This window comes from Empidonax traillii, unplaced genomic scaffold (assembly GCF_003031625.1).
Source record: "Empidonax traillii isolate 1590-97213 ecotype Southwest subspecies unplaced genomic scaffold, ASM303162v1 scaffold84:size2688230, whole genome shotgun sequence".
Classification (NCBI taxonomy): domain Eukaryota; kingdom Metazoa; phylum Chordata; class Aves; order Passeriformes; family Tyrannidae; genus Empidonax; species Empidonax traillii.
The window spans coordinates 1,833,404-1,898,650 of NW_020955277.1; the positions used below are offsets into that span (position 1 = coordinate 1,833,404).

General features: G+C 46.4%; 3 protein-coding genes and 1 long non-coding RNA gene across 7 annotated transcripts in view; 1 reads left to right on the top strand and 3 right to left on the bottom strand.

Moving 5' to 3' along the window:
* The window catches only part of KDM7A (lysine demethylase 7A), a 71,763-nt gene extending 64,688 nt beyond the window's left edge, over nt 1–7,075 (bottom strand). For all 4 annotated transcript variants that reach the window (XR_003570937.1, XM_027881165.1, XM_027881167.1 and 1 more), the window contains exon 1: nt 6,901–7,075. Coding sequence is in view for 3 of the 4 variants with exons in the window: in XM_027881165.1 (XP_027736966.1) it covers nt 6,901–7,016 (116 nt within the window). In the remaining variant the exon portion in view is untranslated. The remainder of the gene's footprint in view (nt 1–6,900) is intronic.
* A 4,386-nt stretch (nt 7,076–11,461) lies between these two features.
* On the bottom strand, nt 11,462–14,705 carry LOC114056176. Its single transcript, XR_003570941.1, has 3 exons — nt 14,593–14,705; nt 12,534–14,096; nt 11,462–12,045 (listed from the first exon to the last, which is right to left on the bottom strand). It is a non-coding gene; the product is annotated as an uncharacterized LOC114056176 (long non-coding RNA).
* A 19,388-nt stretch (nt 14,706–34,093) lies between these two features.
* SLC37A3 (solute carrier family 37 member 3) lies at nt 34,094–53,849 on the bottom strand. Its single transcript, XM_027881173.1, has 14 exons — nt 52,671–53,849; nt 52,114–52,228; nt 49,991–50,083; nt 49,459–49,542; nt 48,111–48,256; nt 47,478–47,574; nt 46,345–46,429; nt 45,128–45,309; nt 43,197–43,338; nt 41,857–41,958; nt 40,144–40,191; nt 39,203–39,354; nt 37,380–37,445; nt 34,094–36,565 (listed from the first exon to the last, which is right to left on the bottom strand). Exons 1-14 carry the CDS (start codon nt 52,769–52,771, stop codon nt 36,473–36,475), a joined length of 1,506 nt encoding a protein of 501 aa, XP_027736974.1. The 5' UTR covers nt 52,772–53,849; the 3' UTR covers nt 34,094–36,472.
* A 2,768-nt stretch (nt 53,850–56,617) lies between these two features.
* Nucleotides 56,618–60,618, top strand: RAB19 (RAB19, member RAS oncogene family). The gene is made up of 3 exons (XM_027881199.1): nt 56,618–56,973; nt 57,845–58,028; nt 60,090–60,618. Exons 1-3 carry the CDS (start codon nt 56,779–56,781, stop codon nt 60,353–60,355), a joined length of 645 nt encoding a protein of 214 aa, XP_027737000.1. The 5' UTR covers nt 56,618–56,778; the 3' UTR covers nt 60,356–60,618.
* The last annotated feature ends 4,629 nt before the right edge of the window (nt 60,619–65,247 follow it).

Here is a 65,247-nt window from a genome sequence, read left to right on the forward strand (position 1 = left end):
CTGGCAGTTAACAGAGTGATACTCCACTGTAAGGCTTAATCCATTTTACTGCCATTGTGCTACCCTAAGAGAACTCAACATTATCAAGATAAGTTTAAAATAAAATATTTCACACTCTGCACTGCAGCATCTAGCAGATATATACAGAAATTAAGTGTACCGAGCAGCAGTCCCCCACTCAGACTTCTCTTACCTCTGTAGTTTGTAGATACAAAAGTCACAAAACAGAGCCTTCTGAAAACATTTTGAACACTTCAGTCAAATCATGCATGTATTAAACATAACAAAAATCAAAAGAAAGATACTGAAGTGCTACATAAGCACCAAAAAATGACATTTTGGAGTATAAAATCATCATAAATGAACTAGGTAATAGAAAATTCACTACTAGACAGTTAAATTACACATAAATACTTACAGTGCCTTTGTTTGTGTAGTCAAGAGCAGCCAAAGGAAAAAATACTGTACTAAAAATATAGGTCAACTACAACATTATAAAAAATTAAGGTATTTTCAATCACTAAAGCCGAACACTTGTATCTTTTAACTAACACTGAAAAGGCAATAATTATTAGAAAATTAGAAATAATTTCTAATAATAACTAGAAATTAGAAGTACTGCCATTTAATAAATCAATAGAATCTTGCTGGAGTTCTAATTTAAAAAGTTGAATTATGTACCATTCAGTTCTCTTACAGGTTTTTATTGGAAATACAGTTTTTTCTTGTCCTAATTACTATGTCAGAAAACATATTCTAAAACATCTACTGCCTTTTATTCCAGGACAACAAATGAAAAAAATTTACCAAGTTACAAATCTAAAGAAAAGAAGCGTTAACTTCCAAAGTATACATATTTCAAATAAAGCCAGTTTTTCAAGAAAACAATAAGGAAAAAAAACTTGCACATGTAATTCCACATGTTATTATATAGCTTCAAAAGTTGAAGAAATTTGAATACTCACAACTCTTCAGTGCTTACTATGGTAGAATACATCTAACTTTAATATATATTAATAAGTCTTCCCACTTCACAGATGGGAACCAAAAGGGGGAAAAAAATGGTTTGCTCAAATGAAGAATACAAAAGGGTTGGAAACAGACACCCAATTACACAAGTGCTCGTCTAGCAGCCTCATTATAACTAGTTTCTTCTCAGTTTAACCAAAACTGTTTCAGCTTTTGTATTGTTAGAAGAGCTGAAGTCACTTGAAGTTACTTAATTCTTTGGCAGAGGACACACAGCTCATTAGACTTAAGTTTGAGGCTTCCATCTTACTTCTGAGGAAACAAGGCTAAGACAAGGAAAAGTAAGGTTAACAAACACATTACCTTTCCCTTGAGGTCTAAAACACTTCCCTGAGATGCACCAAATTGCCACCTAAAGAATTTAAGGTTCATACATTCCAAAAGCCAGAAAGTCAGCTCAAGAGCCTCTGGTGCCAGTCCAAAGCTTTACTGACCAGACAAGGATTTGTTGATTCAGCTCAGGTCCCTTGTAGTTTCTAAATACAAGGCCTTAATTTTCTGTAAACAGAAGTTCAGCACCAGAAGGCATTTGTAACAGTCTCTTTGCAGCCTTCACATTCCCTGCCATAAGCATCACCATGCCTTGTCCTCCAAGTCCCTTTAAGACAGATGCAGGAGCTTCACCTGTCCCTGCAAACAGATGATGCTCTGGGGTTGCACTCCCACAAGCTGTGCTGGAAGACCTTGACTCCTACAGACCCCGCTAGATGAGCAGCTGGGTTTGGGCCGAGCCCATCGCATTCAAAGCAGAATCACAAACGATGACTGAGACACAAAACCAAGGTTCCACAAAACTGGGCAAGCTATTGATCCCAAAGTGGGCAGTGACGAATTAAAATGAGCAACTCTTCTGTCTTTTCCCACCCACTATCATCACCTCCAGCAACACAGTCTCATCAGTGTTTTGCAACACCCTCAGACTCATCCTAACCTTTGATGAGCCCATTCAGCTCAGTAACCCAACAAAAAGCTAACCCAGCAAGAGAATGGGTTCTGTCAGTTTTCTGAGCAGAGTTGATTTACCAATCAGGCAAGCACTGAACCAGCAAAAGAGGAATTATAGTAGCATGCAGCCAGGAGCAGGACAGCCGTTTTCAACAGCAAAGAGTTGGCGAAGCCCATCGTGCAGAACTTCATGTGTAAAGCTCCAAAACAAAGAACCAATTCAGGAAAAACAGTCACTATAGCATGTGCATTTCCTTCTTTTCTTAAGGAGAAAGCCTGCCTTCAGAGTATAAACCACTGCATTCAGAGAGACCTGTACCATGTAACCTAACAGCTGTAAGAGGGAACCTTGACTTGAAATCTAGATCATAGTAAGGAGTGGCTGAGAAGTTTTATGTTTCTTCAGAGACCAAAGAAAGATATGTTCAAATCTACACAATATCAGAAAAACTATGTCCTACATGAACTTCACTTAGATGTGATTTTGGTGCTGAATTCTTCCTCCATTTGAGGAAAAAAAGCCTCAAGGCATCTGCAGTTTAAATAATCATCTTCAAAAGGTACATGAATCACCTTTCTTTTCAAATGATGTAATTAAATGTTTTCCAATAATGACAAACCTGCAAAAAACATCAAACACCTAATGGCAAAATACCATCAATGAACTGCTCTAGGAAAGGGAAAAGGAAAGTTAATTGTTTCAAGACTACACAAAACACAAAATTAATCTTGAGAGCAAGAGCTATCAATTTTTAAAATATTCTATATAAATTTAATCATTTTGACTTTGCTTTGCAATGGAAATGCATACATACATACATTACATATGAGGTGGCACTGTGTTTCCTTTACTGCCCTCTAATCTGCTCAAATTAAATGTTTATTTCTGTAAACACAAGAAAATTATAAAAGAAAAAGTATTTATGGCTTCTACATTTAAGCTTCTTTTACATAAAACACTGAAGATGTGACTTGAGCAAATCTGGATGGGCTGTTTCCTGTCTTTTTATTCCTTGAGGGGGAAGACATAAAAGTTGACACCATTATGAAGTTTTTGGAAGAACTACTAATATTGGGGGAAAAAACACCCAAAACCAAAAAAAAGGATGCTTTCCCTTCCCATTCCCTGTTATTCTAATATTGAAGAATAAAACAATAATTCTGATTAAAAAAAATAATCTTCTGTCACTGTAAGAAAATACATTAGAAAGGCTGCAGGCATTTCAAAGGGCAGAGACCGTTACTGTAATTGACATCCACACATCTGATAATTTCTTAACCTATTCATCATTGAGACATGTTAGAAGTTCACTGTCTTTTTGCTGAGAAACAAAACACCCCTCCTGGAAAAGTGCTGCTAAGACTTCATAGGGGCACCTGCATTTTTAATTCTCAGTTTACCTAACTGACTTCTCCCAACTCCTTTACAATCAGTACAGTACCAGCGCAGCTTTACAAAGCAAACCTCCTCAAAAAGCCAACTCTACAGTCATTTACTCCTGAAGCACTACAGACAATACATGAATTATATGCTCAAACTTCAGTTTGTTCTGACCTATCTGAAATCTAGTCTACAGAAATAAGTGACATCTATGCAACGCACATAAATCTCGTCAAGTACAGATATGAACAGAAAGAAGGACAAAAATTTCAAAGCTGACAATAGGATTTCTGCAAACTTCACAAACATATTTCAAGAACAGAGCTGACTGTAAGATCAGTTTAAAAAAAGATATTCTGTGCATAAGGTTACATATATCACAGCAAAAAAAAAACACAAGTGAGAAAAGATGACAGCATGTAGTTACCCTAATAACTAAGGGAGAGCATCAAAAAATGAAGGGAGACAGAAAGAGAAGTATCATTCTATGATACATATCATTTGAAGATGAAGCCAAGAAATTAAACAGGCTTCAAGAGTTACTGAACAGATCCAAGAGAAAGTTGAACACTTAGAGCAGAATAAAGGACTTTTTATGCTGCATTCTAGCTGGAGTATATCCTAGACAAGTCAGAAAGCGGGAAGCAGCTTAATGTGACATTTTCATTTAAAGAAGATAAAAAGATGGGAAAAACACAAAAATTGTCTAAAGTATAAATGGATTTGCCCATCTGAAAGATCTGACAGTTTGTCGCATCTAAGTCTCTGTAATCTCTCCACTCTTGTAAGCCATTCAAGACAGCCACCAAGCCTCAAACACTGCACAGGCACACGTTCCGCTCTTTTGTTCAGCAAGGGGTAATTACACAAGACTGTGGCTGGATGTTAGGCATATTAGGCCCACTGGCAGAGTAACTAAAACCCACAATGTAGGTTCACAGCATTGCCAGGCACAACAAAACATTTGCTTTTTCACAAATATTTGCCAGAAGCAATAAAATGCATATTTGATAATACTACTGTATTGGTAAGAGCAAACCAAAATACGGTCATTTGAAGACAGAGTACAAGAAGGAAACACGGGGGGAAAAAGTTCAAATAAAATTTAAAGGGACCACGTACAGACTTTGTACTGCCTCCACTGTACTGTTCAGGCACTCTCTTAACTATACACAGGAAGGCAGCAAAGAGTTGGTAATCCACTAATACGTGCTAGGTATCATGCTAGCAGCTTCACAGCCTGAACTAAGTCCGGGTTTATATATTTCTTAACACAGAAGAAACATCATTCCCATTCCACAGGCGAGGGGAAAAAAGAATTTAAAAAATCAAATCAAAAAAACATGAAACCAAGAAGTTCACCAAAAAGTTCAAGATTTGAGAGTGCATATTTTCATTCACAACCTCTGTAACAGTCTTTAGACACTCTCAAAACAAGGAGAAAGGCAGTCCCAGAGCAGACCACAGCTGGCAGAGGGCATCGGGTCTCCCACAAACCTGTCCCTTAGTCACGGGACTGGGTGAGCGTGCAACTAAATCCCAGAGCAGCATGGCTGTTGCCAGTTCCTGCTGGCTTGCTAATTTTCCACTTTTAGGGTTTCAGACTATCAAAGCAGTTCAGTGCTAATACAGTTTTTCTACCCCTTACATGACAGAGCTCAATCACAGGTACCACTGTGGAACTTTCTGCAGATCAGGATTCAGGAAAGCTTTGAATCAGGCAATACTTTCCCTCCTCATAACAATTCCAGAAACTAGTTCACCCATACTCCAGAAATACTGACGCACAAGGCTGGCATTTAAGTTCAGCCTGCATGGAACTGCAGCAATTGCCAGGACAGACTGAAAGAGTAACTACACGAATACAGAAAAATACTTGGAAGAGAGAGAACCTGTAACCTCACAAATACCTTCAGGTGATGTCTGCACCTTTAATGCAGGTAGTGACTGAGTTTTGAAAAACTTGTATTAAGCTGCTGTAACCTAAAAGAGCTGCTGTGCACTTCACTCCAAACAACAGCACTGGTAAGAGTTTTCTTTGGAAAAGGAACACAAATCCAGCCCTGCCACACCAAGAGCCACAAAGAGCCACAGAAGAGCCAAGACCGCGAATGTACCTTGATGGCAACAACACATCTGTAGCTGATGCCGGCACTGAGAAAAAACCCTATGAAACTCCACATTCGAAGTTCTGACCATGCTCAGCATCTTTTAACTGGCAGTAATCTAGACAAAAATATTAACGAGGAGTTGTTTTCAAGGTACGACAATTCTGCTTTGGCCAGTTTTTATGGCTTACAAACCCCCTTTTCGCAGTTTCTGTTATACTGCGGTTCGAGCCGGGGCGGGGGGGGAACCCGTGTACAAAGAACAAATCAACCCCGGCGTGCGAGTCAACAGCTGGAACGCTGAGAGCCTGCCTTTCATCCTAAAAAACGTGGCGAGAAAACACCCGTGCGCAACAACCACTGTTAAGTAACACCTAGATACGCAACCTACTTTCAGCCGGCGCTTGCCTTTTGCCACTGAGGAGAAAAAATAAATTAAAAAAAAAAAAACACAAACAAACAAAAAAAAAAACCCACCCACAAATAAAGGCACAAAACGAGCAGACCCCCTCCCCACCCCCAGCGGCAGGGGCAGGCCGGGGCGGCGCTGCCGGCCCTGCCCGGCAGGGGGCGCGGCGCGGGCGGCCGGCGCTGTTGTTGTGGCCGCTCGGGGTATTTAAACGCCGCGCTGTCAATCACGGCCCGCCGCGCTCGGCCCGGCGCTCCCCGCACGGCGGGGGCGGCACCGCGCGGCCCCCGCAAGCCCCGGCCCGGCCGAACCGCCGCCGCCGCCGCGGGCCCGCAACTTGCTCCTTTGTTTAACTGCCCGTGGATCCCCACCGCCGCTTCCTCCTCCTCCTCCTCCTCCTGCCGGGCCTTTTATTATTCGCACGCTCGGGTCGCAAAACACACACACGCGGCGGCGGCGGCCGCTCGGGACCGGGCTGGAAACGTCAAAGCGCAGAGAGGCGCGGGGCGACCCTTCTCTTCCTCCGCTCCCCCTGCCCCGCAAACAAAACGCACGGGCAGCCCGGAGCTCGCACCCGGCCGGAGGCAGCCCCGGCGCCCGCACTTCTCCGCCAGGAGACCGCCGTGTCCCGGGAGAGACCCCCCGGGAGCGCGGGGGGACACGCGGCGCCTCCGCACAGCCCTCACAACTTCGGGGTGGCCCCGGCCCCGCATCTGTTGCTCTTTCATAACCGGCCCCCCCGCCCGGCCCGGCCCGGCCCGGCCCGTCCGCCCGCTCGCAGCCGCGGACCCATGTGCCCGGGGACGGCCGCCCCCGCCGGCACCGGCGCTGTCCCCGCCGCGAGGGGAGCGGGACCGGCCGGGCGCCCGCGGGTCCCCCCGTGCTGCCGCCGCGCAGCCATTGTCCCCCCGCCGGGAGGGAGCGGGGGGAGCGACTGCCACCGCCTGTGCCCGGTGGCCGCCCGGCCGCCCGCCCCGGCCGCTGCCCCGCCGCGCCGCCCGACCCCGGCGCGGCTCCCGGCGCCGTACCTGCCGTGGAACCAGTCCTTGCAGATGTCGCACTCGATCATGAAGCGGCTCACGTCGTAGGGCTCGCGGCACACGCAGTACACGGGGGTCGCGGCGGCGGCCGCCGCTCCGGCCATCTTTAAAGAACTCTCTGACTGAGCCGCCCGCTCCTCCCCGTCCCGTCCCGTCCCCCCCGCCCCGCTCCCTCCGCCGCGGCCGCGGCGGCGCCGCCAATAACAACAGCGCGCGTGCCGGCCCCGCACGCCGCGCGCGCCCCCCGCCGCCGGCAGGCACGCGCACGGGCGGGCGGCGCGGGAGCGAGCGGACAACAGCGCGCGGGGGCGCGCGCACGTGCGTCACCCGGCCCCCGCGGAGGCGGGAGGAGGAGGAGGATGGGGACGGAAGGGGGGGGTGGAGGAGGGAACTGCCCCGCCCTCCTCGCCCGCCCCGCACGGCGCCTGGCCCCGCCGCGCCTGCGCCCCACCGAACGGAGCGCCCCACTCCGCCCCGCCCCACCCGGCCCGGCCCGCGGGCGGCGGGCACTGAGCGTGCGCGGGGGCAGCGCCATTTCCCCCCCGCCGGGCGCGAGGGGAGGGGCGCGCACGTGCCGTCCCTCCCGGGGGGCGGGGCGCGGGGAGGCACGCGCTGGGCCCCCCCCGCCGGTGTCACGCGGGGAAGGGGCGGGGCGGGGTGCCGCGAGGACACGGGCGGGGCGGGGGCGGGGCTCGGCGCGCGCCGCTCTCCCCCCGTTATGTAACGACAGCGCCTGAGGGTCGGGGCGTCCTGCCCTGCCCATCCCTGTCCCCTCTCGTCCTGTCCCTTCTCCGCCCCTCCTGTCCCTGAGGAGCCGGAGCAGGTCGGTCGGAGCAGCTGCCGGGGCCGGGGGGGTCCTGCCGGCCTCGGCACTGGAGCCCACGCACTCCCTCGGTTCCGGCTGAATCCTCCTCATGGGGGTTCGGTACCTGAAGGGCCCCTCTGAGGGGCAGAGAAAACCAATGACGTGCCATTCGCTTACTGCAGTTTCTGAAAAGTGTTGTCCCCAACTCATCAGGCACAAACTGAATTCCACCCACGGAATGCTGGTGGACATGCACTAGTGCTTTCTCCCGGAGGGACCTCGGGGCAGAGGCACGTCTGATTTTAGGACAGGGCAGTGTTTCCACGCTGCTCACCTGCGGGTTCCACTCGCTTATTTCTTGTTCAAGCTCTCCGCATACGTTTGCATCACTATTCCATTTCATGCCGTCACCCCTTCTTTCAGGACACAAAAGTAACGCCGATGCTTTCATTATGTGTCACCCAGAACAAGAAAGTAGAGCTTAAAAATAGAGTTGTTTTTTTCCTGCAGACTTTGAAGGAACTATGGAGATTATGTTGTAGCAGAGAATTGGGATTCGTGTCTCCACACTGAACGTAGGAATTTAAAAGCAAAACAATAAATATGTTGAAGTGCATGTTACAGTGATCATAACTGTAATAGACTAACACTGCCTACAGCATTATAATTTTATATCCCATGGCCTTAACCAGTAGCCACAAAAAAAGCAAATGCTGTACATTTGTTTGGCAGGGGGAAGCTCAGAAGTAAATGTTTCCTTTCCAGGCTGTTATTGTGAAGCTTGCTAATGTTAACGTTTATATAAGACAGCAATATGAGATGATGATTTGGCAGCAAATTGGACAGCAAAGAAATGTAAAACAAATAAATCCAGCAGGCAGGCTCTGTGACTGAATGCAGGATGAAATAGAGATATAAAGGAAAGGATATCTTCAAGAAACACCAGATTCTCGGACCAAACCCTGACGTATTTAGAAAGTGCATGAGGCTCTGACCTGCAGGACATTGTGACTGGGTGTTTCAGTACTCTTTTCTATTTCAACACATCCCAGTATTAGAGCAACTGAAAATGTGGCCACACACACATCAGTTTTCTAAAGTGCTGATGTTAAGTTTAATAGGGGTAAGAAACGCCAGCAAGGTAACAAATGTCAATTTCAGGGTTTCAAGAAATAATATATACCAAGAGGTTTTCTCACTAGAAATATCGTTTCCTTTTATTAATCTGATTCAAAAGCACACCCAGGAAGTTGCTTTCTAATCATAGAGGCTGCAAGCTCTGGCATAATCAATTACAGGTAATGGAACAACTACCAAGAGGCAACTGTTCCAATTAAAGTTGTTATTCTGTGTTTGTGCAATAGTGTCAGTACATGTAGCCACACTGGCGTCTGAAAATGGAGGATTCCTTCCTTCCTCCTCAATTTGGTGTTTCTTAGGTTGTCACATGTCAAGTTTTATCTGGAAGTTGCAGTTACCAGCTGGAGCAATGACTTTGTCCAAACTGGCCATAAAAATGCACACGTGTTGTGTTTCAGGAGGTGTTTGCAAATGAGAGAGCCATTAATCACCTCAGTAAGGCACACGTTGGGCAGGTTGGGTATTCCCGTATGAAATGGGGTGAGGCTGCCGAACGTGAGCAACAAGGGAGGAGACCTGGCTTGACTCAGGGTGAGTCCAGCATGACAGGGTTGGGTGAGGAAGTTTTCACTTGACATAAAAGAAAGCTGCCCACCCACGAAAGGGCAAAGAATGAGACAGCAGTGGGTGCTTCCCTTCACAGGCCTAGATTACAGGAAAATTTGTTTGGTTGGTTGTTTGGTTGGGGTTTTTTTTGTTGTTTTGGTTTGGTTTTGGGGTTTTTGTTGGTTTGTTTGTTTTTTGTGTTGTTGGGGGTTTTTTGTTTGTTTTTGGGTGTTTTCTTTTTTTTTTTTTTTTTTTTTTTTTTTTTTTTTTTTTTTTTTTTTTTTTTTTTTTTTTTTTTTTTTTTTTTTTTTTTTTTTTTTTTTTTTTTTTTTTTTTTTTTTTTTTTTGTTGTTGTTGTTGTTGTTGTTTTGTTAAAAGAAAGAAGTTGTGATCTTAAGCATGCCAAGTAAAGCTTGCAGTGAGAAGTAAGCAGGCAGGAGTAAAGAAGCTTGTCTTAAGAGAGTGATTAGTGGAACACACCATCAGTGTCTGCCTGATGTACAGACACTGTCACGCTCCCCCTCGCCCCATGCTCTGGGTTGCACTCAGCCTACCATCCCCTCAGCAGCTGGAGTAAGCAAGTTGATCCTTCAAGCCATGCCTAGCCATAATCTTTCCATCCTAAACTCCACCACAACATGCCCTGCCCCATCCAGCACAACTTCTGACAAACAGAACTTCCAGCCTCTACACCCAGCAAGCCCCAGTGGATGCCTCCATCCCCATGCCTGGACTCTAGCAAACACCTTAGAAACGCATGGCTGGGGCTGGCAGGGCTGAGTGGCTCTGGCACTCAGAGACACAAAGAGCATCAGGTCTTCAGACACTAAAGTCAAGGTTATGGATTGAGATGCTGAGGATTAAAGAGCACCACCTCTTTCTTTCCTCCCCAGGGCAAGCCTGAGTGCTGGTACTCAGTAAAGCAGAATGCTTCTGCTTGTGTTTCAAGGAGTGCTGGCTGATAGCTTATGCTTAAGGATGGAATCAGGCTGTGGGATAAAAAGAGCTTAAAGTAGGGGATTATTCCTGAATAATGTGAGGATTGCAGAGAAATTATAAGGCCTACTATCCAGTTCTTGTCATTATGAGATAGGGCTGTAAAAGCATTTTAGGCAGTCACATCAAGTGGCTTCCCATGAGGTCTGTAGGCATGGTGGATGTGCTCAGCCTTAAGCTTAGGGTGCAAGATTGCCATGGGTAGGCAGTGGAAGGTAGGGAAGATGCCAGGAATAGGGAGTAAATCTTAGGACCAAAAAACTAGAATGATAGGAAGATGATACAGTTCCCTAGCACTATAATACATGCTTGTGCATATATGGGCCAGGTATGGCTCACTGCTGTATGGGTCAATATAGAATCAGGATCATTATGGGGTTTGGGTCCTGCTGCTAAGTACGGGTCACATTAGCCAAGGACATTGCTAGGGGTGAATGTAAGAATTCTTCTGTGGTAGAAGTTAGCAATCAGATAAACAGAGTGCACAGAATTCATTTCACCCTGCATGCTCTACAGAGCAAATCTATAGGCACATCTATGTGTCCAACACGTCTGTCCTTGAACAGGCAGCAGTCCCAAGCATTGAGGCCATGCTGCTGAGAACACAGCTGCGTTGGGCAGGGCACGTCTCCAGGATGCAGGACCATCGCCTCCCTAAGATCGTGCTATATGGAGAACTTGCCACTGGCTGCTGCAAGAGAGGAGGCCCAAAGAGGAGATACAAGGACTGCCTGAAACAATCCCTCAGCCTTGGCCATACTGATCACCATCATTGGTCTACCCTGGCCTCCAATCGGGAGGCCTGGAGACACACCACCTATAACGCTGCTGCTGTGTTTGAGAACACACGCAGGACCACTCTCGAGGAGAAAAGACAACGCAGAAAGAATCGTGTCTTGTCGATATCACCTGGGGAGTCTTTCTGCTGTACGTTCTGCAACCGGACTTGTCTATCTCGCATTGGCCTTTTTAGCCATCAGCGCGCTTGTAGCAAGCGTGGGTAGAGCCCCTCTCAAATCTTCTTTCGCGAAGCCTAGCCATGATGATGATAGGCACATCATTGTCACAGACAAACTTTGCTCTGCAACATCCTCCATCCACTACTCTGTTATTCTCTAGCCATTCACAGATCTTCAGCAAGGTCCAGGGTGGGCTGAGGGCTGCTATCAGCAGGGGAAAATGGTTTATTGCTGGCTCCAGGATGCTGGGCTATGATTACAGGGGAGGGTCTTAGCAGGAAATCCATTCTTATCAAGGACATGACTACTAGCACACTGCATATCAGCAAAGAGGATATGGGAAAAGAGAGCACTCACCATTGCAAAATAAAAGCATCCAAAGCCCATACTTAGCCTTGCGTTTCTCCCAAAGCACATGCCATATGCTGTGCATGGCATAAAGGGAGGATAAAGAAGGGGGAGCAAGGCAGGGAGGTTGCCAGAAGGGAGAAAGGGACATTTTCTGGGTCTTTTGTCTGAACCACATAGAGATACCCACAAATATGCCTACTTGCCTCTTGGGAGGAGGGGAGTACTCACAGTCATCAGTCTGAGGATGGTGGCTCTCACCCAGCAGGGCAAGGCTGGTTATATAAGCACCAGAGATGATACTCAGCAGACAGAGAGATGGCCCAGCAGCAACTGAGGCTAGGGAGAATCACAAAAACAAACCAGATGTTAATAGCCATTTCCAGAACAACATGAAAAAAGTCAGATAAACTATTGGGGAAACATGGGGGTAGAGGTACTTTTCCCATGTTTGGCCATTTCTTTTGTGTATTTTTGCAGAATCTGACAAAGCACTCATTTTTAAAATCACTTATTTATTTTCACACCAAAAGGCTTAAGGCTATTGAAAAGCAAATCTCTGGACTGAAAAAGTTTTCCAGTTCTCTGTGTGAAACTGTCTGAAGCATACCCAGAATTGGCAGTACGATCTTTGCATCTGCAGAGAAAATACTGAGTCATGTTGTCAGCCCACACACATCTAACAAAAATAAAAGCAGACCAACGATTCAAGATTCACCCACTCGTCATTTAAAGAAAACACAAGTCATTCAGTCATGCCTCGTGCTTCAGAGACCTTTAGAAAATACCCAGTGCAGGGAACATTCGCCCACGTCGTGCCCACGCACCATTTCAAACCAGAGATGTCATTTGTAACTTGTTCACTTGCAGGTCAGGGCAGTGTTTGCTTCAGCATCCTTAGAGGAAGTCGTCGAGACTTAAAGGTTTCTGCTGAAAACATGACACGGTAGCTGCTGCCTCAGCCCTTCTGTTAGCAAGGCTGAAATGATGTAACAGTTGCCCGGTTTGAATCCCTGGAGGAGGTAGGAAGCTGTGTGCTTCATGGTAAGGCAAACTTAAGCCACAGTTTGTGTAAGATGCTACTGTGCTCTTCTTTCAGAGATTAATCCTGTACTGAAGCATTGGCTGTCCTGGTGCTGAGCTCCCAAATTGCTCAATAGACAGGGAGGTATTTGCACAAACATCAAGATTTGGGGAATTACCTAGGAAAACCCCCTCTTTTTGCCCCTTCCCACATTGTCTCCTAGCAAGGAAAAGCTGTTTTCCACATTTCACAAGGCTGCTGGCAATCTCGCTTCCTCCTTCAGTTCTAAAAGCTGCTTGAAGTATTAACAGCTGAACCTGGATGTGCGGCAGCCAGCCCAGCTCATGACGGAGGGGGAGACGTCACCACACGGAGGGCGCACGGATGGAGTTACACAATCTGCGTGGTGCTGAAAGCAGTGCTGGAAACTTGTCAGGACCCCAAAGGCCAGAGCTAATTTGTATTTCCTATTGCACAGCATGATTTTAATCAGAGCGAAAAGCGCCCAGTTGTGGGTTTTGTGCAGGGTCTTATGAGCAGGGACAAGTTAACAGAGTAACTGTGGGCAGGACATGCTCCTGAGGACAGTGAAGAGATGAACACTAGAAGGGGAAAGGAATAGCAGACAAGACTTTTACACCAAATTTATCAGCATTTCCAATGCTGTGATAGCCTAATACTCTTTATAAGAAGAAAGAAAGAAAGGAAAAAAAAAAAAAAAGACACCTGCGAAAAGCTTGAGAAAAGCTTATTTGAAAAACCTCTTCCCAAAGGTTCAGGATATGTCACCAAATAAAACACGGCATTCAGAAAACCCATCTCACTTACAGCCAGTATTTGACAGCAGTCAAGTCTAGGTGATCTCTGACATAAGCTGCTCTTCAGCTGCAGACAGGTGTGTGTGAGTTGCTCTTTACAATTAATTTTCTGCCTCATTGAGGGCAGCCAGCACAAAGGACTGGCACAACCCCCAAGCACCTCTGTTCCCAACACAGGCTTCTCTCCAGCACCCCTTTCCACGCAGTGATGGATGGAGAGTGGGAGTTGGGAGCCATTTGGTCACCTTGCCCCACCTGGGCTCACAGCTGTGCCCCTTCCCAGCACACAGCACTGGGGTGCACCCTTGTGAGCCACTAGCATGGGCCAGAGAGGGAATGGGTCAGCAGGTTACTAGGTGAGTAAATACACTGTGACATTACTTGATTGGTTTGGCTTGTAGTCCTGGTAGGTTTGCTGGAAACTCAGAGGTGGGTTTGCTGCCTGGGGAGTGCTGTCGTTGCAGAAAATCCTTCATTTCAGCCTTCCTCTCTTTTCTGCTGGGAATAAATGCTCCTTTCCCCCTTGGTTCAGTTTTATTCCTTGACAGCTGAGAAAAAGAAGGAAAGAAAAAAAAAATCAAACCTGGGATCTTTATTTTGCTCTGCAGAGTGAGATGAACTGCATGTCAGGGATATAAAAGGGAGCCTGTCAGATGAGCTCATCTGTAGCTTCCTATATTCAGTCCAATAAACCCTATTCCCGGAGCATTTTCCCCACCAGCTAGCCCTTTTCTATTGTTGCCCCTGAAAGCAGCACCCTCTCTGCTCTCATTTCTCCTCCACATGCTCCTTTACCTCCCTCCCCCACACACATTTGTCCCCCCAACTCAAACAGCTCCCCAAGGAGCTCAGGCACCACCGATGTTCGGGGATGGGCAAAAGGGAAGATAGAGTCAGCTGAATATGCAAACAATCCTATTTGCACCCCAGCATGTACAATCCAGGTCTTTGTCAGCATGATGGAGTGCGCTCCATCCAGTTTGTTTTCCTTCTCTGCTATTATCATCCACACCCTTCCCAGAAGAGCATTATCAAATGCTGTACCTGAACCAGCCTTTTCAAGATAGAAGCTGACTGCTGCCTGGTTAATACCTGTCCACCAGCTGCCTATTTGCTTTGTTTAAAAATTATAGCCAACCATAAAATGTAGTGTAAAATCTACAACTGCCATTAAAAAAAAAAAAAAAAAAAAAAAAGAAAGGCATCAGAACCTTTTTCCTGGTGTCACTAAGGCAATGGGTGAAAGCTTTTTCAGTGGTACGAGCAGTGAGCAGCAGCCCCGCTTGGACTCAGCCCGTTGTGACTGGAGTGCAATGCTCTTGCACCCGGGGGGGTGTGTTTGAGAAGCTGCCTGATGCCTGCCTGCCTTCCCAGCGCAGCTTCACACCGCAGGAACACTCATGGTGTGCAGGTACCAGACAGTCCCTCGCACCACCCTGGACAGACTGACACCCCGGGTGGGAATGACATCGGGGCTAAGGTGCAAAGTGCTTTTTGCGGCTGGGGGAGGCGGTGGCAGCCACCGGAGCAGCACCGGCAGGGCCCCAGGCCTGGCAGACAATAGCTGTCTCCCTGCTCTCTCTCCCTGCCGGCCGCATCCGACGGAGGAGTCTCATGAATCAAGTCAAACACCCAGCGACAGGCTGGAGAAATCCATTAATATGCGGCCGCCGCCGCACGTCGCCAGCCCCCTGCCTAGCGCGCCGCTCACCTGCCTGTCTCACCCCTGGCAGCAGAGCGGGAACAAAGGAGCAGGGAAGGACGGACGGCAGCGACTGCCCCCGAACGGAGGGAGGCATCGGCTGGAGACAAAGCCCATTTGCCTGCCGCCATGGGTGTGAGGAATGCTCCCGCTCGCCCTATTGTCTGGGGTCCTTTGTGCTCCTCCACCCTCCCAGTCCCCAACCGCATAGGCAGAAATAGTGGGAGCAGGACAGACACGGCTTTGTTGAAGGGAGCCCTCGTATGTGAGAAGTGGCCCTGCCGTACGTGCCCGTCTGGCCCACGGGCCCGCGCTCCTCCTGCCCCAGAGGGCAGGTAGGGAGCAGGGGCCTGCAGAGGGGGGCAGATAGAGCGACAGGGGCACGGGTGTTTCTCCACGCCCGGGGGAACCCAGCAGCCCCTTCCTGAGCATCTCTTGCTCCCTCCAGACACTGATCCTTTGGGAGGTGGGGAACGGTCACCGGGTCCTGCTCAGAGGTTGTGAGGGCTGCCCTAACCCCCAACTCTGATCAAAGGCTGGTGAGCCTGGCTAAGCTGCATGAGGGAGCGGATCTGGCAGCATGGATTTTGGGATGCACTGAGCACCCATCCCGCCACCCGTATCCCTCCCAGCCTTAGGAGCAGCCCAGACACCTCTGGCAAACCTCCACTGCTTTGTCAAGCGGTAGCTGTGGCACCCCCCTGCGAGCCACATCCGCGGCTGCAACATTGCAGCCCCTCAAGTCCTGCGAGGCTGGTGGTAGGACCCAGATTGCCTTGTCTCAGGGCAGAGCTGTAATTGCTAAGCCCTCCCAAGGGGTCAGTCCCCAGCTGCAGCACACTGCTGAGCTCCCCTCCCACTATCTCTCCACACTGGCGTTGGAATGACCAGGACAGAGAGAAGAAGGGGAAACCAGGTCCCTCCAGTGCAGGGAGCAGGGTGACCCCATGATTCCCATACCCCTGCCCAAAGGACTGCAGCACTGCCTGGTACCACAGCAGCTGTAGCTGGACCATCTCCAGCAAGAGACCCAAAGAGAGGTACTGCTCACCTGGACTCAGCACACTGGCTCATGCTATCTCTCAGTTCTCTGCCAGCACTGCTCACACATCCTATCTTAGGAACAGGAACACACACGGGAACACCTGCAAGGTGGGTCTCATTTGAACAATATGGCAAACGGGGCATAAGCAAAGAAAGAAAGATAAGATCCAAACCCCAGGGAAAAGCATGTTCCTGATGAATGACACCTAGGACTACAAAGGAGCCCCCATATGCCTGCTCCACTGCCGGGACAGCAGTGCTGGGAGCTCTGGCACAGAGAAGAGAGTCCAGGAAAAAGTACAAGCAGACTTACTGTATGGATGCTGAGGATGCCTGAGGATGTCAATAAGGGACAGGGATGGTGAGGAGGCAACATACTAGTAAAGAGTCAATTTCTCCATTTTGTGCTAGGAAAACAAGTGCTGCTACTAAGGAGTTCTGTTAAAGAAGAAGAGACTACCCAAAGTTCAGTTTTTCTTCCTATTTTTTCATTGTATTTGTTACATTTTAAATAAACTCTAAGCAGTTTTTGCGAAAAAGCTTCTATGGCCACCAACAAGGAGGTCTCCAGACAAGTTTTTTTCAGGAATACATTTTTTTTAAAGAAAACTGTAAAATGCCTATTTAAAAAAAAAAAAAAAAAAAAGTAGAAACCATGAATCTAAACAGCATCACTTCCTTCTTTGAGTTTTTCTGCTTCAGAGTGAAGCCTCATCAGCTCTTGTAAAGTATATTGGTGCTTCATAAGCAGGAATCATACTGAGCTCTGTGGACAAGAGATTCTCAGTAACATACAAGTTGCAGAAGCAAGGTGGTCTTTCCCAAAGCCCTTGAAAGAGCAGATCAGCAAAAAGCCAGATATAAATAAAAGGCCTTCATCTTGCAAACAGCCAAAGAAAGGGGAAAGACCAGAGTTGGGCAGCAGGTCAACAGCAGAGCTCCTGGCCTTCCTGCGTGTGTCTTCCATGACATCTCCCTGCTTCACCCAGCAAATGGGGACACGGCACCTCTGCTCCCCCAGGCCAGCACCAAGCTGATGTTCCTGCAGAGTGGAATTTCAGCAACTAGAGAACTGGCTGCATCAGGCCAGAGCTGAACTATTACAAGAGCTGTTTTGGCATCCAAGCTTGGAGGGACTGCCTGAGTTAATGAGGCTGGGGTGTAATGAGGGAATGGGATGGGGTGTAACAAGGTGCTTCTTACTGAAAAGCAGGGAACTTCCCCCAGGCTGCCTTCCGCTGCTGCAGAGCACTTGGGTTAGTTTGTAACTTATTAACACCAACATTGGCTTGATCAAAGTTCAGAACGTGCTTAGTTGCTCTTCTGGAACAGTGGACTTGAAAAGCATATTGCGAGGTTTCCTAGGAATAAAAGAGACATCGAGAGAAGGCATTCCCTGCCCCATCTGCTCAGAGACATCCACTGCACCACTTTGGGTCATGAGACAGGGTTAATTCACCACCTGGTGCCTGAGGAGACAGCTCTGCTCAGCTACTGTGCCCATCTCCATCAGGCTCCCTCCTCCTCTTACAGCAAAACAGCTTTGCATCCCAGTGGTGCCTGAAAGGGTCCCCAGGCTTAGAAGGAAATTCCCTATCAAGAAGGCAGAATTGCACTGCATGTTTTAAGTGTCTCCCCTTCAGCTGGAACTTTACTTAATCTAAATTACATCTCTAGTGCCCCAATTTAAAGGGTTCAATCGACGATGTCACTTGGAAAATTAATCGCTTTGCCGCTGGACAAGTGGGAATGGGGAACAGAGTCAGCGCTGCACCACAGCATCAGATGAGAGCAGCAGGGCTATTTCTCCCAGGAGCAGGAGTTATATGCAGGGGGACTGCTGCAGCTCCCACAGCCAGTCTCTTGTCAGGCCATTAAGCCCACATAAGCAAAGCCAGGTCACCTCCAAGAGAAACCAGGAGTTCCCAGGAATGATTTTCTATCCACTGTTTGCTGTGCTGACTGCTGCTCCTGAGGGGCCTTTCCTTTGGAGGCAGAGAAGGGAAGAGCAACCCTGGCAGATACGGAGCACAGAAAACCTGCCCCACTGTTGCTGATCAAACCTAGGAGCAAAGTGCTGACAGATGAAGCTGTGAATGCAGTCTTTCAAAGATATCACTGGGCAGGATGGCATCAGAAACAAAATCAAAGAAAAGGAGTCACTGAGCAGGTGGCATGCTTTAAATTCTAGCTGGCCTGGGATCACCACCGCTTACCCTGGCATACGCTTATTGCAGTGATCAAGTTACTTTGTGAGAAGAGGTTACACAGCAACTACAGCTGCCTCCCCCCTAGCAGAGGAGTCAAACATATTCTGCTACCCTCAGCTTCCCTGCAGGCTCACAAGCAGAAGAGCCAAACAGGTTTCATTCGCTATGCAGCTACTGCCCCAACCAGTGTGGGTAACAGCCTTGGACCTGGCAGCCAAGAGACAAACCTACACTGACTTACAGGACAACGCACAGGTGTGCTTGCTTTCTTATCCAAACTGCAGGTGTCCAGAGAGCATACAGTTCTGTTGTTTCAAGTGGTTTTATTTACATACTTTATAATGAACAGTATCTGTGGATTATTGCTTGTAAGTACCTGTGTCCCATGAAGGTCAGAGTTAAGAACATCCAAGTAAAGTTCCTGGAAGCATTCTTCATTTTTGAACACTTTGTTGGAGAGATCAGTGATTTATCAATCACTTCTGGCACCTGTTAAGAACATGCTGCTATTGCTTAGACTGACCCACAAAGGATCACTATTTCAGCCCTATTAGATGTGAGATGTTCATTGCTATTCAGATGGTACCGGTGTCTATTGCCAAACCTGCACAGGCACATCACCCACCACCTCCTAATCAAAGGCACAGTCTGGGAGGAATGAACTGCTATTAAAAGGCATCACTAAACATTCACCACTACTTATTGTCTGGTGGGAGAAAGCATCACTTCTCCCTCATGTTTGCAGAAGAATATACAATTAGAGAAAGGACTAAAGTTCCACTTCTGCAGCCACTTACCAGAAGAAATGGTGCATTTTGGCCATCAGGATCATTTTTTCCCCCTGCTTGTCAGTGATTGAGGAGAAGGGAAGAGAAATCTTGACCACAAAGAGGAACCCAGTTTCTGGGACACAGGCAAAGAGGATGCTGTTAAACATTTCGGGAAACACTAAGGGAAAGATGGGGGCAGCCAGAAGTTTTGAAAGTTTTGATTTATCCAAGAAAGTGAACTGTCTGTACTAACTAGAGGAGAAATGGCTAGTGAATCCTCTCTCCTGGAGAAGTTTCTCCTACAGTATTCAATACTGTAAAGGGCTGCAGATGAGGGAACAGTCTTGACTGGATTAATTTACAAGGTAAAAGTGATTTTGTTTCCCCTGGGGGAGTTGAACTAGACTCATGCCCTTGCTTCTCTGGGGTTGATGAAGAGTGTTTGAAACCCTCCTGCTTTCACAAGGAGTGCAGGATCTCCTTCAACAAGAGCAAAGGCGCTGTTGAGCCCAGGACCACCCCTGAATCTCCCAAGCGGCATCCTTGTGGGAGAAGTTAAATACTTCAGATTCTCTTTTCAACCAGGCTACTTATGCTTTGGATCTGTTTTTGTTAAAGTCTTCTTATTTTAATTAACAAAGTGCTTGTTGAAAAGCAGTACCCCCTCCCTTTGGTTGCCATTAACATGTGTCTGCTGAGATCCCCAGCAAGCCTTTGAGATGCAGCAGGGCTGAACTCAGCAGTTCTCAAGGAGTTATAAAACCCCATTAGGTGTAGCATGGCAGAATGATCCTCAGCAAACTGAGGATCCAAAACAACCCTGAGAAATTCAGCTTTTGGGTCAACAGCAGCCTCATGAAGCACAGGAAGGGGAGTGCAAAGCTCTGCCCTGGGGAGGAATAACAACAAGCATCACCATGGGCTGGGAACAGACCAGTGGAGTAGTTGCCTGACAGAAAGGAGCTGGGAGTTACAGGCATGCCAAATGGAGTACGAGCAGTGTGCTCTCTTTCCAAACACTAACCGCATGGCGGCCAATGTCAGGGGCAGCATGGCCAGCAGCCTAGGGGGAGGAAATAATTAAACACCACTAATGCTGCACCTGCAACAGAGATGGAATAGCAGGCTTTATGAATATTATGAGTCCTAGAGAAGAGTTAGGGCTTCCTGGAATATCTGTTCATTTTTTTATTATTAGAGGAGAGAAGAGGAAAGGAGAAAAAATTAAGGAAAAACCCAGAAGTGACAATTTCCTCCCAGTTTCCATGTCTTTATAAGCAGCCCTACATCGCATTTCAGATATGCATCTGAGAAAGAAAGGTTCTCTTTCAAAGAAGAGTTTCTTGTAGAAAGAAGAGTTGAGAAAAGCAACCAAGCTCTGTGTTGTTCTGGGAGCAAGACATTGTTGCCAGCAAGACATCAGGAAAGGACAGAAGGAAAGAAAGAAAAATCAAACACATCTGACAACCTTCCTGCAACCCTACCGTCATCATAGCAAGATTTGCTTGAGATGGCAGTGGTAGTTGTGACAGGATGAGGTGGAGGAGATCAGATAGGGGAAAATACATCTGCACTGAACTGGATGTGAAATCCCTGATCTCTTTTGCAGAAATGCATTGCTTTTAACCTTCAAGTCCCTGTCCCCAGCACAAGTCCAGGAGGTAAACAGGCACAGACAGTGTTTGTAGCAGGAAACCAAACCAGAAAGGAATTTTATCCACCCAGAACAATTCCCTGTGTGGGGCAGCTGGGACTGTCAGTCAAACACTGCCACCACCTAAGGTCTAACCTGCTCATGTACCTCCCTGCTTCTCTGCTCTTACTGTCTGGGTTTCACTTCTGGAAACAGAGACACCCACCTGCATCGAGCAGAACCCTGTGTTCAACAACAATTATTAAAGGCAGTTGCTGCCCAAGCAGCACCAACAAGCGTTTGGCTGACCAGGCTGACAATATAACAGATAAAGTAGGTGAGCCCCCTGCTCAGTCCAAGGGGAACAGCCCTCAACTCACCGATTTGGGCACTTGCACACAGACTATAAATCTCAGTTGTTTGACTGCTGTTCATGCATTTTTATGCTCTCCTCCCTTCTTGCCTCCCACCCCTCCACGAGCCCACTGTCCTTGCAACAGAGGACAAGGGTTTTTTTCTGGAGAACATCAGCACTTCTCCACAAGACCTCCCAGGCACTGGAGCTGATGGACAGCGAGACAGCCAAGCCTAATCCCCACATGCTATGTGGTTTTTTTCATCCCATTCCCTTCCTTTTACAGCCTAAGTGTTAGAGACTCAGGGCAGACCTCAGCCTCCATCTGCAGCCTGGGATTATGATCTGAAGCATAATATTTCTTTATGAGCAAATTATCACCGAGACTTCAATGCGCTGTTGGCCTTTTTAAAAACTAAGTGTTTAGTATTTTTATTTCTTTCTGCTTTGCAGTTTATGGCTCCCATAAATCAGGTGGCAGGCTGTGGCACAGAGGGCTGATCTGATCTGTGGGAACAAGGAAAGGGGCAGGGGAAGGGAGCACTGACTGAGTCATTAACCAGGGGGAACTTCTGTTCCATGCTGTAAGTATGTCTGTGGGGAAGGCAGAATGCTGCCCACCTGGGCAATGCTCACACCATGGCAGCACTTTCTTCTCTGACACTGAGTTAAAAAAACCTCATTTCTTCTATGCCATACTTCTCTCTCTCCAAGGAGTGAGAACAGTGATATATCCACTATCACTCACAGACTGTTTCATTGCTACAGATATTAGACCTACAGGGCAGAAGGAGACACACAAGCGAAGTGCGGACCCACTACTCTGGTAAACCACCCCACACATCCGAAACAACCAAATCTCACCCAGTGCTTTCCCGATCTAAAAGTCTCAGCTTGTACCAAATGAAGGATGCTGCCATGGTTAAAAGACTACTTCAGAGTCAGAAACTTGATGCTGAGTTCCCAAGTCTCACAAGTAAAAGACTACATTACCAATGACCTTTAGTCATTCAGAGATACACCAAAAGACCATGCCATGAAGCGTTCCAGCAAGTGACATTCAGAGAAACCTCCTCCCTACATCTCCGTGTTCCCAAATATTATTAACATCTGAATTGTAGTCAGCCTATGTCCCACCAAGGAAATGGGATCCACAGCACTACCTTTCCTCTGCCCCTGCCACATTCACTTGGACTCCAAATACTTCAGGGCAGACACTTTCCCACAAGCACACATGTGCATGCCTAACACTTTGCTGAGCAGGCTGCCATCTTCACAAAGATCTCAATAATAAATAATATTGTAAGGACTTTTTTGGACTGAGGCTCGCAGGGTTATTCAAGGATCATGGTTTTACTGCTAGCTGGACTTCTTTGTTCATTGATAAGAACTGCTCTTTCTCCCTGCCAGTGCTGGTTTGCTAGGGCAAACTCTGGTACAAGTACTTTATCCTCTTGACAGTGCTAGGTTTATTGGTTGCACTTGATGATCTTGAAATCTTCCAACTTAAACAATTCTATGATTCTAAGAGAAGGGGCCACAGGCAGCTTATTGCTATTTCAAGGGGAAGTCTGTGCAGAACAGGGTGAGAGGAGTTCTCAAGCATGAGCCCTGACATTCCTTCCACTGGTTCACATAAGACCAGGAGGCAACGTAACTTCATGTGGCAGTACTTCCTTGAATACTCCCACAATTCCAATCCTTCCTTTGGCATTTCCAAAGCAGTAAAAACCACCACCAGGAATCTGAAGTCCCGTGGATGTTTTGCCTACTGAAGCAAAAGATTATGTCCGTTGTTGCTCTGCTTTTTGAGGGGCTGCCCGCAGCCCAGTCTCCACCACTGTCCTGTCCTCGACCAGGAAGACTTTACCTGCTATGAGAGTCTGGATAAGAGGAAGGTGTCGCTGCTATCCCCAGCAGGTACACCCCTTCTCGGTTGGTGCTATCAGCTCAGGGCTGTGTACACAGAGATCCACTCATCCACCCACCCACTGCCTGGGTGCCCACAGACACCAGTATAGCACTGGGCGTGACAACTGGAGCCGAGCTGTGACAACAAGGACTCCTAGCCAGAGAGTGCAGGCGAGAGGGAGCCCTGCCCATGGCTCACCCCCGTAGCTGGGGCTGTCACTGGAAGTAACAGGATTAGCAGAGAGAAGAGAAAGCTTCCAGGCTGGCAAGAAATAGACAAAGTGAATAAGGAGTTCAGATCATGCTTTTAAGTGAGTTTTGAGAATCAGAGAATCTCTTCAATGATAATGAGATGCCAGTACTTAAAAACAAAACAAAACAAAAAAAAAAAGGGGGGGGGGGAAAGAGTAGCAAGAACCTGCTCTCTCCCAGGAAAACACGTTGCTGCGTTCCTGCACAGAGCAATTCCCAAACACTGACACCAGTCTGGCCCTCCCAAAGCCCGGTTGTAAAGCTAACAACTCCTGCACTGTTAAAGTGCCAGATAAGCCAGGCGACAGCACCAGTGAGACTCCTGGAGCTTCAATACAGTCTGGGTTTTACTTTGTAGGTATCAAGATCTAGGAGTGTTAAGACCAGGGTAAACATTATCAGGAGTTGCTCTGCCCTCCCCCAAGGACCACAACTGATCTGTTTGGACAGAAGGGCAAACAGGAGACAACAGCACTCTCTCTCTCTAAAAGTCCTGCAAAAGGCTTTGGGAAAATGCAAAATTCAGTGCATGCCTCTGAAAGTCGTGCAACTGCTTTCAGTGCTGAAAAGGTGCATCTTGTTTGCAATGCAATGTTTTCCCCATTTCACTCTCCAGTCATTACGCTGTGTTGTGACTTCTCCTCGCGGTGATGGACATCTTGCCTCCAGGTGGGTGCAGCAGCCTGGAGCCCCTCACCTCCCCAGACCACCTCTCCTCGCCACTGAGTGGAGGTGCACATTACAACAGGGGAAAAACAAAAAAAAAAAAAAAAGAAGAAGAAGTGAACTAAAGCCAATTAAAAGCACAGAGAAAATGCAGGGAGGCAGGATGTCATTACCAGAGCTGGAATTTGGCCCGGGTGCCATGGAGATGAAACACAGCAGATGGTTAAGGTGTACACGGGAAGCACGCGTGCAGCACCTGACTATAGATTTAAGACCAATTAATACAACAAAAGAGAAATCTTGACAGGGAAGCCAGAGACCTACAAAATGAATAAGTGAACCATGAAAAGGGGAGGCTCTCCCATCAGAAAAAAAAAAAAAAAAAAAAGCAGCTGAGTGTACAATACCTACAGAGCCGTGAATAAACTGAAGTTGGAACAGATGGAGAGAGAAACAAACCACCGTGTGTATTAGTTGGCTCCCAAGTAAAAGAGTCAGCATGGGGAAAGAGCTTCCCCACAATTCAGGGTGAGAACAATAGGCTCTGGCTCTGCAGCAGCCCCTTCCCCAGGTGCTCAGTGTCCTTCCTACAGCTTTATTTAAGGCTCCACAAGCTGCAGCACTCTCAGATACAAGATCCTAACAAACGACCAGCAAAGCATATTCTTTTAAATAATAAACTATGTGTCTTCTAATTAAAAGAGCCCCTGCACAAGGCAGCAGGGACAGGAGCCTTCCCCAGCAGCTCATCACACAGGACCTGACTACATGGCCTTACTTCAGACCCCATCTGAGACAGGGTTGGGAACGACAAGCAAGGGCTTTCCAATGGATGGCAACTGCCCTGAAGTGGCTGCAGTCGCAGTCCAACGAGTAAACACCCGGTAAACACCAGCACTACTAGGAGGCACAGAATGACCTTTATCTTTGCAGGTGAGAACGGCTGCACACACAAACATTTCCACTGAATTTTATCTGTCACCTGTAAACTAAAGCCCTGACCAGGTCAGAGATGAGAAAACAAGCAAGGAGGAGATGAGCCAACACACCATGGGAATGGGAGCAGGCAGAGGTTGTGCAATTAAGCACAAGGAGAAAACCCCCCCTCCCTACAAAGCCATTTAAAATCCCAAGAGGAGACAAGTGTCTTGCAGAGCACCGGGCGCTGCTGCCCAAGAGACACCCTCGGCCCGACCCGAGGGCAGCAGCAGGAGCCCTCTCCTCGGGGTGGGCTCTCAGCTTTCCCTCCAGGTCTGCAAACACAGGGCTGTCCCGCCACTGTATCTCCGATGTAAATCCCAAAGATAACAAGCCCAGCTCTGCAGACAACATTTATCACCCACTTTAAAGGCAGGCAGCTCGGGGCTAAGCCCCCTGAGGGGCACCTCAAATCCACGGCAAGCTTAGCCCTGAAGTAACAAGTTTTAAGTCCTGCCTTGAAGCTGACGGGCTGAAGCTTTACTGACTTCACAGTGAGAGCGTTTTTGCAGAGCCAAGCGCTCCCCAATACCCCTTCCTTCTGTCCATGCTCCTTGCAGACCCTGTATACTCACACATGGGCTGGTTCACTCTCTGTAGTGCTGAGGAGACATCAGCACATTTCCCCACCACTACGACTGAGTTTATAAAACAACACCGGCTGAGAGGCAGCACCTGCAGTGAGGACAAGCACAGGCATTAGCTATAAAACCCCTCCCTCCATCTCTACCCCCACCTGATTCCCTCTGTGACTTTAAGCAAATCACGTAACTTTTTCTCTTTAGTTTCTGCACCTGGTAGCGAGTAATATTTACCTATCCCAGAAGGGTGTTGAGAGGATTAGTTAATGTTTGCCCAGCATTTTAAGGGATAAAATATTCTGTATTAATTCCTAGCCACTGAAAAGACTGATATGTGCAACTCTCATTAGCTCCAATTGAAGATTTTTGCTCGAGTTGGGCTTTACTGCTTCAGAAAAGTAGAAGCAAGATGATGTGACATTAATATTTCAAAAAGCGCCTGCAGCATGGGCTGTAAAACCCCTTCTCTTTCAACTGCCACCAGCTTCCTGCTCCACTACCTGCTCTGTGGAGGTGTACCTGTGCCTGTTAAACATTAAAGCAGCCCCAACCTAACACGTGTCCCTGGGACTGTGCCAAAGAGGGGGTCCCTTTGCAGGTCCCCGCCGTGGGGAGCTGCCCTCACCTGCAAGATGGCCTTTCGTGGATTAAATGCAGCTGATGCACCAGAGTTGCCCTTCTGCTCAGATCTGTCAGTGTTGTTCAGCTCTTATTTGAAAGACAGGAGCCAGTCCAGGTTTTCTTGCCCTAATGGCTGTGAGCTGTAGGTGGGATCCGTGCAGCACCATGTCTGTTGGCGGGTGTGCCAGGGGAACACGCCAGGCGGGCTCTGCCGTGCCAACACTCCAGTTGTGTCCCCTGTGACCTGGTACTGGGCAGAAAGAAAAACTGATAGATAAGAACTGGGCCCCAGCAGCACCTCACAGTCTCAGCTTTACAACCCCAGACACCCACAGAAGAGGGGAAAATACATCACTGCACATCCCTCAAATCAACCTACCCACCACCCACACCATTTACATTCCCAGCATGGCACCAGCACCACTGCAGCACCATTGTTCCCTCCCATGCACTGGGAACCTCGTTTTGGAGGGCAAGGACAAAGAATTGCCACCTCTGCATGTGCAACCTCATTTCCCTCATGCCATCCCATTTCCCTCAGCTGTTTCCCACCAAAGCTCGCACCAGTACTGGTATCCCACATGTGATGGGTGTCCACATGGGGTCTCCACTCTTGTGAAGTGGAAATACCAGCAGTCTTCACGGGGTCCTGGGACAGAACAAGTGGAACAAAGGGCCTGGCTTTGTCCCATGGTGTCTGCAGCTCACTGAGGTAAGCAAGCTGCTCCGGGCAGGGCTCTGGGCACAGCAGCCAGCAAACACCCACTTCCAGCAAACTCTGAGGCCATGGTGGATGTGCCACTGTAGGCCTGTCCTCAAAAGCAGCTGAGCCCCAGGCAGTGGGGAGGGGGGAACAGGGGACTCACAGAGCCCACCGGAAAGCGATTTGGCTTTAACTGCTGGTTTACTGCCTGCCAGCAGAAGTATATGGCTGTACAAAAAGGGAAAGGCTGGAGGAAGGTGTTTGAAAACCAAGCTAAACGCACTCCAGACTCATGAAAGAAAAACGCCACCAAAGCAGCCCCTCGCTGGCCCCACAGTTTCAGGGAGGGGAAGAGGTTTTGAAGCCTGAGAACAATGGGGCAACCTTCCCCTCCTTTCTTCTGGCAAAGGTAAAAGACCTCCTTGCGGAGGTGTCCATGCTGAGAAAATCACTGAATGAGAAGCCCCATGCCAATAAAGCATCCCTTTGTGCCTTCAAACGCCACATCTGACACGCTTCCCAACCTCCATCACTTCTGCTTGATGGCAGCGCCAGCAAATCCCAGCCCTCAGCAGCAGCTTGCCATGCAAATCCCTGGCCAGAGGCCCTGGCACGTCCATGCTGGCTGGTCCATGCGCTCCCCATGCATGGTGGAACAGTTCGGAGGGCTCAATTTTCCTTCCCAGAGGACCCCCTCTGCCCCAGTCACTCCCTGACTCTCTTGCCTTGCTCGAGGCCCAGGACAGCACGTAGAGGCCGGGAACTGCAGACAGCCTCTGAGCAAAATCAGAAGAGCAGACCGAAACATGACTAATTTCTGACACATCACAGCCTACGAGTCATTTTGTTTGTGAGCCTAAATTGCTCCCTGCTGCTTTCATACTGGCTCGTTTCAAGGGTGAGTAAGCAGACAGTGGCAGACATGACTTTTATTATTCCCAGAGCTTTGAAGTTGTACCATTTCTCTGTGGTTAGCTGGCTGCATCAGCCGTCTGTGGTGGCACAGTTCGAAGAACTCAGCAGTGATACATAGGTAGCCAGACTGAGCTGAGCTGGAGCTCAGCAAGTTCCATTGGCAGTATTTCATGGTGACTCAGTAGTTGCCCACCCTCTATTATTCATTGTTTTCATCCCATCATTTTATTTCCATATTCTTGACTACTTCCTAGAAGGGCCTTTCACAAGCAGAGGTCAAAGGCAAGAAAAACCACATCAACCTGTAATTGAAGCCCATTTCTCTTAAATTAGCAGTGCACGAGTTAAAGTGGGTTTTGGTATGAATATCCTCAAAGAAAAAACACCACCATTTGAAAAGAGAGAAATATAGAGAAACTGTTCAAGCTACAAGTGTGATCACTTCATGTATTTATACATGTGTATATACTCATACATATGCAAAAAGATAAACACAGAAACATGCATCTCTTCAACCAGAAAGTGAAACTTCTTGCATTTCTGAATGACTCACTTAAAACAGCTTATTACACAGATATGTTTTTATATTTAAAAGTACAGCACTTGCACACATTTTTGAGAGAATTGTATGTTTTCTTTCCATCCCAGGTTAAACTCTTATGGCATTTTCCTGCTGCTTCAGACTTCCACGTTTCTCTTCTCTAATTCTACATTTAACCACTTCTAGTTTGAATGACTGAACATGAAAAAGACTCTTTGCATAGCACGGAGCAGCCCAAACACCAACATCTAAGCGAAAGTGCTCGATGTTAATTGTGGAGTTATTTGCACAGACTAGTTCAAATTCTACTTTAATTTCAATGCCAAAAGTTTAGGGCTCGAGATAAATCAGTCTTCCTCTTGAAAGAGGTTGATTGTATTTATGGCTCATTTCAGAGTGCAAGGGCCCAGGCTGAGATGAAAGGCCAGGGGCAGAGCAGGGCGATGCCCCACATCCAGTGCCACAGAGGAAGAGGGCGAGGGCTGTGACAGCGGGGAGAGGAACTTCCAGATTCGGTTCCCAGCAGCGCTCAGCTCCTTTGGGTAACCTCAGATGTGTCATTTAGCCTTCCTCTGACTCAGTTCCTCATTACTGGGGAAATAACAGCACTGCTGTATTTCGTAGGAGTTTTGGGCAGATAGACACCTTTTAATTGGTTATCGGAATCCATTCAAGAAGAGTAACTGAAATAGAGATCAGTTACAATCTATTGTGGGCTGGGAGGAAGGGATGAGACATGTGGTACAGACCCAGGAGCTTCCTACCACACTCATATGGGCTTGATCAAGTGAGCTGAAGCACAGGAGAGATGCAGATGCTGGGTTAGGAACCCAACTGCGGTCCTGCTCCGTGGGAACTCCTTGAGTCCCTTCAGTGGCTCCACAGGGCCTTCGCCTCCTGGTTGTGAGAGGCCAGCTGTGTGCCTCCCACATGCCTGCCAGGGGCTGCTCAGTCACCCAGGGAGATGAAACACGGCACCTCTCCCTATGAAACTGGTGCACCTCTGCCCCTCCCCTACAACACCCCCAAAGGCAGGGGACCTCACCTGAGCTCCCACATTCAAATCCCTGGGCTATGCCAGGCTTTTGAACCGATGTCATATTTTGGCATGTCACACATCTGCATGACCCAGATTCTTCCACCTAACCATGAAGCGGATGCAAGGGCAGGTTCCAGCCCTGTTACTCTGGCAAGGTCTGATAGCATCTGGCACCCAGGGCGAGCGGAACAGGGCCACCTGGCCCAGTGTGCCTCTCCACTTTGTGCTCTGCATCTCCACCCCATAGCACAGGTGTGGCAACTACTGCAGAGGGACTTGCATGGCCAGGTGAGATTTTAAGCCAAGTGACCTCACAACCTTGTCCCTGAACAAAGGTTTACTCCAGGCGCTCTGTGGCTGACCACAACCCCCCTCTCATCCTCAGCACATTTTGGTGGGCAAGCCGGGGAGGTAACAATACTTCTCTTTTTTCACAGAAGACAAAGCTGCGGAAGACACTGATTCCCATGGCAACAAAGGCAGAGAAGAAGTGTCCCAAGATGTGATTTGCTGTCACCATACCCACCTCATGGCAGATAAGGACAAGTGATAGCTCTGAAAGGAACTGTTTCCATGGGACCCTTCTCAATGAGCCCTTGCGATGACAACTCAACCGTCAGCCACAGCTTTCAGCATCAAACAAGTCTGACTGGTAGAGAGCAATGCTGTTTCCTGCAGCAAACACTGCCAGTGTCTCATCCTCTAGAGAGGAACAGGGCCCTCCTCGCTCCCTCAGTGCCTGCCTAACCCCGAACAAGCCATGCTGCTGCTTACTAATCCACTTAACCAGGTAATTATAGTGGGAGAGCAGCCTGCAGGGAGCCACACTCAACTTCCCAGCTAAACAGTGTCCCGAGTTTTCTTAACCCACGGAGTGGTACCTTAAGCTATGTTGAAAGCTCCTCACAGAGCACACGTTTATGCTTTGGTAGCACGGGCTATGTAAGCGCATTTCCTTCCGACACTTTCATTTATCATAATTCCCCCCTTGCAACCCTGCCCCTTCAGTTCCCCAGGGAAAGTTAGTGAATTTATGCAGGAACAAAGTCACCTTGAGCCTTAATCCACACCCTAGCAGAAGGAATACATCTGTCTGTCGGCAATCCCATCCACCCACTCTGCAACTGCATTACAATGCTCACTTTGTTAGCACTGAAAATACCAGCTCCTTCTCCAGTCCTGGAGACAAGCTACCATAAAGGCTGGAGCAGAGAAAATGGACTGGGGACAGAAAAAATGGCCCTGCACGTTCGAGGCCAAACAGGCAAACCGAGGTGAAAACAGTGGAATTAGGAAAAAAAGAGCAAATAAAAGAGTCGACAAACCTAGTTCGAAACAGTGGCCAAAGCAGATAGCAAAGTACAGTGGAACCAGGCACATAAAGCAATCTGGATTTTGCCATCCTGGAGCAAAGGCCAGATTCCCTCATAACCAGGCTGGCAGCCAGCTTGCTGGGGCCATGGCTCCACTTTGCCCTTCCTCCTTCCCTCAGAGAAATCAGCCCTGATGCTGCCTGAGCACACAGGGCCAAGACAATCTTTAAAAATTGGCCTGGCAGCTCCCGTAGCCCCAAATGGCACCACAGATGTGCATGGAAACAAAGCTCCCTCCAGCAGAGGCTCTCCCAGCCCTGCACACGTGCTCACCTGACGTTTTGGAGGCATGCACTGATTCACAACTCAATCCTGCTGACACATTCCTGCTCTCCCAGGCAGGGTTCCCACCTTTGTGCCCGTCTTCACGGAACAGCTCCTTTGCATTCAACAGGAAGAACTGCCGCTGCTTGTTGCCATCTGCCCTACTTGCTGCCATGCCTTGATAAACAGTCCTGGGATGAACCTGTTTCTGACTGGAAGAAATGAAACATTAATATTCCCAGAAGAGTGCAGGAGTTACAGCAGAGGGCAAAGAGACTGAAGAAGAGGTGAGTGGATAGTTGCGCCAGTCCCAGTGAAACTGCCTCTTAGGTACTCCCATCCTTCCAGCTGAATAGCACAGTCGGCTGTAGCCCAATTGCTTTGTCATCTCCGGCACCCACTGCAGGCAAACACCAGCTTTTGTCAGCCCAGTGTCTTTTTTCTCTGCCATGCACCCCGTAGTGGATGAGTGAGTTTCTAGAAACCATTCCCACGTGACAAATGGAAAAAAGAGTAAGGATATAGGTGTCCCAGTACAGGAGTTCTCTGAGCTAGTGTTGGAATCCGGAAGCCCACAGAAATCAACCCATCCCAAATTCCCAATATTTTGCTTACTGCATTATAAAGAAAGAAAATTTAATTAGCACATGCAAGTAACCTCATCCTTAGCTGCTGTCATTCCACTGGTAAACTCTGGATTCTACAGCTACTTACATGGCTTACAAGGACAAGGTGGATGGGTTTTCTATCCTTCACAGCTGAGCAAGAACACCAGTGGACACAGACTTCACCAACTCACCCAGAGGTCCACCAACTGCCACCTGCTGCTTTAAAATCTATTCCCAAACAAGACAGATTGTCCACCAGTAGCTTACCTGAGTTTCTGTAATCTCAGCATCAGTCTTCCTTCTCCTGGCAGTACTTTTAAACCAAAGAAGAGAGCCACAAAGCTTGCTCTCTGCTCCTGGGCTCCAGGAATACATTCCGATTTGCCCATTGCATTTTTCATCAACACCTGCATGCTGCTGCAGACCTGGTCAAAGGAGACATTCCTTCTGGGATCCAGGGGTAAACAAACATCATCACCAGCACAAGAGAACCGAAGGAAACGTTCCCAGCAATTGCCTAAATTCATCTTTTCACTTCTGTACATACACATCCAAGCAACTCTCACTTAGGAGAGGTTTTAATAGAATCACAGAATGGCTTGGGTTGGTAGGGGCCTTAATTATCTTCTACTTGCAATCCCGCTGCCATTGGCATCTTCCACTAGACCAGGTTGCTCAGAGCCCCATCTAGCCTGGCCTTGCACACTTTCAGGGATGGGCGTGTGGGCTTGTGTGGGCGTGTACATATCACACAGAGCCCCGATTCAGCCCCACACAGCGGCCTAAGAGCTTGTATTTACAGCTCTCTTCGAGCAGGAGGCTGTTTACTAAAAGGATTAGATAAGGCTTGACAAAGATGCAGGAAGGTGGGCATGCTGTGCCTTAGAAAACTTTTGCAATACAGAACCCAAAACATCCCTGTAGGCACTTCCAGTTAGAAAAGAACCTAGAAAAGGAGGGGAGAAATTGCAAACAGGTTTGGCAGAGCTCTTTGGCCACTGCTGCACTGAGAGCAAAATTACAGGAGACTAATCAAAGAACACTGTGTCCGAGACATCCCTGAGCAGCCACTGCTTGAACTGGTGAGATCTGTGGGACTACCTCAAAATACTTCCTCCTTTTATCTCCGGAAAAAAAACAACCCTTAAATCACACTGCTGCTTCTACTCCCACTCTCCTGCAGAAGGGAATGCTGTTCTTCTGGGTTTGGTAAGGACAAGCTGCTCACATGCTCTCTAAGGCTGTCCAGCACTTAGAGCAGAAGCCCAGTTCTCCCTGCTTTGCAGAATCCTGTGGTACTGCCTCCAGGCAGATGTCCACACCATTTGCGTTACAGACTTCCAAGAAAATCAGGATGCAGCAACATTGCTTGTAGGGCCTCTATTGTGAGGACCTTCCTTGATACAAAAAAGCATTGTGGGGCTGAAGCACACCTTTTCTTTCACAACCAGCTTGGTCAGACAGTCTGTCACATCCTGGTGTTCAGCCTAACCACCCAGAAATTAGTTCCAAATGTGTTTCCTCTGCACTGTGAAGTTAAGTAATTCCTACACTTTGTCATGCCCAAACATTCAGTTCTGGAGATCACAGTCACAGAGGTGGTGATGGGGACTGCTGTCATCTGCATTTTCAAGTAGATACTCAAGCAAAGCTTTACTCCTCAGAGTACTTCCAGAGTAGGCTGGAAAGTTCCTGACGACTAAGTTGGAAAATGAAGTGACAGAAAAGGGGTAAAAATATGAGCTGTTAGTTTTTCTGAGGAACAGCACCATAGCACCACCAAACTACTGGGAGTTGAGGGACCAGAATGTGCAGGCACGGAAGTTTCTCCAGCGATCTGGTATTGTGCTCAACTCTGAATTTATGGTAAATTATAAAACACAAACACAATTACCAAGTTCCCTGCTGTGTCCATTTAAACACAGCTAAGTGTAGGTGTGGATTTGTGTTAAAAGAAACAAGCCACAGGAGAGGAGGCACAGCAGGGCCCGCAGCCACATGGCACATTTAATTCCAAGGGAAGAACACCTGACTTCTACATGCAGATCAACAAAGAAATAAATTAATAAAACCAAGTATATGTACTAGTTTCTTTAGTTCAGATCATTGCTTACACCATTATGGACATGTGTTAGGGGACTCCCACAAAACCTCCTGTGAGCCTGATCAGGAAGAGTGCCAAACCGCAGCATGTGGGAACATGGTCCCATTTTAGGTTGGGATGAGGGTTCGGTTTCAGCATTAGTCAGGGCTCAGGTCTTCACAGCAGTTGACTGAAAAGCAGCTGTTAAAGCCAGGCCTGTGAGGAAGATGAGAAGCACGCTTTGCAGAACCACACCAGGAAGAGTGGAATAAAGCACATGGAAGAACTAGCCCAGATCAAGTCAAAATAAGTTTATTCACGTGAGATCAGTTTGGACATGACCAGATTGAAAACCGTTCTCCATCCAAGCACCTTGAGGAAATCCACAGAACCAAAAACCCAGGACAATGACGACGACGACAACAACGATCCCGAAGCCACAGGCACGCCTCCCTAATTGCGGGTGGCCTCAAAGCACCGCCGTGCACTTGGATGCAGTGGCTAGGCTGCCTGTGCTTACGGTGCTCGCATCACATCTGACACTTCTCCAGAGGGGACAGAACTGTTTACAGGAAGCCATTTGTTACAGGGGCCGGCCTCTCCTCCCCCCTGACCCTGGCGACATCCCTTTCCCATCCCACCTTTCATCAGCAGCTTATCTACTGCCCAGACGGCCGAAAAGCTCATCCAGGTTGGAATTTGAAACCAGAGATTCTCAGACGCCGTGGCTGGGGCAAACGGTGCCGCCATCAATTGTAGAAGTAAATTTCAGGGAGTTTTCATTCTATTTGTACAGGGGCTAATGAGTAGCTTGGGATGTGAACACTAACCCCAGGGCGTAATTCTGAGAACAGGATGATAGATTCTCAGTCTCCTGCTCTAATTATACAGGCAAAAATTGGAATGGGAATGAGAAGAAACAAGAACAAGATTCAGGTCCCACATCAGCTTAATAGCATCATTTTCCCAAGCAATAAAATTTTTTGAGGGTTAGCAGAAAGATGCAAGAATCACCTCCACCAAGAGAGAAAGAAAGACTCCCAAAAAAAGTACAAAATGGGGCAACTGGGTTTCACATTAAGCAAAGCTGCATGGAGACATCACTGCAGAAGCAGCAACCACCAAGCAACCATTCAATACTCTAAAACCGTAAGGCACTGATGATGTTCCTCTCATTACAATCAACACATGACTAAAAATTGACATTCATCAATTAAAAAATAAAATAAAATCACTGTACAAGTCAAAAAGGCAACTGTTCTCATTTAAAAAGTTTCAAATTCTCAGCTCCAAGAATTTTGCTGTCGCCCATCCCCATCCCATGTGTTTGGTCAGAAGTTCTGCAGGTTAACGCATACCTATTGCAATGAAACATCCAAGGCATAAACAGAAAACAATCTGTTGAGAACTTACTCGGCGATCCCTTTGACATCACCAACAAATGTCAGAGGTGTCAGTTGGTCACCCTACCTCCTGCAGCACTGCAAAGCACTCAAGCATCACCACACTAAGTGTAGCCACACATTTGTAGTGCTGACTTGCCTCTACCTTTCCCTTCAAGATACGCGACTCAAGCTTTCAAACCCTGGAGCTTGAGGTCCCCTAAACAGCTGTAGGCAGAGTAGCATGGGGGAAACACAGCAGCAGCTGCTCATAAATGCTATTCCACGAGAACGCTTCAGTCCCTGTCTGGAAACCTATGTCCAAGAGCAGCCAGGTCCCTTAAATTCCTTTAATTCCATTCTGGTCCTTTGTTGCTAGAGATAAGCAATTGCCCAAGAAGTAAAAAGTCAGTGACATCAGTTTCCTTCAGAGGGTCACCTGACAGACCCATTTTGGTCAGTATTGATCAGGTTCAATAAACAAAGCTGTAGTGAAAGTGTCCCATAACTGAACCCTGAAGCCATTCAAGTATCCTTTAGACACAAAGGATCTATTAAGGCTTATTTCAGAGATCATAGTAAAGTATTGCACACTATTTGTCTGCTTAAATAGTTTAAAAAAAAATGAAATCTCTTTTCTCAGAGATTAGTAACGGTATTAAAAAATACTAAAAACAAATATGGAGGTGACTTCTCCATGTGACTCTACTAGAATATGTAACAATTAATAGCTAGGGATAGCAGAGGTCCATCTGTGCACAGATTTAGCAACGGCAGTTTTTAAACAAAAATTACTGTGTAAATTCCAAATAATTACTTTTGCCCTTTATAAAAGCTTCAGTGATCGTAAATTTAGCCTACCCATGAGCTGCACTGGATGATTTCACCAGCACAATAGAGCATCAGAATTCATTGCAAGACAGCCTCTTGAAAACCGTCAGTTTTAAACAGCTGGCCTTTGGTCAGCACATCCAGAAATAAATAAGAAAGGGTATAGTAGAGAGACCACCCATCAGAAGAACTGAGTGCGGCTGCTGGCATGGAAGAGTCTGGGACAATCCATCAGTCCCGTGGATTGTCTGGCTTAGGTCAGCAGCTCCATGACGCAGGTGGTCTCACGACAGGTATTTGGTACCTCACTACCAAGTTCTCCAAAGGCAAGTCAATCAAGTCTTGTGGAGCCATTTTGAATTAGTCCAGACCTGGAGGATGTACAAAACAAGTCTCCCAGAGTTTTGATTAGAGTTCCAGCTGTCAGTTCCATACAACAGTCCTTCTAGAGGCAAGCAGAAGTCACTCTGCCAGCATTCGCAGGCGCCGCTCATGCAGAAGCAGCCTGATCTCCCTCACTATCAGTGGTGAAATGAACAGGATTGTTGAACTCGTCTGTGAAAAGAAGCATATCCAGGATGATTAGCACAGAGAAACCAGAGCTGCAGCCATCCCATATCCCAACACGCATCCAAGGCCACCCAAGAAAGACACAGGCTAAGAGAAGCAATGACAAAATGACACAGTGGATGGAAGGACTGAGCTTGCAGGAAAGCTCATACAATTTCAGCTGTCATGATCATCTTGTCATAAAGATGAGCTCTTCAGCCCCTCAGTGGCCTTCCTCCTCGCCACCTCTGCTGGTTACCAAAGTAGCCTTTTCCCTTGTCAGCACAGATACAAAGGCAATTCCTGGCACTTCCAGCAGGGAAGACCAAGTGAATCGTGCAGCATTCACCACTGTGGAGATGATGAGGAGGTCAGGGCCTGAACAGTGGCATACCAGGGCAAGGCATTTTCATTTTAGTTTTCAGATTCCTCATCACTCCCTCCAAGTGCTTCAAGGGCTAATAAACGAGTAGCTTAACTTCAGCTCTCTGAAAATATTAGGAACTATGTACTGCCTTGGAAGTCAGTCAGGTGGCATGAGCTTTAGGAAATGCATACAGGTATTTTTAGGCAAGTATTTCTGTGTCTCTGCCACAAGCTCAGTTCCTCTTGGGCAACATGACTTTTAAGGATCCCGAACGACAACAGTTGATTTAGACACCTTGAGGCAAAGCCACACCACAGACCACTTTGAGAACAGCATCAGAGGTCACAGGTGCTGCAGAGTCTGTCCCTAAGTCACAACTTCCAGGTTCTCACAAAAACTTTCTATTGCAAATTGAACTTTGACAAACAATTTTTAAAAAATATGATTTCTTACCATTAGAATGAAGAAATAGAAAACCCACATCCACCCCAGGTTCTCCTGGATCAAAGACACTAGATACTAAATAGAAAGGAAAAAAAAAAAAACACCAAAAAAAAGTCATTCAAACTGGGAAGATAAGGATGACTTTCAGGCATGACACTTTCATCTTCTAGAATTTGTGGGCTGTTAGCACACCACACAGAGCTGATCACAAAACCTTCCAGCTCATCTTTTCCTATCAGAAGAGATGACTCAGGAGAGCAGCCTTTTTCTGTATAAAACCCACAGTGTTAGTAAAGCAGACACCATCCTGAAGCTTTCCAGTAACTCAGAGCAGCATAAAGACAGAACTGAACTACAGTTTCAAAGGGTGACAAATTGACTCCGCTGAATACAAGGTTTTTGCACAGAACACTGGGATATAAGAGGATGTAAGTACTCTCAGAAGAACTAAAAGCTCTCGAATGGCTTATAAATTGCACAGGACACATTTTCAAGAGCTGTGCAACCACTGACTACTTAACCCTCCATCGCAGGCAAGACACTTAAGACTACAGTCTGTTTTGAACTGCACCCTGGTCCAACAAGGCTGCACAGGCCACACAGGGAAATATATTCCCTATTAGCAGATTTATATTCAGATGCTGCACAAGGGCCTCCCTTCTTCCCTACTGAGTATATCAGCACAGAACAGGATCTGAATTTCCAACACGTTCATTGTGCGTTTGCTGTTATTCACACACCCCCGGAATGACATCATGGTTGTCTCCGTTGGAATAAATGCAGTGCTGGAAAGGGAGGCAGGTGGAATTTTTCAGAACTAGAGACCCAGTTTTTATGATGACGTAAGTCTGAACGGTATGTGTGTGGGAAGACAGAAGCACTGTAGACGATGCCAGAAGAACACTGAGTGTAACAGTGCACTTATGTATGTCCACAGAGCACTTGTAGTTTTCCATGTTTAAAGGATCTAAGCAGCATTTATCCTATCACACAGAGACTGAACAACTGTATTTATCAGGCCATCAATGGCAAGTACAAACTCAAATCCCTTTCTAGAAAAGAAACTCACATGCCTTGCCTGCGTCCCTGGTATTTTACCATCACTAGAGGATGCCTGGAATAGAACTGGCTCCGATCTTTCTACTGAATCCTCCTCAAAGCACCACTGTGTTCTTTCACATAGTTAACACTTGTTTGTGAGAAGAAGGAACATCCCCAGTGGGCACACTGTCAGCTTCCTTCTCTGCAACAGTCTAGTCCTCAGACCTCTGGCAGCATACTGACTACTGAAGCAAGTAGTGCTGGATTTACAGGGCTTAAACACATCCACAGATATAGAGAGGAACCACAAATAACAGTAAATTTTAAATTACTTCATAAACACTGTAACATTCATAACAGGTATTCCAATTTTACGCAGTTGTACAGGTAAACTTTTCTGTAAGCAAACGCTTTGCTATCATCTTTAAACAAAAAATCCCAAGCAAATGTCAAAATATTTTATTTTCACTCTTTGCAAAGCTGGCCTTTAATTGCTTTTTGGAGTTCAGGGTGTGAAAGTCTCCAAAATTCCTTTGTATTATGAAAGTGCCATAACATTAGCACTATGAATACTTAGTTTAGTTCTTAATTAATTGCTTCCACTGGAAACCTTGATAAAACAGACAGGTTCCCTTGGTTGGATCCTAAGTAAGTAATTATTTTAAAACACCAACCCAACCCTCTCTCCCTCTCCCCACACAACTTTGGATTGAGGAATGCACTAACATGTCTAACCACAACAGACTCTTTGCTTCCTTCCTCAGACCTCTATTTTCCTTTGGTAGCCTCACCTGGCCCACTGCAGCACCAATACTGCCAGTTCCATCCACAATTCCTGTGACTGTTGCCAGAGCCTCACTGTTGCCTTTCACCAGATCTTGGCGCCCCAGGTCAGCAGAAATTGCAGAACTGATCATGTTAGAAGGGCCTCCGATGAAAAATCCTGAGAGTGACAAGAAAACAGCCTTGGTGCAAAACAAACACTCAAATTCTCAACAGAGCATCTTCAAAACACAGGCTTTCTACCACACAAAGCTCAGGAAAAGAATTAAGTCTAAGGACAGTGCTCACAGACTAACTGCAGGTGAAGCACACAGTCATGGAGCACACTGCACAGCTGGAGTACCAAGACAGAAACTGCCAACAAGAACACTTTCACTACTTTGGACTAGTACACCCCCATGCTACAGTCTCTGTCTCTAAGGGTTCACGGTAGAGGTGGAAGGCAAAAAAACCCCCACAACAATAGGACAGGGAGTTTCAAAGTAGGAGTGTTTGGAAAGAAAGGCTCTATTCATGCAGGCTAATCTTAATTCCATAACACAGCACAGTATGTCTGGTAGCACAAAAACCTTGTGACCTCTCACAGTACATGAAGTATTCCAGGTTCTGACAAATTTGAGCTGCAGCTCATGACTCTGCCATATATCCACTTCCTCAGATACCAGATCACTGCCAGGTATTTTACCATAAATCCATCTCTGTCATACTGAGCCAAGGCAGATCCCCTCAGCTCCAAGCCATTATTCTATACCTCCCTCTGTAAAGCAGTTTTCCTAGAGCTGTTTTCCAAAGGCAACAGAAACTGGGCCCCAGCCTTCAGTCCTTCTGCAAAACCAGCAGAGATTGCAGCACACACAGACACCTTTTACCACCACCTGGTTGGTGTTATTGACTGTTCTGCAGTGGATACAGATGTCTATTAGCATAACAGTGGCTTTTGATAAGATACCTGTAATTGCCATGATCACAGCATTGATAGGTTTGCTGTTTGGGGAACCTGCAAGAGAAAGACCAGATGAGTCTAAATAAAACAAGTGAACCTGAGAACACCATTCACTTCAGTTCAGAAACAAGCATGGACACATCTACTTTGAACTGCCTGCTAAGTTTGTTACACAGTGACAACAATAACTTCTGTTTGACCAGAGACTTCTACAGAGGTGAGTCTTACCGCAAAGACATGTAGAGGCCAAACATGCAGAAGTATCCTGAGAGCACTTTACAGTAGAAAAATCATCTTTGCCAATAAAATTTTGTGGCCTACTTCAGCATCAGATTTGCCTGGCTCTGTATTTCAATCTGTGTTATGCCTCTGTCTGTGACACAGAGCTTGCATTTACTCTCCTTGAAAGTCCATTTGAATGGTAAGAGAATCCTTCCTCTGCCTCTCTGGGGAAGTCAGACTCAGTTCAAGCTCTCTCACCATAAAAGTATTTAGTACTTGAATCAGCCCTTCTATTCATTCTGAATTTTCCAAAACATTTTTTAAAATACACAGATTGTACCTGGAGGTAGTAATCCAGCAACTGCCTAAACAATGCTGCACAATAAAGTAAAAAATACAAACCCCCATATCCCAACTCCTCCTTACAAAACCATGTTTGAGCATCTACAACCTCCATTTGTATTTCCAGCAGCATGTGTACATGCAGCTGGCTTTCCATTATAGTCCCTTAGTGCTTTTCAGATACTCTTTTCCCTGATACCTCACTTTCAAGCATTACCTGAATTCCTTACTCACTTCAGTTTAGTTGAGTTACTACACATAAGGCAAGCTGCAGCCCCCTTCACATATTTCCCAGGTCATTATGATCACTGTTATATGCAACACTCCATGGGCATAAAATGGTTTCCTGGTTTGGCTGATGGAAATAGAATTATCACACTGCAGGAACTTTGGATCACCTGTCTGAGAATTCTGTATCTGCCTGGACAGTAGCACATTTTGAGAACTCCAAGTCCTACAGAAGCCTGTCTGTATCACCACAACATTTTGTAGGAAGACATAAAGAAGTGAAATGACATTGCAGTGAGTTAAATCTCTCTGGTACCACAGGATGCTCTGTCTGAACACACAAAACTGTCACACTTAGAAGTTCTTCATAGAGGTTTCATAGAAGTGATATCTTCCCAACTCCTTGTACTAAGTTTTCCTGACAGACTTCTTTCAATAATGAAACACCAAGAACTATATCTATTACAAAAGAGGAAGGAAGTCTCCAATTTCACCACTTACAGAAGTGTAAGAGGTGAAGTCTAAGAGCTTCTCTTGCCCTGTGTAGTGTATATATACCCCAGCACAGATCTGTCCCTAGATTCTATTTCCTCTTACTGTAGGGGAGCACCTGAGATTTCTTGCTTTGCCAGTTGTGGTGTTGACACAATGACAATGCTAACACATTGACACTGGAGAAGGATCAGGACCATAATTCACCAGTAAAGGGAAATTCAACCACTCAGCTAATTCTTTTCCACCTCATTAACCAGAGAATAGATTTCTTTCTGTGCAGTGCCACACTTCAGCAAAACAAACCAAAAGGCACCATTCTGATCCAGAAGCAGTTTCAAGGCCAGAAAGCATAATTAGAACAGGCTGTGCTCTGGTTCTCTCTAAGATGTACTGAATGAACCTCTTATCGCTGCGCAGCCCAAGCATACTCACGGCTGTATCCAAAGAGAGAGCCTACAGCAAAAAGCAGGCTAATTGCTAGCACTGGGGCTCTCTTCTGCAGCACATCAGAAATCAAGCCCTGGATAGTCCCACCTGCAAAAACACAAAACAAGACAAAAAAAATCACTGTCAGGCACAGGATGCTGCTGACACCTTGAACAAAACTCATTTCACTGAGGGCAGTGGCCTCTTGCCTTCTCACCAATACACATTCTCTCTAAAATCCTGAAAACTAAGTCTCTTGCCCTTACTGCTCCGGACACAGAGAGAACAGATAAAGCAGGGAAAACTACCCATGCTGCTTTCCCAGGAATTTAATAATTCTTTTTTTTCTAGCACGCAACTAGCCAATGCTCCCGCTTTTCTTTTCCTTCCCCTATAGGATCATCACAGCTCTAGGATCACCACAACTCTGGATTAAGCAAGTTTAACATTGTGGCTGGGTCCTTCAACTGGAAGTGTGAGAAAAGGTTTGTGTTTTTTTTTTTTCTCACAGGAAAAGCACTATCACACAGGGGCCTCATACTTCCTGCTGTTTCACCTACTTAGGGTAGGTGCAACTGATTCCAACAACTGCCAAAGGCCAATAAAAATCAACTTTGTATCAACGCTATTTCTGTAAAAACTAGAATGATGAGAAGGCCTAACACAGAAAAGGCCACAGAGGTAAAATTACTGACCCTGAACAGGTCCAGACAAGGATGGCTAATCTAGGAAAGCTAACTGGACAAGGTAATAAAGCAAGAAACTGAGCACAGAAGAGTGGAAGTCTAAACACATATACAGTATGCTCTTTATTCTGGAGGAACAGGGTCAGATTTTGCAGCCAGCAGAAAGAGGTGCAATTACATTTTATTTCTGAACATAACACAGTTGGTCCCTGCTCTGACAAAATCTGCCCTGAGTCTGTCCTCACAGAAGGACAGAAGTCTGTCCTCACAGAAGGGACAGTTCAGAATCCAGTAAGTCCAGATCTAAATATCCCTCAAAGGCACGTGTCAGAAAGAAAGCAGCAAGCAGGGGCATCATTTTGTACACAGCACTTTTCAAGAAGTCCTAGTCACTACAGAAAAATGCCAGCTGGGGATAAGGTTCAAGAGTATGATAGTGCCCTTTAACTATATGCAAACTCTTTAGGGGGTCGCATACTCTGTGTTTAAGAAAAAAAAAAAAAAGAAAGCCTAGCAGCCACATACATATCTAGAATTTTCACATATTCAGTGAACAGCTGGATCCCACTGAACACGACTGCTCTGGCTGCATTTGCTGTCTTTCACTTTCAAATGCCAGCAGGGCAACTGCAGGAGGATGTAATTTTCCTGCTCACTCACCTATGATTCCTCCCACATCATACCAGATTGAGAGCTGGTCAGCTTCTGCTTCTTTCCATCCAAAGTTGTTGCTGAGGTAGAAAGGCAGCCAGAAGAAGAATGAGTAATTCACCAGTTTCAAGCAGGCATAGGCCAAAGAGTACTGGAACAAAAAGAGGGCCGGCAAGCAGTTAGCACTTGAGAAATGCAAACAGTGTTTGATTCTTCTTCACATAAAGCTCTGAATCCAGCAAAAGCTTTCGGAGGCAAGTGCTTCTGCATTTAACGTAAGAAGACAGCATTATGAAAGCTTAATGCTGAACATCAAAGGGATCCCAGGAATACAAAAATCACTGTCAAGAAGGTTTTTGTTTTTTTTTTTTCACTGAATGCAATGGGTTAAAACACCTTTGGTGTAATCTTGAGAGGAAATGACACCAGGTTTCAAAAGAAAAGAACAAAATTTAATTCACCTTCTGAAGAGAAGGGAGCCAAGCACATGACATGAAACAAGCTTGAGATTTAGTCATCTGTGGATCATACTGAGAAAAGTTATGTGAAGTAGTTCCTCTGTACTATCTCGTGCTGCTCAGAAGGCTCATCTGCTTACAGCATCAGAAGAGAAAGCTTCGTTCATGATCCATAGGCAAGTATTCCAGGACAAGATGAAAGTTTGGCCAAAGTTAAGCACATGCTTCCAAACTGAACAGCTGAAACAACCTCCTGCTTTTGGCTGCTGCGCTCAATTTCTCCTTAGCTCCTTGGTCTCTCACCAATCTGACATAGTGTCCTGATTTGGCTGGGCACTAATCTGACATCAGATAAAACTCATGGACTCAGAGGTGTTCAGGTTGCTGGATTAGGGTGCAGAACACGTCCTCAAAATCCAGCGTACAAAACCAGCCACCTCAGTTGCTGTTCCTCTCTTTTGTTCCAGCCAGTGAGAAAGGTCACACATCAACTAATGCAGATGCCACCTTAAGAAATTTTGCATAAGGCACTTAGCCATGTTAGGAAGGAACTCAAAATGGGTTTGCTTTCTTTTGCCATCCCTCAAACAATAGGTCTTAACAGTAGAACCGTGGTTGTCCTGCACTCAAAACACTGACAATCCACCCGTTGCTTTACTCATTAAGGGTGCCTGACAACACTATTCATTCTGCTTCATGACCAAATGCAGACAGTTCACACTGTACTGCTGAGCCAGCCACCCTGCCCCCTTCCTTGTACTGGTTCTAGCACTGAGAGGAACCACAGCCCACTGCTGTGGAAAGTTAATATTGTTTTTTTAGTGACAGGTTAATTTTTCAGCTGAATCAAATCCATGAATTGGGCAATACTGCTGATGCAGAAGTACAAGTTCTCACACAAGGGACAGGAGAAGGATATGTTGGAAACTGCATCACCAGGCCTTATTTCCAGCTGTTTATAAAAACCCCCGTTCTTTGCCAGCTGTTACATCATGCTGATTCAGGCTCTTCAGGCCAGCTTTTTGCTTTAAGGCAACTAAAAAACCCCAAACCTCAGTATCAGCACCACAGAGCTCTGTGTGATGCTCAGCTAACAGTGAGAACCCCAATCCTCAGAGCAAGTATCTGCCTTACCAAGAAAGCATCCTACAGCCACCTTTGCTCATGGCCTCCCTTTGAAATCCACAGCAGAAAGAACAGGATCTCTGCTGCCCTTTGTTGACTCATTACATGCCCTCCATGAAGCAGGGGTCTGATGGGAGGAGCAACACACAACCAACATACCTGGACAGTATTATAATCCATGTGCACAAGGACAACAGGCCCAACCCCAAGATTTTAACAGGATATGAAGTCAGATGTCAACAACTACAACATATGGTCAACATTCTAACAGCGACATTAACGAATGCTAACAGCACAAAAAGTCAGCTTTATGTTTAACAGGTAGGTCAGCCTTCACTCAAGAATCTGTGTCCTCACCGGTACTACTCCAGGAAGGCAACAAGCCTGGAAAAATCCAATGGCCTTCGGCTGGTTGTCAGTGTCAGTTGCTTGAATAGAGTAATTCCTGTCGTCATCATCTGCATCATCACTGCCCATTAAAGGTCTGTTGGCATCTTCTTCCACAACGGCATCTTCATCTGCTCCAAGCTCAGGGAGGCCTAAGTTTTACAAGAGATAAGCAACAGGAAAAACGGACCACAGTCTCTTCACCCTCTCCCCACTCTAAAGCTATGCTCACTTCTTTTTAAGCAATTCTACCTTCCAGAAATTCCCTTGCTCTCCCATACCTCCATCCTCCTTTGGCTTAGAAACTCTTCTAGATGGTGTTCTGCAGTGCCGCCAGTTTCTACCCTTTGTCTTCTAGCGCTCTTGAAAGTATTGTCTGATCCTGGCGTCGGCTTTGTCTGTTCTGAGTGTCTGGCCATTAGTTGGAAGACACAACAAATTAGTGCATTTCCCCCCTTACTTAGTGGTTGGGATCCTCAGACCTGGCTCCTGGATACCACTTCCCTTGACTGTGGAGGCTGAGTGTACTCAGCTGCTGCCTGTTAATGCCTCCACTGGAGTGGAAGGCCTGGAAACTGCACTGTGCTTCCTGGGACACAGAGCACTCTTACGAGCACTCTTTATGGTAGCTTAAAGTGCTACCAACTTCATAGCCTTTGCAGGCACCTGGGAAACCTCCTCCATGGCCCTGTCAAAGCCCAAACATTCTTCTGTTTTCCTGTTACACTTTGACTTGCCTACCACCTTCTCAGAAGAGGACCACATCCAACCCTGGAACTATTTAACTGGCTGTGGGAGGCCTGAAGATGAAAACTACTTTCCCTTCTTATTGCATGGCTTGCCATGTTTTTCTCCTACAATAGCCAGTTATCGGTTTGTTTGCAGCTTCTTTAGGTGAAGAAAAACTGATAATTAGGCACATCCTAATGGAGATGTTAGAGCCAGGCCATTTTATGTCACTTTAAAAAATACCCAGACTCTATACACGGGATGCATGGTGGCATTTAATGTAATAGGGGCGAGTAAAGCATTTGCTCCACTAAATACACTGAAGTGCAACACCATTTCGTAAGAGCCCTGAGGATAAGTACTGTCAGAATGAGCAGAGCTTTCAGTAGTACTACATGGAAAGCTGCAGATCTGCTTTCCATGAGGGGACTGAAACAGTACAGCTCTCTTCCACTTACCCACTTCCTTCGGTGACGTCAGGAGCCCGAAGAACACAATGACTCCTCCAGCAAACTGTACCGAGGCAGTCACCAGGAAAGCATACTGAGGAGAAATAAATAAAAGATTCTTTTTCAAAGCACTTTCAGTCACACAGGCTTCCCTGACTAATGAGGGTTTCTTTTTACATTCCAACCTTGTCAGAGAGCAAACACAGCTACGACAACGCAGATTGCATCCATAAAACTTGAAAACAAGTGATCTCTGTGTCTCCTGAACAGATTTGGCCCTATCTAGGCTGAAAGACAGCTGTTTTAGTTTACTGAGGTGACAGCAGTGAGGAAAGAGCTGACTCAACACAGTGAGAGATCCAGCTATACGGGAAGGACTGCTCAAAGAAGGGTCAAACATCAAATTCAGACCAGGTTGTTCAGAGTTTTGTTCAATCAGGTCTTGAAATCCTCCAAGGCAGATCCTCCAGGCTCTGTTCCCTTGTTCCAATGCTTAACACACTTCATAGCAAAATAATTTTCTGAACACCCAGTTGGAATCATCCCTACTTCCCTTTATACCCACTGCTTTTTCCCCTCTCTAACAGTGAAACCCAGGGAAAAGTCCGGGTCTGATTTCTCAGCAATCTTCTCCCAGGCTTTGGAAGGCTGCTATTGGTACCCTGAGCCTCCTCGTCTCCAGAATGACACGCTCAGCTCTGCCAGCCTGTCCCCACAGGTCACACGCTGTGAGCTGTGCTGGTTCACTTGCACTCCCTGGACTCGACCGCCTGCCTGCCCCAGGCAACACAGCGCGTGCCTGGCCTCTTCCCAGCCACAGCAGCTGTGCCATTCCAGCAGCAGTGACTCCAGCTAAGTGAGAACCTGTGAGGGATGACTCTGAAGAGCACTTCAAGCCACGCAAATCAGAAGAGGGTATACTATGACACTAGAGCTCTTCAGTAACATCAGTCCCATTTACAGAGAAGTCTCAGGCTTGTTTCTCCCAGCTTGGAAGAGTCACAAAGGAACGGCCTTTCGATGCTGCCTACTGCTTGGCTCCATAGAATTCAGGAAGATGAAACTGGGCACATAGGCCTGGTATCTCCCAAAGACAAGATAAGAAAACAGTGTTTCATAACCAATCAGACAGCAATACCTACCTCATAACCATATTGGAGAACACAGGAGGCAAGGAATGCCCCAAGGATATTCCCCACAGATGCACAGGCACTCCAGAGTCCAAAAACAAAACCTCTCCTGCAGAAGGGGAAAAAAAAATTTGAAACCAGCAATGTGAGGAGAGATGACATTAGGAACAAGACAAAGATAAAACCTTCAAGTGAACTTTAACTTATGAATAAAGTTACAGCATTTTCCCAATTCACTTCAAAGAGACTCGAAGTTCATTTAAAGCAAAACACATAACAAGTTGGGGGTACCAAATAGATAAGTGAGGAATGTTCTATTCTGGCTATGCATAGAGCTCATCTACAATGTCCCAAAGTGACAGAGTTGAACCTACAATGAGTCAGTTTCCATTTGATCTCTTTAGTAGTAAGGAGACAGAAACAATTTTCCAGTGGTATGAAAATTCAAATTCAGTCACTCTGCACTACGGGATTTTTGAAGTTTGAACCTATGCTTTTAACACTCACAAAAGAGAAAGGGGAAAAAAAAATTTCATCCCACCCAACTTTAATTATGATCTAACAGCTGGCCTTTCGGGCTTAAGAATTTCAGCTCAATCTGTTACTCAGCAGGTCGTGTGAGTCACTAAAGAAAACTTAACTTACCCAGCTTTTCCAAACCAATTTCCCATGACAGCAACCACGCAGGGCCAGCCAGTGGACTGCAGCAAGCCATTCACAACCCAGAGACAGCAATAGAACCACTTGTTGTAGAAATGCAGCCATTCTGTGAGTGTGCCAAAGAAGAACACCTACACAGGAGGGGGGAGGCAAAACAGAGGAGAAACCCTCAGGCTACCGCTGAAAGCCAGGCAGGAGTGGGGCCTAAAAAAAGCAACAACCTTTCAGGGAGCTGGTCCCATGCAGGGCCCAGGCCAGAGGGCAGCCTGGCATTGTTTGAGACACAGTGCAGAGCGAAGAGCACCCTCTGCTGAGCCACCACAGCTCCAGCTTCAGAGCCCAAACAGCTCCAGAGACAAATGTGCTGTCAGGGAACTTCCTGTTCTCCAAAAGACTTCTGTCTCCCTAAACAGCACAGTTACAACAGGAGAGGAGAAGAAAGAGACAAATACTCTTGGTAACAACACTAAAAATACGGTAGCCTCTTGATCTGCCCTTGTACTGACATCTGATTCCATGAGGCTCTGTGCAAACACAGAACCCTCAGCAGTCATTTATCTTCGCAAAATTGAACACAAATACTACAGCCAGGTCTCAAATTACTAAGAGTTCCAACCCAAACTAGCCAAAATAAACACATGTTGTGGCACACTGTGCTTGATGCACATTTGTGGTCATGTGTTTGCAGAGTGCAATAGGCCACACTGGGGTTTGTAGCCAACTGGGTAAAATCAAACACACTCCACACATCTTAGCACTACTTTAACAACCAGAAAACCACCATGAGATAAAACTGATTCACATTTATCTGCAATGGTTTCAAGCTGAAATACCCTTTTGTTTTAAGGAGACATTCTTTTTTGATACATACCCTCCTAGCAATTATAAAATAAGTAAATGAATGCTTGGTATTGTTAGCATGTCCTTTAAAGAACAAAGATTGTGTTTAGAAGCAAAGGCCTAGATAACAACATGTGTGGGCTAAGAGGTTAAGTTATATTAGAAAACAGTCCTCCAAATATACCAATCTGGAACAAAAGCTGTTCATTAAGTCTCTAGACAGTGCCTCAAAGTTAAGAATTTCCTTCTGACACAGTATCCAGAAATAGATATTTCAGGAAGAGGTGAGTCATCCAGCATAGGTCTGTGCTTCAGACAATGCAGTACATGCATCCAGAACAAAGTTTTGCCCACAGGCTTTGAGACCACTGAGGTACAGCTACAGCTCACGAGCCAATTCCTGCAGAAACAGAGCCTCTTCTCCCCAAAAGTAAAACCCTACCCAGAAATCCTAAGAGAGATTTTTAAATCCCACTACTATGTCCCAACTTACCACCAGAGCAGAGGAACACATGCCAAAAGACAAAACCCAGCGCAAATTCAGGCGATCCCCAACTATGCCGCTGACAAAGAGACCCTAAGAACAAAACACAGCATTAAACAAAGCCAGAAGATTTGCACCTGATATCTGTAAGAATTAAAATGACAAAGAAGGGTCACACTGATCCAAATGTTGCTGTTACACCAACCTACAGTTTCATTCTAACCACTTTTTCTGCCACCAAAGAAATCCTGCTCATAGCTGTTCATCACATTTCTTGTTTAAAAAATTCATCTGAGGACTCTTGGATAGACAGAACTAGTCCTCCCACTCCCCGGTAACAGGTGTGTAAGAAATTCTGAAGTGATAGTATTTCTCTTGTGATTGTTAAAAAGCATCTTCACATGGGTGACAGGCATGGGAAGAACTAACAGAAGCTGAAGGGAAAAAAAAATATGCCTCTGAGCTAAGCTTTTTTATGTGGGTGTGATCTTCCCATTAAGATTCAATCAAAGCTTAGCAGCTCGGCATTAGTTTTACTCACCACAGCATAGGAAAACAAGAAGATAGTGTCCAATGTCCCCAGGAAGAGAGTTGCTTCTTCTGCCTTTGGAAATAACCGGTTGCTGTTCCAGAGCTACAGAGAGAAAATATTAACAGGTAAACAGGAAGAGGTGGAGCTCATCCTACACTATTTCAATGGAAACTCAAACTCTGAAGCAGAACAGACTCTGGCCCACTCCTCCAACACTTTAATTATAAAATCAGGAACAATTCTGGCATTATATACTGCAGAAAATGTCCACTGCCAACTTTGCTTCACTTCTAAAAGGCAAGCGAACAAACCACCAGCAAGAAATGCTTGTTCAACCTGGATCAAGGCAAACAACTGGCAAAGCAAACCTTACTTCTAACAAGCATGCAATGTTAGACAGCTTCTGACTCTAAAACACTGATGAGCATCTTAATGAATAATACAATAAAGGCATATTCTGTTTTATGTGCAGCATCTCTTCTGTACTTATCTTGCTGTCTTCACTAAATGAATAATTCCCTTAAAGTATTTGTGGCAGCAGCCATAATAAGAAATGACAGACCACAAACAGAAAAGAAAGAACACAAAAGGAACAAGGGGAAGAAAAAGACTCGTTGGAAACTATTTACAACAAACTGCAGTCACTAATGTTGTTAGTTTTTGTGCTTACCCTGAGTTTCATTTTATTTTAAATATGATCAAAAAAAGGGAAAAGAAGACTCAACTGTCCCCAAAGAAAGATTAGTGACATCAGCTGAAAACAGCAAGCTTTGAGGATAACTTAAAGAATGAATAGAGTTAATCAAAACAAAGTTTTCTTCCCTTGTCATAATGCCCAAATTAGAAAGCAAACCAACCCAATCCAAACCTGACCTATGGATGTACCTAACTCAAATGTCATGAGTTTTAGTTTGATTCTATCTCTCCAGGAGAACATTATGTACATACAATACTAATTAAACATCCACTTAGTTTAAAAGATGTAACCTAAATTGATACCTAAAGGATTGCTTTGGCTACTTTTCTTGATCAGACACATGCACCTCAACATTTAGCAAGCACTAAATCTTCTGTAGAAAAAAAAAAAAATCAAAACAGCTTCCAAGATGTACTAGTTGTCTGAATGTCAGTTAAAGAACTAAATATAAACACCTTGTGTTTCAATTTGGCATCCCTGAGATGCTCACTCCTTTTGGACATACTATAAAACCCTCAACACATTTCAGGCACAATTTACTCTTTTATCACAAAAAGTCAGCATTTATCATCCTTCTGTCAAACATTCAAAGAACTGATGATTTCTAATCCAAACACTCAAGCAACTGGCTTGGAACTCCCTGCTCTAACACATCTCATGGCCTGTGACCATGCTGTTAATGTACGATTTCTTCCACTTCTCAAAAGTGTCAGGACATAGCATTACTATAAACAAGAATGTCCCTAAAAACACCACAGGTAGGAGCCAGGAGATAGTTCTTGCATTGCCATTTGTGAGAACCAAGCAGTATACAACTTCCTTTCCTGCGGGCAAACACTGCCAAACCTCCCACTGCTTTCACTGAATCTAGGATTTTACAGACAAGGGGTACTGGATGTTCAGCATTTTTGGAAAATCTGACCTTTTAAATACAAGATAAAATGTCATCCTTCCTATCAATTTAGGACAAGCAGTTAGCACTCTCAGATATCTTTATTCTCTCCTAGTTTGGCTATTCTTTTAACAGGGTGGTAGCAGCACCACTGCCACAGAGAAAGCACAGCCAGGATTTCACAGAACTCTCTGGAAGCCCATTAACTGCTTCTGTTTATTGCCTCCAACACTTCCAAGGATGGGTCCCTCTTTCTCCCTCGTTCACGTTGCTGGCTATTACAGACTCTGCTGGGGTCCTCATTTCCATTGGAACTCTGTAACTTCTTGAGGAGTTGCTCTCTGGGGACCACTAGGAAAGATTTCACCATCACCTGATGATCCATAAAACTACAATGCAAACACCTGAAGTTCCTGCTCCCATTCCAAGAATTGTTCCCAACGGACACCTAAAGGGGCCTCTTGGGCACCACAAGTTCACAGGTTCCAGCACACTGGAAGTTACTCATCTTTCTTTGCACTTCCCTATCCCTTGTGTCCTTACCTCATATGGCTGGAGCTCAGGGGCCGTGCTGTTAAGGCAGGAGGGAGTCCACTGGCTGGAAATGCTGACTTTGACATTACTGAATGTCTTTCTGGAAGCATGGAGCAGGGAATAACTGCCAGAAAACACACAAAGACAGAGGTTGGCCAAATCTTCCCTGGTAGTCAAGTGGGAAAGGGTGGGGTATCAAATACAGATACACACTGTCTGAGCAGGCAGCATAGCAGAGCATTGGCAGTTTTGGAGATAGCAGTCAGCAGTGGGAACCTCCAAATTATGGGAAGATATGGATTTCACCCTTCTGCAACAGACTGCTCTTGGCTAGGCACAGCCAGCCTCACCTTGCTGGCTGGATTCCCCAGGGCCATAACACCCTTACCTCTATAACTGCATGAATCCAGACTGACTGGCACAATGAGCCTATAAGTTAGTTTTCAAGGCTTGCATCCAAAGGTTAAGACTACTTCCCTACCTTTATTCTTCTTCTTTGACATGCTCTCGCTTCCCTAAATTCAGTGAGATGAACACTTCTCTGTGCAGAGATACACTCAACCTACCTGAAGAAGGTCAGCAGGAAAACAACAATATGATGGTGGGTGCAATGGGACACAAGGCCTCTGTTTGCAGGCTGCCTCCGTAAGCTTCCAGGCAAAGCCATGTTCCTGGCAGCCCTACCCTTGCTCCTGCCTTGGCCACAAGGGCTGGATGGTGATTAGGTCATTTTTCCTTGCACTTAAAACAGAAGAAGGTGGGAAGAGAGGAGAAAAAAAATTATACTTGAATTAAAACACACGTATAAAGTACAGTTTTGTTCCCCAAACAGCTGGAATTCAGAAGGAACAACTCTATGCCATTCCTTCTCAATTTGTTTCACACCATTACCATTCTCATCACTTGTACATTCCTCAACACCTTCTATGCCTAAAGGCGTCTTTTTGTTCCCACTCTCTCAGTACCCTCATGGTCACCTCCCAACCCACTTCTTTTTTGTTTCTCTCCTAGCATACACCTCTTCAGTGCCCATCACCAAAGGGGTTCCCCCTGGATCTACCAACTTCCATCATTCCCACATTCAAGACCATCCTGCACCAATTACACACATAGTGAACTAGAGAGTGGTCATAAATAAGACACCTTTCCACCACTACCTGCCTGGCCACAGAGTGGTGATGAAGGCAGGAGAGCAGTGTTTGGCTGCTGGTGAAGAATGCTCTGGGATCTAATTGCCTTGTTAAGACATTGTTGAAAGAATATAGCCAAGAGTGGACTTGCACAGTCAGAAAACAGAAAGTAACTGTGAGGACAGTGCTGAAATCCAACAGCTAGACTCCCTCCCTATTTATTCTCAAGCCTGACATTACAGCTCCATCTGTCACTAACTCATTAGTACAGCACAGGGCAAGTTGTACCTTCCTGTAGGGCATGGGTGACATCTGCCTCAACTTCTACATAACCAGAAGTTATCAGTACTGAGGGAAGGCTACAATAGACAGACAGTTTCTTCACACCGGTTCATGTCACACTACTCCACTCCCCGAGTTGTGCTGGCGTGGCCGAGGGACCACTTCTGCCGACTTGAGTTTGGCAAACAGCCCCACTGGGGCAGCGAGGTGGTGAATCTCCCCGCACAGCTGCCTTTTGTTTTCTTGGTAGAGTTCCTATTCAGCCTCCTTCCCTATCACAGATCAAGCAGGAGCTACACAAAGGCTTGTGTCCATGTGACAGACAGAGCAGTGCAGAGAGAGATGCTGTACACCAATGCTGCTGCTGAAGGCAGAGCTCAATCCTGTCAGCACTCACTGGCCTGAGACACCGGGACAAATCTGTTGGTGGGAACTGCATTTTCAGAAGACATGCAAACACCACACATTCTGAAAGCTGAAGAGAGGTAAAATAATGCATGACACCTGTTCCCCCAAGGGAACTGAAACTGAACTGGTTCCCCCCCAAGCACTGAAATAAGACAGAAGATAGCGCCTTTGTATTCTTCTGTATCCATGAGTGCCTTCTGTAATTATTTGTAAACCTGACATAAGACTTTTCAAGTTAAGCTTAATAACCTCACTCGGAGAAATCAGAAGTCACTGTCCAGACACAGCGTCATCCAAATTTTTGCTGCTGAAAATGCTGTATTTCACAGAGACTTTCTGCTCTTCCTTCTAATAGCTTTTAAAGGTTTCAAGACATCTTTCACCGCAGGAAGTCTTCGTTTCCTGTCCTCTAAACATGTGAGCCTGATTGACATCCTCAAATGATGTGAACCTGATTAACAAAAGGATGACAGCTACTACTGGAGACATGACCCGTCATGGAAACTGAAACCACATCTGACCTCCAAAACAGAGTATGGCATGGAGATCCTCTGAGTAACATGGATCCAGCTGCGACAGCTCTGAGACACTGGAGTCATGTTTAACCTACACCACACCTGAATGCCTCTATTCTCATCCAAGACAAATACAGCAAGTCTGTACAAGACCTGCCTCTACACAGCCCAGGTGCATTTGAGGCACACTCCCACTGCTCCAGCTAGCACAGAGCACCTTGGTGTGCCAGTACCTCCTTGTAGGGACTAGATTGCTTGGGTTTGCACAGAGGAAGAAAAAAAAGCACCTACAGCTGGAGCTGTGGGAAGGCAAGGCTAGCTCAGGAAGAGGTAACTTCACAAGTAGTCTTGCTACTACCCTCCCGCTGAGGTCTCAGACCATTTCTCAGCACCACTGAATGAAAACTCAGCACCCACACAAATAGGTGCTGCTCCCTTTCAGGCAGCAGTAGCACTGCTCAGGGCTGTCTGCCACACAAGCTGCATGGAGAAGAGAAGGGAAGCCAAGGCACTCCAATTTCCCAGCACCACCGTCCTTATGGGCCTGTGAACCACACGGTCTGCTGGTCAAACGCAAGAGCTCGTTCTTCTTCCTTGCCTCTCCCTCCCCTCCCACCAGGCAACGGCAGGTAACAGAGCTTTCCTGAGGAAAGCAAACCACTGCCAGTTGTGCAATGCTGCAGGGAAAAGTTCCCTCCTTGGGTAATCAGTCTGCAGCCCGGAGCACAAGATTTACTACTCACTTCATGTCAATAGATGCAAATATAGATCTTATTTGTCCAAGATACTGAGTCTTTAAAGCTAAGACCTAGCTTGACCTTAAAGTCACCTATTGTTCTATAGCATTTATTACTGAAACGATCTGTTTCTCAGAGCTTCTCAGTCTCAGCTAGCTTTTTAGAAGCCCTTCTGGCACAGGACACTTTCACGGCGTAGAGATGACCATGAAAGATTTTGTTTTCCCTTTTTCTTCACGCTGTCCTTTCTATATTCAAAATTGGCATTCTCCCTAGGCTAGAAAAGTATGCAACTAGGAGGTTAATCCTCAAAAATTAGTCTTCTAATTATTCTGAGAACACCACAGTAAGTTTGTAGTGGAGGAGAAGCAAAAACTAGGCAGCAAGATAACCCATAGAACTCAAGGCAATGAAGCACAAGCCTTTAAGAAAGGAAGAGGAGCACTTCTAGGATATTAAGACTACCTTGTCTGTTTAGCACTATTTATCTTCAGCTAGCCAATATTTTGAGTAAGCTTCTGTTAAGCTTTCACCCTTATTTGTTAAGCTTCCCCCTTAGTCCTCTTATCCCTTCACTTAAAGTCAAAGTAAGACACCTGAAGTTCAAAATAAACTTCCTTAATACTACCCTGCCGTCCCCCAAAAAAGCCGGCAGGAAAGACTAGCATTCACATTCCTGAGACTAACAAAGTGCAAACCAAACAGATTTTTTTCTTAAAATTACATAAAAATAATTAAATAAGTAAACCCGAACTAACAAAACCTCCCACTCTTACGCCATCTTTCCAAACAGACAGAAGCACGGCAGCACAAACCCAAACCCACACAGGGCCCTCCGCAGGCAGAACCAGCAGACCGTCCGCCACCCCGGAGCCCCAGCCGGATGCTGTCTGGGGAGAACACGGGCTGCCCGAACACCGGGAGGACGCGAGCACGACCCGACTGCCGTGCCCGCCCTGGCAGCGCATCCGCAGCGGCGGCAGCAGCGCCCGCAGCCCGGCAGCGCATTCCCCGCCTCGGCTGGAGCGCCGGCCGAGCAGGACGCGGCTCCTCCCGCCCCGGTCCCCGCGCAGGTGGCGGTGCGGCCACGTCCGAGCGGGGCGAGGAGCGGAGCCGAGCGGGCAGCGCAGGGCACGCACCGCCTCCTGCTCCGGCACCGCCACCGCCGCTACCCCCCTGCGGCACCGCATCCCACCCCACCCCACCGCCCCGGGGAGCCCCCTGCCCCGCGTACCGCTCTCGGCGCCCAGCGCGGCCGAAGGAAGTCGGCAGGAGGGGGGGCGGCCCTTCCGGGCGGCCCCGCGGAGCGGCGGGAGCTGTAGTCCGGCCCCGGCCGCCGCCGAAGGGCCCTGCCCGCCTCCCGTCCGGGGGCGGGCAGCGAGCGGCGCCGGCAGCGCCTCCCGGGCCGGCGGGGCGGGGAAGGGGAGGGCCCGGACTACATCTCCCGCCGGCCCCGGGCCGGGGCGGTGCGAAGCGGGAGTACCTGTCCCGGCAGCGCCGCGCCGACAGGTGAGCGGTGGGACGGGGGCTCCTTCCTCGGGCCCGCGGCTCCTCCTCCCCCTCGCCGCCCCGTTCCAGCCGCAGGCCCGCCCGGGAGCCGCGATGCCCTTCCCCGGCTCCGGCGCGGACGATGCCTTCGACTACCTGTTCAAGATCATCCTGATCGGGGACTCCAACGTGGGGAAGACCTGCGTGGTGCACCGCTTCAAGACAGGGCAGTACAACGAGAAGCAGCAGAACACCATCGGCGTCGACTTCACCGTGCGCTCGATGGACATCGACGGCAAGAAAGTGAAGGTCCGTGGCGGGAGGAAGCCCGAGACTCGTGGTGGGCAGCACTTTTGCCCTGTCACCTTTCCCACGCGGGTGCTGGGGAATGGTGGGATGCACAGCATCTCCTACTCGGCCCTGAGGAAGGCAGCTGACAAAAGCTGGCTGGCTGCCTTTCGGACCAGGGGTGTTTCCAAGGGGAGTTTTCTCTCAGGAGCATGCCCTGGGGGAGGCAGTCACCCTAATTTGGGTTCATGCTTGCTCTCGTGACTTCTCTGCATCTGCTTGAGGAGAGGGCTCACGCTTTGCCTGCAGAGAGTTCTTTGGAATCCGACTGCTGTATTTTGGAGGGATGTCTCCTGCTTCCTTCAGAGATGTGGAGGTTTAAGCTGGGACACTGAGGAGAGAAAACCCTTTAGTTTGCAAAGGCTCCACTTTGATGTGTGCTTAATTTGAGGAACAAAGGCTTCCAAGACAGACACCAGAAGAAATGGTTAGCTAGAATTTCCCTCTGTGTGCAGATGGAAGTTCAGATGGAAGTTATATAGACTTCCTCTGCCCAGTCCCACATCAGGGTTCTTTGCTCTGCTTCCTTTCCTGTTAAAAGGCTGTAATGCTCTACATCTTTTAGTACAGTTGTTGAAACTGGGTTTCTTGGCCTCTTTACAAGGTTTACCCTTGCCTTACCTCTTTGGTCGGCGTACATTGACTTTACAGGCTCATAAATGTCTCTTCAGATCCAGAGAGGGCAAAGCCACACTGCTTTGGTGTAGCAGAGCGAGCTGGGGCAGGTCTGGCTGCCCTCTAGACAAGGGGTTTCAAAAGCGTGGATGCTGCTGGCAAACACCTAGGAAGTGGCATTCACTGGCCTTTACAACTTCTATCCTTTCTCTTACAGATCCAAGTGTGGGACACAGCTGGCCAGGAACGCTTCCGGACAATAACCCAGTCTTATTACAGGAGTGCCCATGGGGCCATCCTTGCCTATGACCTTACTAGGAGGTCCACATTTGAGTCCATTCCTCACTGGATTCATGAAATTGAAAAATATGGTGCTGCAAACTTGGTCATGATGTTAATTGGTAGGACTTTAATTTTAAATATTGTGTTATGTAGCTTTTTTAACGTGAATATAAAATCTCCTTCACTTTCCCCCACTACCTGAAGCATCTATAAACTATGCATTAAGAAAGAATGCAGTTCTAATTAAAGAAGATCAGAAAATGTATCAATGTGTCCTAAGCTTAAAAAAAAAAAAAAAAAAATGAGGAAAGTCACAGCCTGGTCCTGACAGTACCAAACCCACTGCAGATGGCAAAACCTTTTTTCACTTGTTTCTTTCCTGTTGAAATAATGCAACAAGCTTTGCTGCCAGGATCGAGGCAGGGACAGCCTTGTTGAGGTTAGAACTGCAGTAAGTCTGACCCTATACTCCTGATGCACAGGAATGTAGCGGCTCAATAATTCAAGACTGAAGGGGAATGCACAGAGCAACACAACTCCTCGTTCTCATCTTTCCTCTCTGTTCTTTTGATATGCATGCGCATTGCTCTGTAATGGGATGCCGATCAGGTAAGACAATAGATGGGGAAATGGCTTTTGCAGGGCATGAAGTAGTCTGCTTGCATTCCACTAGTGTTCAGGAAACTTTGCCTCTTGAGGAAAGCAATCGCTGAGAACTGGAGCTGGTAGGAAGCAGCATGGTTCCTTCCTCTTGGTTTCTGGTTGTTATTGCTCTTCCTTCCCCCAGGGAAGAAGCTGCAAATGAGAGAACTGGTGTAGTAAAATGACAGTGGATTTATTTACATTCCACTGCCTCTGCCTGTTGCGCTGTGGCACTGTGCTGAGAGCACAGCATGCAGCCACAGCAGCCCAGACTGGCTCTTGAGGATGGGCAGGTTGAGCCCCGCGGCACAACAGGCCTGGGACAGAAGCACAGTACTTACTTTGGCTGTGGTGGTTCTTCCTGTTCTTCCTCTGAAGAAACAAATAACAAATTCTGATCCGCATCTATAACTGCCGTGCTTAGAACTGGGTGGGTGTAAAGCACTGAACTTGGCAGGGTTTTCCTAACTAGTGTCACGAATCTAAAGAAAAGGACTTCTCTGTGTGTGGTGAGGTCTGGTGGGGTGGTTGCTGTTTTTTAAAGAGAAAAGTTCTGAAATTGGTAAAAATGAAGCTTTTGTTAAGGATTCAGCTTGGTGCTTTCTTCCAAAGCTGGTGCAGTTTGCTTTACTTACTTTGGCAGAAGTTTTGTACATGTAATTACACTTAGGCGTGTTATACACCTGTCTAGCACGAGGTTAAGGTTAAGAAGTCTAACTTTGCCATCTGGAACTGGAGGAGGAAAGAAGAGAGGGCTCTTTTTAAGAAGGCAAATCACCCTCAAGCTGTTTGTTGGGGGGTTGTGGTTTCTTTCATGGGGTGGATTGTTTTGTTGGGTTTGCTTGGGTTTTTTTCCTTTTAGAAAAATTGGAAGGGACTTAATGGGACGGGAGTTGGCTTATATATGCTTCAAATTTGAGATATGAATTTGATGAAGGGTTGTCTTGAAACTATGAATGTAGACTTCAGCCAGGTACTGCGTGCACCAAAACTGATAAATCCACATGTGCTGCAACTAATTAAATATACAAAGGTATTTTATCTGAGGCGTTTCACACTTTCTGATAGATTTTGATTGGAATGCTGCAAGTAAAAGTTTAATCCATACATGCAGAAACAAGTGTATATCTTAAGCATTAAGGTAGCTGGTGTGAGTTCTTGTCTTTTTTGACATCATCTTAAAAGATTTATTCAAGTATTTAACCTAAATGCTACTAAATGTTTAAAAATGCTAAAGAATAGAACCAATAGTTGCTTCCAAACAATCCTTTGGCACCACAACCTACACTAAATAATTAGATGAACACAAGTTTTTAGGTTTTTTTCTTGGATTTTAACTCATTTCCTATCCTATGATTAGCTGCAGTTTCGATCCATAGTCTGTGTCTGTGGCTCTGATGTGCTCACATTTTGTTCTTTCCAGTAACTCTTCCTCCTAACATTAATCTATTATTTAACAGAATTTAATTAATCCATTGCATTTAAAAATGAATTTTTGAGAGACTAAGTTACTGAATACCTATTTGCCTTCTTTTAAGGGAACAAATCAGACTCACTGGATAAGCGCCAGGTCCTGTTTGAAGACGCCTGCACACTGGCAGAGAAGCACGGGCTCTTAGCTGTACTGGAGACATCAGCAAAAGAAGCTCAAAACATAGAAGAGGTGTTCATGTTAATGGCTAAGGAGCTAATAGCCCGAAATACCTTACAGCTTCATGGAGAGAACCCTCCGAACAGCTTCTGTCTTGATTCCAGGCCAGTGATTGCCAGTCCAAGTGTGGAGAAGGCCCAGTGCCCCTGTTGAAGAGAAATTTCAGGAAGAGCTTGGAAATTGTCATTCTTCTGAGGCTATTTGATGCAATTGTATTCAATTGATGAAAGTGTCCTCTGTGGCCTCAAGCCATTTCTCTTGATATCTCTGCCTTGGAGTTTGGCTTGTAAGTATTTTCAGAGATCATTGCTGTTGGTAGCACAGGTTGCTTTGAACATGGCAATGAGCTGAGAGGACTCAGGAAGCTGCCAGCCCTTGCCTTAATCAAAGAAAACTGTAAAAACTATTGCCTTTAATTATAACCTTTGAATGTTTTTCTGGCTGTGTCAGAAGATGAATTTGCACCAGAGCTGTGTTAATTTGACCCTTCTGAGCTATGTTGCTGGTTCTAAGTGCAAGCACTTTCCTCTCTGCCAGTAGCTGTAAAAAGTCTGACACATGCTGTTTATACTTTCATTTAGGGGCTGTCCTGACGTCAGGCATGTAGCCACTCATCCCAAGGGACTTAATAACATTTGGGAAAGAGTAAGTGGAGACATCCCTGGGGTTCCATGGCAGGCAGAATATGATACGCTTCTTCCTGGGGCGAGAAGAGCTGCCTTTCACTTTGCTCCCTAATTGTCAGGTGAAAGGACTTATTTTTCTTTTCTCCCTACTGACCTCATCATGCTTTTTGATGTGCTGATTTTAACCAAAAGCCTCTGTAGCTTGTGCAATGGGCCAATGGCAGCTCGAGAGTATGCCTGCAGATTTCCAAGGGAGTGTGAAGGATGGATCCAAGCTCCTGTAAGGGGTAAGATGGTTTGATTAGGTAACCTTGTGTTAGAGCAGTAAGTGAATGGTATGGGGGGCATCAGAAAGCTGCCCTAGGTGAGCATATACACTACTGCTGTGGGGACTGAACAACGTGGAAGGTTTTGGATTGCTCCTCCCGTTACTCAGGGCTCACTTCTTCTGGGCATCTGAACTTGAATGAAGGGTTTTGGTTGGGTTTTTTTTTGGTGTGGGCTTTGAGGTTTTTTGGGGTTTTGTTTTTGAGTTTTGTTTTGGATTTTGTGTTGTTCATGTAGGGTTTTTTTCTTCTCTGTTGTTCTGTTTGCATTTTTTTCCCAGTAGATGGAAACAGGGAAGGAGAGGGAGGAAAGAAATGTTATACAGAGGAAAGTTTTTTGACGACAGTCCACATGCACCAAAGTGTGTCAGTTACTGTTAAGCTATGAACTGCAACTCAAACTCTGTAATGATAAAATATGGTCTGTGTCACATTCAAAGCAGCCCTGAGAAGGCTGGTGTGTTGCTGGCTTACTCAGTGGTGGTCTGCCCATGTTTCCTAAGTCCTTGAAAAATAGGGAAAATCATGTAGCAAATATTTCTGGAAAATCTTATCTGAGAAGCACAAAAAATAAAGCAGAATGAATCATTGATTTATAGTCTCAGAAATACTTCTAATATTATTAATGCTTTCTCTGGTTAAATTCTTTGCTAAGTTCACATGCAAAGAGCAGCTACGTGTAAACCGAGGGAGGAGTCCTCCATGCTAGCCTCTAAGCCTTTTGCCTGCTGTAGAGAAAGCTTCATCTTCAGACATCCTCTTTCTGATGTTTACTTTTTAAATCTTATTTCTTCTTCATTCAGTACTAGCCTAGTAGTTGCATTTCAGTTTGCACATTTAGGCAACGGTAAATACTATAACCTTTCCAAGTGGCAAGCAAGCTTCCAAACAACTAGTTTCTACACCTCTTGTTACTACGAAAACAGCAAAATATAAGCTTAATATTCTTTTCTGTTTAAAATCCAAACTCCTCCTGGTAGTAATCCATCTTTTTTTTTTTTTTTTTTTTTAGTATCTTCTAGAAGACTCTAATAGAAAAGTATTGTGTTCATCTCGTTACACTCTTTCATTGGTCAAGAATTAAAGGAAGGATGTTACCATGTTAATGGTCGTGTTTAACCTTTGCATGGTTCATTGGGTTTACTACCTTAATGAGCAATTAGTGCATGAAGTTATTTTGCTTACCCTCGGTATGGAGGCTTCTGCAGGCTGATGTGATCCTCCCTCACTGCCCAGCACTGCCAGGTTACAGGGCTCTTGCCAGTCTCTTCCCCACAGAAAGCTGTGCAACACGGGATCAGGGAGGACAGACTTGTGACCGTGCCTTCAGCTGCACTGTCCCCTTTCCTTTAACAGGTCTAACAGGCTCCCTTCTCCTCCTTCAAGAAACTAGTTCTTAAACACCTCCACATTGTGCGACTAAACCAGGAGCGTGACCTCTTCTGATTGGTTCTGTTTGGCGTCTTCCACACGGCCTTTGGGCAGTTACACTGAGTGGTTTCTGCAGAGACACTTTCCAAGCTGTCCTCGCCTGAGTGAAGAACAAGCTCTGGCAGTTGCTAACAAGGTTCTTCAGAGAGGATATTGGTACTGGTATTATTCATGAGGTAATACATGAAGCCATAAACTTTAAAAAAAACCCCTTTACTATGGCATGTTATTATAGACTGTGAGAACCACTAGATTAAAATACAAACTCGGTGTAATTTCTGCGGTTCTGCCTTTCCCCATCAGAGAGCAGGTGGGAACATGCAGATATGACAAGGCAAAGTGGCATTAACTGCTACAGAACATCCCATCAATGGTTTTGTTCCCCAGCATCATATGCAAATTCAGCGTGCTTCCTGACACTTATCATCACTGCATTTGTACAAAGTGGAGCTTGTTTATACCACTATTCTGAAACCTACTGCTGTCCCTCGGGTTTCAGTTTTAGGACCAGCACATTCAGCTTGAAGATAAGCTCATTTGTTAAGATTTTAGCTATTTGGAAGTATTTCAGTCTTAGCTGTGGCACATTACTGCCTTGCAGCCATGCCAGAGGAGATTGAAGCAGGACCTACCCAGTGAAACAGGATAATAAAAAAAAAATAAGAAGTATTTTAAAATGGAGCAAACTGACACCTCCTAGAAGCTGACTAGTTTGAAAGTCAACATAACAGCAACCCAGTGAAGTGGAAGGCACATAGCACTGCCTATGTGGTCAGGCTTTGCTTCATATGCAGGAGACAGGCTTTTAATTGCAAAAGCTGAGGTTCTTATCTAATCATTCTAGTTAATGTTTAAGTATAGTTGGAAAGGAGACAGAGAAAGCAATTTTCAGGCCCTGACAGTGGTGGAGAGCTCTATCCTTGAGCCTTCTTTCAGGAAGGAGGTGCACGCCTGTGCTTTTGGACAAAGAATTGAAAGTGAGGCTTCCCCCCACCACCAGGTAAGTGCTCAAACGGCAGTGCTTTTAAGAGGTGCCCCTTCCAGATGTGGGCTGTCAACAGGCAGCTTTTCATGGGTCTCAGCTCTAAGAACACCACATTTGGCTGCAGGTGGGTGTGGGCTTTAACAGTCATTGCTCAGCAGACTGACTCCTGAAATAATTTTCAAGCACCACTCTCATGCAATTGTGTTAGGAACAGGCAACGCTGGGATATGGGAGCCCTTTGAGAATAGTTTTAGACATGCCCAGAGCTCCTTTTTCCTAGGAGTACTTCACCTTGTAACAGGAACGTGCAGTTTCAGTGGGATAGGACTTTCAAATATTTTTTGAAGTATTCTTCTTATGCTGCTGTTCTAAAAATCAGCACTCGGGTGCCTGCACAAGCTGTCAATGCAGTCACATCAAGTTGTTGACTCTGGTTTGGCAGCAAGTGACAAACAGCACACCTATAGATAACAGGGCAGGAGCTTAGCATATTTACAGTCCTGCATTTCCTTGCTACTGCTGTGTCCATGAATATCACTGCTTATACAGTTCTCTCTGCTAAGTCTAGTTTTGCTAACCTGAAGTGAGGCTCACCACAGCTAGTTTAATAATGCCTCTCTAATGCTTGCATTAAACTGACTTTGTAGCTACTTGATCCCTGCAGTGCAGTCCTGTATTGTATCTCAATCCCAGGGGATTACATGTGGGCTCTCTGGTTTTTAACTGCTGCAGCATTAATAATTTCAGCTACCCAAGTTCTGTTCCAGACATGAGACACCCTGTAACTTTCCTGCTAAGGCAGGGTGAGCTACTTTGTATTTCATTACATGCACCAGGCATGCCCTCAAAGACTACAATCCACCTTGGGCTACAGTCAAGGGCAAGCTCTGCTACCACCATTTGAACTGAAGCAGCAGAGGTTGTAACAAGTGCTCTTAGCTTGTATCATCCCATTCAGACCAGTGAGAACGGGCTGCACGCTTACTCTGCGCTTACCACAAGAGGCAATGTTTTGTATCAAACTAAATCTATATATCCTGGCCTAGGAAGTAAAGTCAAGGCACTTCAAGTGAGAGCATGCATCTTTTTCCGAAGATTTTTTTGTTTTGAAATCAAGATTTTGCTGGTGGAAGGTTATGGAGACTTAATACCTTTTTCATCTTGACACTACTCTGAATGGCCTCTTCAGTTTCTGTACCTTAAGTGCTTCAAGAAAACATAGCACAGCCTAAGTTGTCACCTCCATCTTTTTACATTAAAAGTTTGCCTTAATTCTACTGAAATTATTCCTGATCTTACAGAGGAAAAAGATAACAGCCTACAAACATTATTTCAAAGGCCCTACTATTTTCAGTTATTCCAGTTTGGGATGGGTGGGGGTAGAAATCACAATGCTACAGCACGCTTGGAAACAAGCCTCCCACCAGCAAGGTTCAGACACAAGTTTTTTCGGCCAGTCTCTTCGCGAACGAAGAACCGGGGAAGGTCTTGCCACCTTCCAGCCTGCGCATTGGATTTTTTAGGTGAGACACAGTGTGCGCGGAACTGAGCCCACCCTTTAATCCTGAGGTTCATCTGCCGGGGCCAAGCACGCTTGGACGGTGGCAGCGAGGTCCTCAGGACGTAGATGGATTGCCTTACAGGGCTAACGAGCTCCATCTGCCCGGGGAGGGGCCC

Coding starts and splice junctions, on each gene's coding strand:
- RAB19 (XM_027881199.1), top strand. CDS start 56,779: ATGCCCTTCCCCGGCTCCGGCGCGGACGATGCCTTCGACTACCTGTTC. Junction 56,974..57,844: donor TCGACGGCAAGAAAGTGAAG/GTCCGTGGCGGG, acceptor TTTCTCTTACAG/ATCCAAGTGTGGGACACAGC. Junction 58,029..60,089: donor CTTGGTCATGATGTTAATTG/GTAGGACTTTAA, acceptor CCTTCTTTTAAG/GGAACAAATCAGACTCACTG.
- SLC37A3 (XM_027881173.1), bottom strand. CDS start 52,771: ATGGCTTTGCCTGGAAGCTTACGGAGGCAGCCTGCAAACAGAGGCCTT. Junction 50,084..52,113: donor CTGAGCTCCAGCCATATGAG/GTAAGGACACAA, acceptor TTCTCTCTGTAG/CTCTGGAACAGCAACCGGTT. Junction 43,339..45,127: donor GCCTTCCTGGAGTAGTACCG/GTGAGGACACAG, acceptor TTTTTGTTCCAG/TACTCTTTGGCCTATGCCTG.